This window comes from Gadus chalcogrammus, chromosome 4, assembly GCF_026213295.1.
Source record: "Gadus chalcogrammus isolate NIFS_2021 chromosome 4, NIFS_Gcha_1.0, whole genome shotgun sequence".
NCBI lineage: Eukaryota > Metazoa > Chordata > Actinopteri > Gadiformes > Gadidae > Gadus > Gadus chalcogrammus.
In genome coordinates this window covers 19,974,934-20,028,746 of record NC_079415.1, presented here as the reverse complement: position 1 = coordinate 20,028,746, position 53,813 = coordinate 19,974,934, and the positions used below count along the sequence as shown (strand labels likewise).

Below are 53,813 nucleotides of genomic sequence, written 5' to 3'. Positions count from 1 at the left end.
CCTGCAGTGTTCTTTTCATTCAACATGGACTGCTCATCAGAAGAAACCCTCGGATCAGATAGTGCTATTTGGATGTATAGGGACCCTCGTACCCTGTCACCACTGTCTTCTCCCATCGTGGACGACTCTGCGTCGAGTAGTGAGGACGTTGCAAACCAGATGCCAGAGGGTATGTCCGGCTTTGGTACACCTGTGTCTAACTATGTCAATAGTTATGGAGATGCGGCACTGCTTAATGCTCCACTCAAAAGAACGAGGCCTGTTTTAGGCTTGAGAGACCGGAGTGCCGGGGATTCAATGTCGATGGAGGTGTTATTTTGAAAGTTAAAGATCTTGCTACAGAGTGGCGGTTGAACATTCACGAGTGGGATTTTTTTTTTAAGAATTTATGCCCCAAGCTAGACGGCGTCTGGGACACTTGGAATGCAGGAACATATGTAATCCAATGGACTTTTGAGTATGAATCGAGGATTCATCGCGTGGATGCAAACTATCATACGAAGAGACCACAGTAGTTCATTTTTTTCAGACGCTGTGTTGATACAGATGAGCTACCACAGTGCTATGATATCCATTGCATCGGTAGCTCTCCTCTAAGCACCAGTGTTTTAGAAGCTGTTGATAATTTTGACTTCTTCATTCAGTGGGCTGATTTGTCAGCACTACGTGGAATTTTTGCAGAGATTGATTCTATGGCTAAGGCGAATGAAGAACCATGGAGCACAACTGTTGATGAATACAGAATGCGCCTGTTTGAGTCGACTGGGGTTGATGATGGGGTATATGGTGTGTATGAGTATGTTTAGGACGATGTTAGCATTAGAAAATGTCTGCGACGATGTATAAGAAAGTGGGGTACATGCTAGTAGTATTAAGGGTGTTTTCTTTTCCTTTTTAAATATGTTTTTGATAGGCTATACCTTATATTAATATGTGTGGTGTGTATTTTTTATTTTCATATTCTAATGGTATATTTTTGATACGCTATGCAGCACAGATCAATGATGAACATGTGCAAAGTGGGGGTGTGGCTATGGAGACTGCTGATTTAAAGGCCGTACAACCCGGACACCACTGGCTTCAAGAGTATGCCATCTATTTGGCCGGATTGAATCTGTCCTTCCTACACATCGGAGAGGACAGTGAGACGGAGGTGGACACTGCTTTGAGAGATGACGGATGGCCTGTATCGACACAGATCCGTTCAAACCCTGCATCGCTGGCTGTTTTGCGATTTACCACGGGGGTCTGTGTGGTAGCCATCATCACCCACCAGAAGCAAGCGGCCTGCTGGGGATGCCAATGTGATTGCCCAAGTCAACGACGCCATTCATGCCTGCAGGGAGCGACACATCATCACTACGAATCCCACTACCATGACATATGTGTTATGTTGGACAGACACCCCTTCCTGTTACTTTTAGAAACTGTTTTAAAGAAGACTACAGGGTTGACTGTGTCCCCAGGAAAAATCTATGGTGTGGTCGATTCTTTTCTATGTGATTTATTATGCAACACCTATGATACCGAAAAACTGGATTTAATAACCAACGAAGGTGTGTCCGATGAACATCTGCCTCTGATATATGAAGCCATACAAATGTGGCGTACTACATTGTCATTAGGTAAACCAAAGCCTGGTGTCGGGTGGCGTTTATAATGGGGATTCTGTTTTCTTATGCATATGATGCGGATAGCAAGTCTGTATCAGATAGACTAGCTGTTGTGATGTATGCTGCCATAGAAAATGATACGTTTGTCCATCATAATGCTTACATCAAATGTATGTATAAGGATTGGAATGATTTGGTCATGAAATTCTTGTATGACAAGCCTACTGATCTAATGTTAGCTGAAATATTTAACCATTTCTCCGACGGGGAGTGTTTTACTGTCGGACATGTAATGTGTATATGTGCTTTTGTATCGGATGTCTTGAAGTTGAATAATGCCTCATACGCAGAGTGTATTAGTACTGCTCGAATGATGTCTTGTAAAATGGTGCAGAAAAATAAAACTGCCTGTAAACTATATCTGAGCATTGTTTTGAGTGGACAGACATTTTAAATAAAAGGATGGATAACTCTGATCATTGGTTCAGTATTCGTTTTTTGTCGCAGTCATACGACATGGATAAACTGCTGCATAAGACTTATTATGATCCCGCTGGCCCAGGGGGTTACGGCGGTATCAATAAACTAAGAACGGCCCTCGAGCATAGTGAGGGTGCAGTACCTCCACTAAAATATATCAAGAAATGGCTGCTGAAGCAGGATCCCTACACTCTGCATGTACCTGCCCCGATACATTTCCGCAGAAATAGAGTATTGGTTAGTGGGGTAGATAGACAGTTCCAGGCTGATTTAGTGGATATGTCAGAGTATGCATCCGAAAATGATGGTGTGCATTTTCTGTTGACGTGCATCGATGTATTCTCAAAACATGCATGGGTTCGTCCGTTACCATCCAAGAGGGCTATCGACGTCGCCAAAGCTTTTGATGATATTCTCAGCGAAGGGCGTACCCCTGATAAACTGCAGACTGACGCTGGCAAAGAATTTTATAACAAGATCTTTCAGCGTTTGATGGAGCGGTACAATGTCAAACACTTCTCTACATCTAACGAGACCAAGGCCAGTATAGTGGAGCGTTTCAACAGGACTCTGAAAACCCGCATGTGGAGATATTTAACAGCTGCCAACTCCAAACGATATGTGGATAAACTACAGGATATGGTCCATGCTTATAACCATTCATACCATAGATCGATAAAAATGACCCCGGTCAGTGTTGATAAAGATAATGAGAAAACGGTGTTTAATACGCTATACAAAACCACTCAAGAGCCGATGGTGGTGTTTAGATACGATGTTGGTGACACGGTTAGAATTTCAAAAGTCAGAGCTACATTTCGAAAGGGGTATGAGCAGACATTTACAGATTAATATTTTGTAATATCGCAGCGCATAGCAAGGTGGACTCCAGTCTATAAGCTGCAAGACTATGCAGGTGCCCCTGTCCAGGGAACATTTTATGAGAAAGAGCTACAAAAAGTTATAGTGTCTAAAAACAAGGTGTATAAAATAGAAAAGATTATGGATAGAAAAAGGGAGGGGTCTAAGAATCTGCTATATGTCAAATGGCTGGGCTGGCCGGATGCATTCAATTCATGGGTAGCTGAAAAGACACTAGTTTGATGCGTAAAGAGACATACCACCGATCCATATAGCCAAAGCTACGATGATAAGGAGGTGTCTGGGGTTTCTATGTGACTCTGCGAGTAATGCATCGGCAGGGATCTCCGCAAAATAAGATATGGAATTTAGACTAAATTAGCAAAACTATACACACCAGCAGCCCTATGAAGTAGCTAATTGACAGTCCGTACCCCTGCAGCTGCATAGCTTTCTACCGAGGACGCTACGATGACCGTTTTCGATGGTAAAACGGGTCATATGACATCATGTCTATTGTTGTGGGCTTTATGATAGTCGGCTCGTTATTACTACAAATCAATAAGACTTGGCCAAATATGCTGCCATTGGTATATTATACTACATCATAGGTATTAGAAACCGCATATACGTAGAGAAAGGAGACGATCACCTAGCTATCGTCTTTAGAGGAAAACTGGCTGCTATGCTGGGTTCAATGCAGGTCAAGCAATCAGCCCATAAGTCGAATGCTGCATATGCCCCACCCCACCGACATTCATGGGGGTTGTTACAACATGTTCATATATAGCGACATTGTCGACCATTTGGGCAAATACCTGCTGAGTACATCACATGTACATTACAAATATAGCTAACTCCTACCCAGTGGCGATTTTGGTTTGGAAACTCTGGTGGGGCCCATGCAGGAAAATATTATAACGCAATCCAGAATACCACATATTACTACCATCACAAAAAAAACAGTAGCAAGTGACAGAGGGGACCAAAATTGCAGCTGAATATGCCATCACTCAAACGCGAATCTGACGCATATATTAGGCTATTATAGCAATAGCACCACCAAATGGCAGCGTTCAAATCTCACAATATCGAACTCAGAAAACACAAGTGGCACAAAAAAACACAACGGCGCACACCCTTTACACAGCAATCATATACAAAGCCACCACTCACAATATACCAAAAAAAGAAGAAGTATGGTTTAAGTTGCATTAAGTTGCAGGCCACCATGTACAATTACAATGAATCTAGCCTGATGAGTGGTTGCCTATTCAGACCTGGATAATCCTGGGTGAAAATTTAAGTAAGTTTGGGCTAAGATGGTAATTACCTGTGCTTAAGGACAGTGCTGTCTGGTCTCCTTTGTGTGGCTGAGGTGAAACACAAGCATTTTTTTCCGCTTGAACCCACTCCTGGTGAACGATCTATTCTTGTCCTTTCCCTCTTGAATAATGATTAAATCCGTCGGCGATGTGGTCCCAACTGTTTATCTCCAACTTCTGTTCAAGTGCTAAATCTCACATGAGACAGATACTCAACACATTCATAATTTAGAATGAAACGTCCATTTGTTGTTATTTACTGTAACAGTAACTGTAACAGTAACTACGTTAGCCAGCTAGCAAGAATTGATCGGCTCCCGCTGTAAACCCCGCCCTTTCTACAAATCAGCCAATGAAGAGCTTGGGGCACTAACTTCTGGCCCCACCGCCGAAACAGAAGCGGCGCTGCGCACGCGCTTGCTCGCGCAACAGCACCCGTTTTCTACACCTGCAGCGGGGCCATCTCGGCTGTGCCCCACCTAGCGGAAATGCGAGACGGAGCAACGAACTATTTCACACCACAACTACTACACTAACAAAAATTGCGTTCATCAATTAAAACTCGCGGACATGTATTAATTATTAACAATTAATGTATTATTAACTATATGCTCAATGACATTTTTGAAAAAAAAAAGTATAATCGTGCCCTGCACTGGCAGCGTTCTCTGGTGGGCCGTGCCCCACTGGCCCCTAATGCAAAGACGCCCCCTAGCCTGGTGAGCACATCACTGGCAGTCACATTACAATATAGTCAACTTTTAACACATACACAAACATTATATATAGTCAGGTCAGGCCAGGCCAAGGCCCCGTTTCCCCGCAGGCAAATGGTACACTCAGACAATGCACCAGTCCCTCAAGAACTGGAAGCCATTAAATTATCACACCGGAGACACTTCGGGGGGCACTCCCCCGTTTTAATTTATCACACAGGAGACCTTTCGAAGCTCTCCCTCGTTAGGAGGAACACAAGGGATACACATGCATATCAGTGCCTGGGAGCCAAGGCCAAGCAAAAACACACAGAACCACACACACCTCAAACGCACACACCTCATCGAGAGGAGGATACAGCATAAAACTGTATCACACAGGGACTCTTGACCTTCTTCTGGAGCAGACCTTCCACAGGCGAAGCTCTGGACGAACCATCAGCGCTGCTTAGGGACTTAGACATTCGATTTCTCACGCTTTATGACTCTGTATAAACTTTGCCACTTTTACTTAATAAATCCAAGGTCCTCGTGCCGACAGACTTTATTACCTCTCCGTCTCATTTCATCTGGTCCAGTAACTAGACAGACCGTTTTTCCCCTCAACCATCAGTTGGTAGGAGATAGCTATGTACCCCCTGCTAAGGAGTATTAATTAACCGACACTCGCAGGAGACACTGCATTCACATGTTTACAAGCCGCACTACGTAAACGTTTTCCCGAACCAGGCCTAGCACCAAATCCTGGCCCCTATACTATAGCTACTGATGGGCCCCCCTGCGCCAGTTTGTTGACGGGGGGGGGGGGGGGGGGGGGGGGGGGTCCGGAGCGATTGTTGGACTGACCAAGGGGTAAAAAAAAAAAAAAATATTTTTATTTTTTGGTCATGGGCCCCCCCTCTGCCTTGGGCCCCCCCACAACTGTCCCCGCAGTCCCCGCAGTCCTACGGCCCTGCCCGAGACCCCCTTGGAGATATTGAAATCGATCTAAAGTCTGACCAGAATACAAATATAAAATTCACATATGGTAAAGTGATACTCAAGCTGCATTTTAGACCTGTAAAACAGCAGAATTCATAGCACCATCTATAGGGATGAGAGGGTATAGACCACCTTACGACGAGAACAAATATGTTCAGCATTATTTAAACCAAGCAGGGAGTGGACTGCCTGGCTATGAGGGTAGCAGCACACAATATGGAGCTGGCATCGGAGGGATGTTCCGCAGCCTCTTTAGAATGGCTATTCTGTTATTTAGGCGAGGGGTTAGCATAGCAAAGCCTCATCTGAAGACTGCTGCTAGACATATTATAGGCGATGTTATGACCAACATAGCCCATGCTGCATCTACGCCCAAACAGCAGGGGTCAGGCATGAGGGTATATGCCAGAAGAGCAACAAAGTATCCTCCTAGAGGTTGTGGGTGTACCCGTGCACCTACACGACGTCGTAAACAGAATAAAAGATTGGCATCTATCAAAAAAAGAGCCAAACCTAAAAGGATCAGGAAGGTGGCAAACCGTCGTTTTAGAGGGGCTGCTAGCGATATATTCATTTAGACTAGAATAACAAGGGCTGAATAACAATGGCGTTCCTACATAGCCTGTCCGATGAATGCATTAAGAGCGAACTGGACCTCTTCTCATTGCCGATGACGCAGACTTCGATAGAAAAAAGTACATATATTGAAATACCACCGCTATCGGCGCTAACAGATGGTGGACCCATAGAGTTCTTTGTATCGGCCAGTAGAGAAGACTATATCGATTTGAACAATACGTATTTACACCTGTGTGCCAAGATTACTAATCCTGATGGAACAGACCTGGCTCCGGCGGCCGCCGTGGGACTGATTAACTATCCAGGATGCACGTTATTCTCCCAAGTAGATATTACTCTGGGTGATAGGCTTATCACCCAGTCGTCAAACACCTATCCGTACAGAGGCATAATAGAATGCCTGCTAAACTATGGAAACGGAACATTAGACACCCAATTTGGCTGTGGCGAAGTCGTATAGTGGAGCTGATATCCCCTATACACGTCGATATGTTTTTTCAGGAGAAACTGTTGATTAACGGAGTTGATCTCCGCATGAGATTCATTAGAGCAAAAATGATTTCTGTCTCATGTCCGATGGTGCTGTGGAATACCGTGTCTCTATAGTGTCTGCAAATGTTTTCATTAAAAAGGTATCGATAGCACCAGGCGTCAAGCTGGCACATGCCTGTGCGTTAAACCAAGCTAACGTTAAATACCCCGTTGATAGGGTATGTCTAAAGCAGGGCTGTAGTGGAGGGTAAACGCTGTTTACGCACCTCTGGAATTTAGGAAATAGCGTTTACGCACCTCTAAATAGCGTTTACGCACCTCAAAGTTCCCTGTGCCTTGTATTCTGTCGTTGGAATAATCAGAAATAAATTCAGCATCATTTTAAAACACCTAAGACAAGGTTTCATATTGTTGAACAAATAAACGCTGTAATCTTAATCATTTTCATCTGCGCTGTAGGCCTATGCTATTATGGTCTGTGACCCTCCAATCAGTGCCTTGCGGCTGCGGCAGCGACACCAATCAGGATCCAGGAAAATAAGTAAACAGGAAGTATGTAAACACATGGCCCTGCGCGTTGTGGATTATCATGCCTGCCTACCTGTCATTAATTAGCCATGGATATCAGGCGATTTTTGAAGAGACCTTCGAGTGCTCCCACTCCAACAGATGCCCGAAAAAGGCCTCAAGTACAAAGTAAGACTGAAGATGATCAATTCACATGAGTTGTTTTTGTGATTTATAAATCAATTTTACTTGACGAACTATTAAGTGACTACGAGCATTCAGATTGGCCAATGCGTAGTCATGCTATCCGTGTACTGCCCACGTCAAAATGAGTGAAAGTGAGTCAGAGTTTTACTGTCCATATTAAACTTCGGTTTCGGCGTATCAACTTCGCTATAGCTTGGTCGCTATGTTAAAGCCTCAATTTGGAGATGCGAGGTTGGCGGTTGCAGCCGTGGACTCCGCGGCTGAACTGTGGAACGGGCGGATGACGCGACAATATATTTTAATTAAATTCGGGCGGTTGGCGGTTAAACCAATAAAAATATAAATATTTATAAATATTTGTATTTTATATATTATAAATATTTTTATTTTATTATTTATTTTCTTTCAAGTTATTTTCCCAGCAAACTGGCCTGTTCCTCTAGAGGAGCAGTATGGGGAATCCAAGTTGAAACAACTTGCCCAAAGGTTCAGACTTGCCCAAAGGTTCAGAAAACCTTGCACCACTCCTGAATATCGACCATCTCATTCCAGTTAGCACTGCTGAGTGTGAGAGGGGGTTCAGCTTAATGAACATAATAGTGTGCTCCCTGAGATGCAGTCTGCACATGGTCACAATGTTGTCCTTGATGTTTATTCAACTGAATGGCCCACCACTCGGCCACCACAAAGTTCAATCCAACACGTATGTGAAGTCCTGGCTGGTGAAGCACAGGGGAGCCATGAACTCCAGAACACGCACCTGCAAGGCAGGACCTGACGTACTGTGAAAAGCATGCATACTAATACACACACACACATGCCATAGATAGATAGTTCTTAATCTACACATACTTTTCTTTACTGTTGAAATTTGAATAACTTGAACGTAACACCAACGCTGAAGCATGCAGCCGCCTTAAGGCGGCTGCATGCTTCAGCGTTGGTGTTACGTTGTTGCACAAAATTTACTCAAAGCAATTCATGCTCCCTTTTAGGTTGCGCGTGTTGCGCGTGTTGCCAAGCAATTTACCGCCAGAACAGTAGGTGGAGTAATATGTGGAGGAAAGTTTTTCGTTGAAGACCCTCGAGAATGACGTCTTTGTCTGTGGGAGTCGTTGGTTTGTTTATGTGCCAGATCGTGTTCTCCCCATACACAGTGAATGATGGCAACAGACAGAGGAACAGGGGTGATGAAGTTGTTGATCATTGGGGTTGTATAAATGTGCATATCTCTCTACATTTTAAAACGACATAATGTGTTGGCAGCAAAGTTAACTTCACTTCACGTTAATGCTTTTGTATATGAGCCTGCCGGGTGATACTCCAGACAGGAAGTAGTAACCAGACCAGCAGACCAATCACAGCCTTGCAGGCTGGGCGGCTCGCGTAAAAGCTTACGTAAAAAATTACGCAAGTCTAGAAAAATCGCCCGACGCACGCAAGACGTGAGAAGTCGCGCAAGGGGTGCGCAAGGGCGCGCAAGGGCCTCTTGCGCTTGCGCTTACGCTTACGTAACTGAGCATAAATCGGCCTTTAGTGACGGGACTATGCTTATACATGTTTACAGTTTGTCTGAGCTGTTTATTAGGGATAGACGATAGTGGTATATTATTACTGGCTAAAGATTTCAGAAATACATTCCATCCCTGTTGTCTGACAGATTCGACAACATGGTAAGGGGCGGTAACATTCTTTAACAGATCAAACATTTGGGACCCCTTGATAGTTCGCCTTGTAATATGATCTCCCCCTTGTCCGTCCATGAAACATTTTTGATTTCTTTAAAGAGTCCAGGATATGTCTGGCGTTGCTCTTGCTTCTGACGGACCGGTTATATGTTTCATTATATCCTGATAAATATGATCGTCGCTGGCATCATTATCATCATCACCACGCTGCGCCACCATAGGTGTATGAACTGGGTCCCCCTCAGCAAGTGACAGAGTTAATTCTCCATGCTCGCGCTGTCCTTGCTTTACCATGGATAGATAACGCTGCAGGACAGCACCGTACCTGGCAGCTTTTTCATATAGGTCTGTATCGGGAGTGTTCAACACCGTCGCAATGGCCATATCCAGATCATTTTCAGCAGTCTGTCTAACAGAATCCCTGGGGTGGGTATGCTTTAAGGCATCGAGTCAGAGGTGTAGCCATGGTTTCAACATTGGGGGGGACAAATGCCTGGGGGCAGGGTCCGCCCCCCCCCAGGCAAACATTTTGAACATGCATTCATCTGGTGCACTCTGAGAGCAAAATCTCAATACCTAGCACCTAATTTTGAAGACCTTTCAACGGATGGATGTTTAAAACACTTTAATACTGGATGTGACCAAGCAGTCTGGGAGTGTGGAAGACCTGAAATTAGGAAAAGGTTGTAAATAAAAGGGCCTGCAGGAAAATAAAAATACAGTACGCAAAAATGAACTTTGACGGAAAGTCGAAGTTAACGCCATTGCCGTGTTCCAATAGAGTGGCGAAGTCACGCCCCTTCCGGTAGAGCTCATGGGACCTATGAGATCGAAAAATATGAATGGGTGTCAATGGAGAGAAAATAATTATTTTCTGGTCCCAGTCTTTATATGCCCTGGATTACACATATGTTGTTTGTGGATTTAAATGATAATTTTTCATGCAAAGAAAAGTAAAGATTTTCGTGAAGAAGTTTGATCATTTTAGGTTTTATGTGAGGCCGCTTTGTGAACTACAGCTCTTCGCTGCTCTCGACGCATATGATATACGTCACCACACCCGCACTTGGAACTCGGCACAGGTATAAGCATTGGTATAAGCTTACATTTGTCAATTAGTTGGGCTTTTATTTTGAAAGTAAATATCACAACGTCCGTACATTTCCTTTGATAGTATTTGCTTTTAATGACTGTCTTTCGGTATGTACCAGACAAGTGCATTTATTTTGAAAATTAGTTCTGAGGCGCTATTACTGTAATGGCTAGTATATACAGGTACAGCAAAAAACTGGGTCGGCTGGCTTGACTGTCGTTCTCGATGGGTCGGCCGGCTTGACCGCAGTGGGTAGACGGAGGCTTTCAGAAACGATGTTCGGTTGCCATGACACTGCCACAAGCTTGCCCTCGAGACCGAGACGCTCACCAAAAAAATGGCAGGTGAAATGCAAATGAGGATATCTCTGTACAATGCACTAATTTATCTCCAGAAACAACTCGACATATTGGCTGAAACATATTCGTTGCTCAAACGCCGGAGGCGAGCGCTTAACCATCTGATCAACTGTAAATATCATCTGATCGCACACCTGTAATCTAAACAGAGAAGCGTGGCGGAGTTACGTAACCATGACAACAACTGTTTATCAAAATAATTTCAGTGTGGAACGTGGATGCAAACATTCCGAAAACAATATGAAAACGATAGTGTGGACGGAGATCATTTTCATTGCGGATGTGCGTTTTTACATTAACACGGGTTAGTGTGGATGGGGCCTGTGCCGTGTTCCAATACCCGTACTATCCGTACTTACTAGCCAAATTTTGAGTACGTAGTACGTTCCAATTTAGACCTGCGAAAAGAAGTATACTTCAAGGACCCGGATGTCGTACTCAAAACGGTCTAATCGTGAAGTGTGGATCGAAGGACACTTTCCGTACTCAACGGCAGCCATCTTAGCTACGTGGCGGAAGAGGCGGAGCCAGGCTGAGCCAAAGTCGGCGCATTTTCCACATAGCCTGCATTAATAGAGTCATTTTGTAGTTTTTATAGCTTTTTATAGCTGCTAGGCGTAAAGAGTTCACCGTTCAAAGCAGGATGTTTATTGCGGGGGAGGAGCCGCGGCGGCAGTCGTGATCGTAATTTCCGGTTAGTGCACCACGGAGTACTCGATTTGGAACAGCACTCACATCTGAAAAATTAGATAGTACGGCTAGTATACTTCCTTTAAGTATACTCATGGAAGTACGGGTATTGGAACACGGCACTGGATTTCAATTTGCTTGGTTGCAAAGGCTGTGGAACATATGCCGAATACTACAGTAAATGCCATCTTTTCATCGGATTGCTCCGGACTCGGATTCGGACTGATGTTGCGTTGCTATGGCGGCGCGTCTAGACGCAGCGGCTTTGAGCTCTCCTTTTCGGTGCTTTTTCTTAGTGTTTTTCTACATAAATTTGTTTTTCAATTGTAACGTCAGCTGGGCGAATGCTGTCTACAGTCGTCAGGATCTAATCAGCATTGGATTTCGGGCCGAACAGGCCATAAATAAGGACTTTATTCCAGAGGTGTAGCCATGGTTTCAACATTGGGGGGACAAATGCCTGGGGGCAGGGTCCGGCCCCCCAGGCAAAGATTTTGAACATGCATTAATCTGGTGCACTCTGAGAGCAAAATCTCAATACCTAGCACCTAATTTTGAAGACCTTTCAAGGGATGGATGTTTAAAACACTTTAATACTGGATGTGACCAAGCAGTCTGGGAGTGTGGAAGAGCTGAAATTAGGAAAAGGTTGACACACATATACTTCATAGCTCTGTTTTCCTTTACTTTTTAATTAAATATAACATTTTGTGCTCCTCAATATTTTTACCAATCCAGTCAATCCAGTCAGTTTTTTTCCACATTAATTCATTGATGTTTTGTCTTTTTTACAAAAAACACATAAACAAACACCTGCACCACCACAACAAGGACACAAAATCCAGCCATTTCTTACTTCCATTACATTTTTTATTGCATAACCATCACATTTGCCAATGTTGAGTAAAACACACCCAGGTGCATCTATCTCATGGACCTAAATAGAAGTCACCCCAAAACTTTTGTTACCCCTTAGAAAACATAGATTTTCTGATATTTTCAACCACTTGTTTAATAAGTACATAGATGAGTTTCATGAGAGAGCGCACTGAGCTAATCTCATGGTGAAACCATTAGCCGTAATGAATGATGCACTGTTAAAGACATGTCAAGGACATAACCTAAATGTTTTCTGATTAGTTATGGATTAATCTATGAATACATACATTATACAATGTTTTGTAACTTTGAATGAGACTTGACCTAATAATTATTATATTGCTATATTAGCAACTGCAACGCTGCATGTGTAAAATTGTGTTGAAGGAGGCGAGAAAAAAAAAGAGATGAAGATGATGAAGACAGCGATTTTAGTATCGATACTGTGTCTAATCAGATATTTTTTTTTTAATTTTAATCGATTAGTATCTGAGTATACATTTTTTTGACAACCCTACACTATATACATGTGTGCTAACAGGATTCTGCTTGAATGTCATTATTCTGTCTTAACCTTTCATATTTACTCCTCTCTTAGGCGACTCACCTCTATGCCACCACTAGATTGACAAACTCTCCCTGTGCTTCCATCCTAAAACTTTCTGTCTCTCCCGCTGGCTCACTAGCTCTACTCTGAACACAACAGAGGAAACATGGAAGGAATAATATCACAGATATCAGCAAACTATTTACCAGTAGACAACTAAAACACACTATAGACATCAGTGCCACTGCCAACAGGATTCTGCTCTATTGTCACAATTCGGTTTAAACCATTAATATTTACTCTTTGACAATCATTTTGCAGACACTTTTATCCAAAGTAACTTACAAATTGCATTGAACATAGGAAAAGCCAAGGCTCTACTAGTTTCCAGAACTCCTCTCTTAGGCTACTCACCTCTATGTCACTACCAGATTGACACACACTGCTTTCATCCTCCAAACGTTCTTGCTCTCTCTGTGCTTCACTCTCTTTATTCTGAACACACCAAAGTGAACATGCCACAGGGAAGAGATATTATCAGATAACAAGTACTGTTCCTTTCTCAGATAGTCAACAAACCACTTTTGATCTGAATGACAATAATTCTATGACTAGTTTTTTGTAGTCTATTAACTCTTCTGTACTGTAATGCTACAACTGATAGGTTAACACTTCTCATTTTCTCACCCCTCTTTACTTACTTTGCTTCTTTTCTGAGACGAGGCAAAACATTGCCGAAGGTCTCTGCAACCCTCTTGCTCATGACGACTGAAATAACACAAGCAGCACTTACATCATGAGAGACAAGTTAAAACTTCACGCAGGCTTGTTGTTACAATGTACAACATTGATAGTTCCTAAAATGGAGTGCTGTGAATGGGTGTGCACTTCGTAGGCCTACAGTGCATTCGAAAGATTTACCCGTGGTGACATACACAAGTGCGTGTGTGCGACACAGAGCCAATTGAGACAGCCTGGCTAACATGAGATTCTACTATCATCCTTACCCTTCTCCTACTCCCAATCCCTTGCTCTTCTCCTCTCTTTCGCTCTCCACACCTCCAAGCCTAGTTACCCTGAAGAGGATGGTGAAAAACTTAAACCAGCAAAGGTTGCTAATGCATATTTGTAACAGCTTGCCAACACCTTTACTGTCACTGGCATTTGTTAATTTGTGAATCAGGCCTCTCTCTCTGTCTCTCTCGCTCTCTCTCTCACACTAAGCAGCACCAAATACAATCTTGACGACTTTTGTAGTGCTGTGTGTAGTGTAGCCACACGTTTGCCCCTTCTGAACTTGAACAAGAAGTTAATTTCCTTTTCTAGCTAATCTTGTTTATGTTGGTAGCTTAGCCATGTCATGTTAGGTTGTCAACATTGGATACATGGAGCAGAACATAGTGGGTCATATGTCCGATACTTTTTGGAAACGTTTTCTTCATAAAACGTGCCAGGCAGATTTTGTATACATTTTATTCCTAAGTATTAGCTACATGGGTATGCCGTCTTTCAGAACCTTTCATTAACTGCACTAAAGAGAGAAAAACGAGTGCATCCTCATTGTACCCAGCACTTCTGAAAATGCACTTCCGAATGCATCTCTGTCCCCAGCACATTTAAAACCAAACTGCCCATGCATTTAGATCTAATGGGGAACATTTCGGAACATTGAGACGTCGGCATAATGAGGGGTTGGAATTACGGAATGGGGCCGGGGCCAACGTCATCTAGCTGGCTTATTACATAGGTAACACATAGCTACTGATGCTGCTCGCTAGAGAAGCGACCAAAACCCACGAAATTTGAGAGACACTATCAAAAGCTTCAGAACTTACCTGTGTTTTCGATCGTAACACGCCAATCATTTGCTGTTGTTGATGTTTTTGATTCCGTGGTCATGTAAAAAAGACGGTTGATGACCAATGCAATCGAGTGACAAGTCACCGTCACCGACCGAACGTGCGGGGACGAATCAAATCTTGGATCTATCCCATTGGCTAGCTAGCCCGAACAGCCATATTCTCATTGGCTGTAAGAGCTGTAGATGGAATCGGATTGAGTTATTTAGGGTGTGCGGCGCGCACTTTATTGTGCAGAGATGAACGGAACGGAGGGTAATTCAGGGAAAAACGAAGTGTTCTACCCATAGAAATATTGAATTGCGATATCCCTATTCCCAGCGATTTATTGGGGGGGACATTTTGGGCACATCTGAACATTGGGGGGGACTTGTACCCCCAATGTATATGGCCGCTACGCCTATGCTTTATTCACTCCAACGGCATACCGGAATGTATCGCAAGGATGCCGGTCGCTCCGTGGATTGTTATCCCCTGCTGGTAGGAAGCGGAGGCGGCGTAGAGAGAGAAGGCAAAAAAGAGGCTGCCGGGCTGGCGTTCTCTTGCGGCTAAAACGACGACAACACACACTGCCGCTTCCCAGCATCTTCCTCTCTAATGCAAGATCAATCGCAAATAAAATAGATGAACTAAAACTACAGATTGCAGCAAACAATATAATCCAGGACTGTTGCATTCTGCAGATAACGGAGACCTGGCTTCAATCATCCATACCGGACACGGCTATCGAAATAACAGGTCGTACAGCCCACCGCTACGACAAAAATAGCGACTCCGGTAAGAACAGAGGAGGGGGTTTATGCATTTATGGGAACAACGATTGATGCACCAATGTTACTACCATCGATAGCCATTGCTCCCCTGACTTGGAGTATTTGACCATCAAATGCAGGCCCAAGTATCTTCCACGGGAGTTTACTGTTGTCATGGTTACGGTTGTTTACATAGCACCGAATGCAAATGCTAACTCTCAGTCAGCTGTACAACGCCATTAGCCTTCAGCAAAACACTCATCCAGAGGCAGTGCATCTCATAGCAGGCGACTTTAATCATGCTGATCTGAAAGTAGTGCTTCCCAAATTCCATCAGCACATAAACTGTGCTACCAGGGGAGGAAAGGAAACACTCTGGACAAAGCCTACTCAAATATCAAGCATGGTTACAAGACTAAACAGCTACCTCACCTGGGAACATCTGATCACATGTCCCTGCTTCTGATTCCAGCATACACCACAATTAGGAAAAAAGCCCCCCCAGTAACACGGACTGTTAAAACCTGGCCTGATGAAGCCGCACAGCAGCTGCAGGACTGTTTTGGAAATACCAACTGGGCCATTTTCAAAAATCAGGACTTGGAAGAGTACACCTACATCGTTCTCTGCTACATCAAGCATTGTGTTGACACTGTCACTGTGGACAGGCGCATCCGGGTGTATCAAAACCAAAAACCCTGGATGACAAAAGACGTCCAGACCCTGCTGAAGGAGAGGGACACTGCCTTCAGGTCTGGAGATGTGGTACATTACAGCGCTGCCAGAACCTGCCTGAAGAGGGACATCAGGGAGGCCAAGACAGCATATAAGAGGAAGATATATAGGACCACTATTGAGGACCACTTCAGCAGCAACAACTCACGGCAGGTGTGGCAGGGGGTCCAACACATCACAAACTACAAGTCCAGCAACCTCACAGTAACCAACGGTGATGCCTCGCTATCTGAGGAACTAAACTGCTTCTTTGCCCGCTTCGAGGCTGAGACACTGGAGGTGGCTCCATCACATCCACCAGCCCCCAGCAACGACATCTTCCCAGTGCAGGCACATGAGGTGAGGCGCACACTACGGGCAGTGAATCCTAGGAAAGCTGCTGGACCGGATGCTGTGACGGGGAGAGTGCTGAGAGACTGCGCTGACCAACTGGCTGATGTCTTCACTGATATATTCAACCAGTCCCTGTCCCAGTGCAAGATCCCACCCTGCCTGAAGTCCTCCACAATCATTCCTCTACCAAAAAAGACTACTGTCAGCAGCCTCAACGACTACCCGCCGGTGGCCCTTACACCAGTCATCATGAAGTGTTTCGAGAAACAAGTCCGGAGCCACATCACAACAAGCCTGCCAACCACTTCTGACCCCCACCAGTTCGCATACAGAGCAAACAGGTCTACAGAGGAGGCCATAGCCACCGTGCTCCACACCACGCTGCAACACGTGGAACATCAGGGGAGCTACGCCAGGCTGCTCTTCATAGACTTCATAGACCCATCTTTCCTCTGCACTTAGCATCAGCACCGGCTCCCCACAGGGCTGCGTGCTGAGCCCCCTACTCTACACTCTCTACACCAATGACTGCATCCCCAGCCACCCCAGCAATACCATCATTAAGTTTGCGGATGATACAACAGTGGTGGGGCTCATCTCAGGTGGGGATGAGACTGCATATAGGGAGGAGGTCCAAAGACTGTCTACATTGTGTGCGGAGAACAACCTCATCCTCAACACCTCAAAGACCAAAGAGCTGATCATTGATTATAGGAGGAATAAGCCGGACATTCAGCCCATCTATATGAACGGGGAGAGCGTGGAGAGAGTCTCGGACTTCAGGTTCCTGGGCATACACATTCAGCAGGACCTGACCTGGACAATAAACACATAAAGGCCTTATGAAAAAGGCCCAACAGAGATTGTATTTCCTAAGGATCCTCAGGATCCTTAGGAAATGCTGATGATTCTTTATCGCTGCACCATTGAGACTGTCCTAGGCTACGGCATCTCGCTGTGGTTTGCCATTGCAATGCAGCTAAGAGGAAAGCGCTCCAGAGGGGTCATAAAACGGCACAAAAGTCATTGGATGTCCTCTTCTCATCTCTTGAGGATGTCTACAATAGACACTGCCTCAGGAGAGCTCATAGCATCCTGAGAGACATCATCCCACCCAGGCCATAAACTGTTTGAACTGTTGCCCTCAGGGAGGCGCTACAGGGCAATCAGATGAAGAACAAATAGGCTTAAAAACAGTTTCTACCCCAGAGCTGTTATTTCTCTAATAATGCAGAATTATAAATTACTGCATTATCATACAATCTGACCTTTAAAATTGGCTGACATTTTAAAATGTATATATTTGTTTGAGTTCTTAACATTCTAATATTTATTTTCAAAAATAACCCTTTTCCTCATTTAGTTTTGGTTTAAAAGCACTTATTTTTGAGAGCCTCTACCCCAATTTCGTTGCACTTTGTGCAATGACAATAAAGAGATTCAGATTCTGACTCGCCATTTCTGCTGCTTCATCTAATCTGTTTGGTGCGTGCGTTTGCATGTGTGTGTGGCGCGCGTGTCTGGATTGTGTGTAAAACACTGTCTCCGATTGGCTACATGAAACATGACTCTGCCTTAGCCAATCATAATCGCTTATCTCGTTGTTAACCCACCGGTCTCCTCACTAGCAGTTTGTGTTAGGAGCCAGGGGTGCGTTCGTATTACGCAGTTTTTTCCAATCAATTCATAGTAACGCACTGCATTTTTCGAACAGTAACGGTAACGGCGTTGTAACGACGGAAATAGTAATTAGTTAGATTACTGCGTTACTGAAAAAAATAATGGCGTTACGTAACGTAGTTCTTTTAAACAGCGTTATTACCACTGGTTATGGCGCATAACATGTCGGACTCTCGTCTCTGGTATTTTTACAACGTGACTCGTAGTGGGGGTTATCTGAACCATGGTTGAGAATGAATTGGGGGAAAGGAACTTTGGCTTTGACTCCCTCAAGAACATGAACCACGACATGGAGGAGAAAGGGATTGTTGGCGGCGAATGTCTCCCGCTTGAGCCCCGCTAGCCGCTGCCGAGTATGGCAAGCCAACCCCGGCAGAAAACGGCATCATTTAGACGCGTATCAACTTCATTACGCCGTAGAAAACGCCGTAAAATGTAGAAAACGGCGCATTTTACGCCGTCATGCGCAAAAAAGCGCCGCTTTTTACGCCGCAATTAAGCCTTTCAAGAGCGCGCGTAAAAAGCGCCGTTTTGAACATCAAACCGCGCGTAAAATACGGCGCGTTTGTTCACATCACAACGGCGTAAAATACGGCGTTTCTCTAGTATGCTAATAATCTCCGCCTTTCTTTTCTCTCAGCCAATGCATTTGAAGTGTTTGCGCCCAATCGCTGACCAAGACAAGCAGACCAAATCAGTTCAGCACAGAATCTGCCTTGAGGATTTCTCCTCTCATTTGGCGTTAGTTGTAGCGTCATATAGATATATATATTAGTAAATGCAGTTGCAACAGTGTGGTCACCGTGGCTCAATCGATAGAGACGCTTGGTCTGTAGGCAGGAGGTTGTCGGATCAAATCTATTTTTTTTCAGATTTCTGCTTTTGTCAGATGGTCACGCTTTTATGATCGCAATGCTTTTTAGTCAGCAAGCCAGACCTCCTGTGTTATAAGTTCCAAAGTCAGTGCCTTTTTAGTCAGCCAGCCAGATCATCTCGGTGTCTTGTAACACGCTTTATAAGTTAATTATATTTAAATTATTATAGCCATCGAGCCTTTATTTTCGTGGAGTTCCAGGACTCCCGTGTTGTTCTAGAATATTTACAGAACACGGCTAAGGCTGTGTGCGCCTCGCCATTGCGATACATCCACTGTAAACAGCGCATGGTACCGTAACTACATATTAATTATTCTTCGCTCAGGAAGATAAGTGAAATATTTGGCAGAGATAATTGTACACCAATGAGGACTTATTTATGAATGAATACGTTGATTTGAGGTAATAAATGACTTAAAATATTAGTGTCCCTTTAAATTGGCCGAAATATCGAGCCTGCATCGATGGTGACTTGTGTGGACTTGGGACCGTTAAATATCCCAGGATTCATTTTGCATTCTTGTTTTAAAATATCAGTGTGTAAGCTATAAAACAGGCTATAGAAACATTTAAAAAGTATAACAAAGATGGAGACCTATTCAACATATTGATACACTATTATTTAAAATCACTTTTTTTTAAAATATTATTTGTTTATATTGTATAAGTCGCTGATGGAGGAAACCCATCGCAACGGAAATCCCGGTCGGATCCATCTGATCGTGTGTGTGTGTTTCTATTCTATTCTCCCTCGTTCGTAATTATATCAATAGCCTACTCTCCAATAATATAATAATAGGCTATATAGGAAATTGAGAAACGGCTATCTCATACAATCTTTTTCAAGCCACAGATTGTTTATATGTACAGCTGCCTTTCTGTGTGAATACGCATAACTTTTCATTTATATTCATTAAAAATATTAATACAGCCTACTATTTTAAAACTAAAGAAGCTGGTGTTTTGTTTTATATAATTTGTTTATATTGTTCAGTAGTTATATGCCTACATGAGGCCGTAGTAGAGTTAACAGAGGAGCTGAGCTGTTGACGTCATCGAGTCCGCTGCTGTTCCAATTGCAGGTGCGTACTCCCGTCCTCGGAAGTGTTTACTTGAAGTCCGGACTTGCCAAGTACGAACTTCCAAGTCCGCGAGTCTGTTGTTCGCGTACTTGGAATTGAGAAACGGCCATGGCGATCTCTCTGCTCCACTTCACCGCTTCTTTCCAAGGGGAGGATAACAGCATCGAAGAGGTGAAAACCATTATAAGTCAGGGCATGTGGAGAGTTTCAGTTATGCCGATGGGGAGATTGTCGATCTTGCCCACGGCAGTCGCAGGGAGCGTGACGGCACATAGAGACATTTAGTCTTTCCCATTGTGTTTCCTCTACAGCCTTCAACAGAACAATAAACGGTCAAACTCTTGACATTAAAAATGATCTTTTAAATCCACAAACAAACATATGTGTAATCCAGGGCACATCAAGTCTGGGACCAGAAAATAATTACTTTCTCTCCATTGAAACACATTCATATATTTCGATCTCATAGTTCCTATGGGCTTCACCGGAAGGGGCGGAACTTCGCCGCTCTAACGTAACGCACCGGAAGCCTGCACGCGCCCCGAAGCCCCGCCCACACCAGCTACCAACATGGCAGCCCCCACAGACAGCGCTATGGACATTTCTTCTTTCTTCTCCGGACTATTAAATGAAAAGTTGTGCCCTAACCATTTAAATGCCTTAAAATCATTTACATCTATGCTGCGGAGACAGGAATACAGGTTTGATTTTGTTTTACTAGGCCTACTAGGATATGTCTTCTTTTAACGGCCTTTATCATTAGTCATTCTGACTTGTGTCTTGTAATGATATTGGCTGTTGCCATTTTTATGTGGCCAGTTAATTTGACTGTTTCATAGATGGTATTGAATTGTATGGTTTTTATTAAAGTAATTCTTAGATGTAGTTATATTAGTAATTTATTTCAAATTTGTTCTTACCTTAAAAATGCACTGCGCCTTTTCAGGTTTTCATGAAGGTTCATTACTAGACGAGAATATCAATTCATGCTAAGATGCACACAATAAAGCAGAATATTATCAAAGAACTATTATACCCCGTCACTGGTACCGTTACCATTCCGTATTATCCCTGGTATTATTTGGGTCTTATGGTGCGTTCAAATCGCTGGAAATTATGGGGAAAACATTTGGTTAGGGTTAGGGTTAACTGGGGCCAGGTTTTGATAACAGAGTTGACCAGTTGGTGACATGGTTTACCAGTGACGCGCATGTACATGGCGGAGCGTGGACGTTTGACTCAATATAAAATAATCAACCATGATATCACATAGGCTACTTTACTATTGATTGACGTTGTAACCCTCTGTTGGCATCGACTTTGCTTAGTTTAAAACGTTGTGCACTGGTAAACCAGCTCTAGATAAGGGCAAGTGTAGCCTTCCATACAGTGGCAATACAATGAGCTTCTCATGAATAAAAGCAAAAGGATAGTAGGTGATTGGCTACAAGGAAATAAAGGAGTTCGAACTTGGAACTGATCCTAAGTTCTGTTAAGTTCTGACTTTTTTTATCGGACAAAAAAGCCCTGCTGTGAAGAACTTTTAGATTCCCAACGCAGTGCACATGAACGGTAGCTGTCGGGAACACTCGTAAACGTGAGCGTCATTACTGGGGAGCCGTCTCGTTATCACCAGAACCGTGAACTCGCCTTTATGGTTTGTTCCCGATGCCTCGGACACTAGCCTTCCGAGTTGCACTTGTGACGTGATTTCCTGTCTCGTAGCGCTTATAGCTTTCCCGTTTGTCTTTGTGATTGTGTGATGTCATTGGCTAGTCGTTGTTTAATGTTAGCTATATAAAGGCTAGATTCCACCGGAGGCGTACGCGCCGCGGGACGGCTGCGCCGCGGTCACGCTGCTGATCGCTTCCACTATAATCAATGAGACCATTTCCACCGGGCGCGCCGCGGAACGTTTCAGCAACCTCCCAGGAGCGCCGTGCCGCGCCGCGGCGCTATCTTTCCGTCCAATTCTATTTTTGCCGCGAGCCGCTGCTAAACCGCGTCAATTTCGACAGAGCAGGTCGAGCCGGGCAGGAAGTGAAAAGTAAAAGCCATAGAGCATCCGGTAAATTTTCAAAATAAAACACAATACTCAGTAACTTCACATCAACATTATTACGTCATGACCGGTGGGTCTGCTCAGAGGGTCGGCAACATTGACGACGAGAGACTCATTGTCGAAGTTCAGCAACATGAAGTCATTTATGTACCAAATCATCCTTTTTATAAGGAAAATGTCAGAAAGGACAAAGCGTGGCATTTAATTGCAATAGTTTTGGGAGTGGAAGGTGAGTACATTAGGTTTAGGATTATCGCGTGATCTCGTGATCTCGCGTGAATACGGCTGGCTCGCAAGGCAGCGCTACGCTGCCGTTACGCCCCGTGCCCACTACATGCGTCCGTTGCGTTATCCCCATTAACTTTAATGGGGACGGACGCGCAATGCATTGTGGATCCGTACGTTCCGTTGGAGCCTTCGGCTCACGCCCCGTGCCCACTACCTCCGTCAGTTGTCCGTTGCCCATTGACTTTGAATGGGGACGGTCGCGCAATGCATTGTGGATCCGTCAGTTGACGTTGGAGCGTTCGCCACCGTCAAGTTGAAAAATGTTCAACTTTTTCGGCAGCGACGGATCCGTCATCCAATCAGATCGCGTATGCAAATTTAAGCACTGTGACGCGACTCGGGCTCTGACGATACTGGAAAGTGGGAAAGCGGGTAATTTTGCCTCGCAACAAGCAGGAAGAAGCGGGAAGAACCCGGCGAAGCCGATTTCATTGGCTGACGGATGCATCTGCAAAGACTACTCCCCCATCCGTCAGCCACGCCTTCTGACGTCCGTTGACTGACGGTGCAGTGGGCACGAGGCGTTAGTCAAGAAGTTGAAAAATGTTCAACTTTTTCGGCAGCGACGGATCCGTCATCCAATCAGATCGCGTCTGCAAATTTAAGCACTGTGACGCGACTCGGGCTCTGACGATACTGGAAAGCGGGAAAGCGGGTCATCTTGCATCGCAACAAGCAGGAAGTAGCGGGAAGAACCCGGCGAAGCGATTTGATTGGCTGACGGATGCCTCTGCAAAGACTACTCCCCCATCAGTCAGCAACGCCTTCCCACATCAGTCGACGGACGCATGTAGTGGGCACGGGGCGTTACGCGCCCGGTAGGAATGGACGCAGGGCAGAGGACGCAGCCGTTCCGCGGCGCGTACGCGTCCGGTGGGATCCCGGTGTACTCTTTGGCAAACCAGCTCGAAAACAAACAACACAACTTTACATTGTATTGCACGCACAGCAAGACCGTGCAATGCATAAATTGGTGACCTTGTGTGTCAGAGCTTTTCAAATCAACATTAAAATGACCAACGTAGCCTACAAAGAAAATAAATCGCTATACTGGCGCAAAATTTTTTGTTGAGAGCGTCATCACTGGACTCGGTATACTCTCAGAATTCCGAGGGGAACCAACCGAAAGGGGGTGTTCCTTCGTGAAATGCCGCATGGAAGCCTTGAGATTTCCCCACTTGCAACTCGGAAGGCTGGTGTCCGAGGCATCTGGAACACGCATGTTCCGTTCATGTTTCTTCGTAATAACGAGATACATCTTCAGTGATTACGCTCGGGCTTAAGGGTTCTTTATGGTTCCGTTGACGCGTTACAAACCCATTACCTCCTTGTGGCCCCTCTTTGCCTCCCCCGTAATGGCCTGATGTGCGCCTCCCAAAAATCGTAACCTTGCGTCGAGGCGACGCAGCCGCAAGAGCTATGATCAGGGCCGGATCTACCATTAGGGCACACGGCACTGTGCCCAGGGGCCCCAACCATTCCCAGCCAGTGGGGGGGCACCACACGAAAGAAACTTTTTTTTTTATTTCTTTTTTTTATGAATGTTTGTACTCTTAAAATAGTTATACATGGTATTATTAAATAAGGTATTCATTTAAAATTCATTATTAAAACGAATGTCATAAGAACAGCAATATGATTCTGAACAATATAGTGGCCTAATGTGACAGTTAACCCCCCTCCCATAACCTGTCAATTGAGCCAGTCCACCTATGGTGAAAAAAAAAAACCGCGGTAGAGATGAAAAATTGATGAAAAATTGACAGTCAATTGAGTGGTTTCGCTTTTTTCCTGATTTTTTTTTTCGGGGAGGGGGGGGGGGGGGGGGCTTCAGACATTTGTGCCCAGGGGCCTATGATTTGTTAATCCGGGCCTGGCTATGATTATGATTGGTCCGCTTACTACATAATTTCTGGCAATACGCTTTGTATGTAAAAAATCAAAGGCAAAACATGTAACTTTTTGCCTTCATAGCGGTAACCTTTTTCTTTTACTCGCTAGTCAAAAAGCAGTCGGAAGTAAACAGTTTCAAGCTTGCAAGCCTTTATTTCCTTGTAAACTATCACCTACTATCCTTTTGCTTTTATATATGAGAAGCACATTGTATATTGCCGCTGTAGGGAACGCTGCACTTGTCCTTATCTTAAGCTGGTTTACCAGTACAACGTTTAAAACTGAGCAAAGTCGCTGCCAACAGATGGGTACAACGTCATCTGGCCCCAGTGTCCGAACGGAAGTAGAATCAGAGCGTCATCTGAACGATCTATTACTCAAATGGAGTGGCGAAGTCACGCCCCTTCCGGTAGGGCTCATGGGACCTATGAGATCGAAAAAATATGAATGGGAGTCAATGGAGAGAAAATAATTATTTTCTGGTCCCAGTCTTTATATGCCCTGGATTACACATATGTTGTTTGTGGATTTAAATGATAATTTTTCATGCAAAGAAAACTAAAAAGTTTCGTGAAGAAGTTTGATAATCTTAGGTTTTATGTGAGGCCGCTTTGTGAACTACAGCTCTTCGCTGCTCTTGACGCATATGATATACGTCACCACACCCGCGCTTGGAACTCGGCACAGAGATGGCGATCTCTCTGCTCCACTTCACCACTTTTTTTTCAAGGCGAGGATAAAAGCATAGAAAGAGGTGAAAACCACTATAAGTCGGGGCATGTGGAGAGTTTTAGTTATGTGCCATCTCTGTGCCGAGTTCCATGTGCGGGTGTGGTGACGTATATCATATGCGTCGAGAGCAGCGAAGAGCTGTAGTTCACAAAGCGGCCTCACATAAAACCTAAAATTATCAAACTTCTTCACGAAATGTTTTAGTTTACTTTGCATGAAAAATTATCATTTAAATCCACAAACAACATGTGTGTAATCCAGGGCATATAAAGACTGGGACCAGAAAATAATAATTTTCTCTCCATTGACACCCATTCATATTTTTCGATCTCATAGGTCCCATGAGCCCTACCGGAAGGGGCGTGACTTCGCCACTCCATTGGGATACATCAAGACGCATCCATAGACATTTCGTAAACATTTCACAGGCCTGGACAATAAAATGGCGTGGCGTGCAATCGAGGTAGCAGCAAAATCTTATTATGCAGTAATTATAGATTTAAAAACTTAGGAAATACATTGTTTATCTGACTCTAGCTGACTGTGTGACAAACCGCAAACACATTGACTGTTGTCAAGATAAATATTAATCGGCGAAATTGAATAATATAAAAAGCAATTTACGTTTTTCACTGCCTAGGAGTTGCCATGTGACAGAGATTATGAGTTATTATCCATTGAAATCAGTAAAATAAATAATTTAAATCATTTTTGCTATAATCTTTAATCATGTTATTTCGTCCATGATTTGTAAATCCATAGTTAGAATTTTCGAAACAGTTGGCTGCCATTATTCTGGCATTATCGTATGTTTCCGGGCTGAAATCAGTAACAATTACACCCTAAAATGATTATTAACAATGATTATTCAGCTACACTACGGAGACACTTCCGTCGTTGGCACGCAATGACATTTTATTGTCCAGGCCTGTGAAATGTCTTCAGGAATATCTCCGAAATGTCTGCGGATGTGTCCGACTTTTGAGAGACCCGTATTATCATACTCTTGGCAAAATCACCACGGTCAACAATTCGGTAATGTTTTAAGGTGATTATTTTTTATTTTTTTATTGCTTCTTGGGGCCCGCTTTTGAAAATATGCTGAAGATCTGCTTATGTATAAACGTCAGTGTTTCCCCTACCATTGTTCAGGCCTGGCGGCCCGCCAGGCCAACGAGCGCCCCCGCCAGGCCAACAACCGGCCAAAAAAATGAAAAAGAGAAAAAAAAAAAAAAAAAATTTTTTTTTTTTTTTTTTTTATTTTTTTTTTTTTATTATTATTATTAGCCATAATATCATAACCATCCAAGCTCACCACCAGCTATCTCAATATGTATTGGTGCTTTATGCTCCTGTACATGAAATTAGTTTACATTAAATCAACTTTGTTTTTATAAAAACACTGTTCAGTGTTTCCCACACATTGACGAGACTATGGCCATGATAAAAAAATTTTTTATCATTGACTTTTTCCTCATTGCCCAGACGAAGTTTGAAGACATACAACCCCCCCCCCCCGTCAACAATCGCTCTCCCCCCCCCCCCCCCCCCCCCCGTCCAACAAATACCAACAAATACTCTAGCATCCCGTGAAATATTTATAACAAATCACACTATCAGCTCTTACCACCGGGCCTAAAAAAAATTCTAGGGGAAACACTGAACGTATTTTACTGGGCGTACTGGTTTGTTTATCTGAGCCTGTCCTGCCACTCCCATAAACAAAAGTAGTAGCGCTGAGGTTGCTCATTTTGTGAAGTACTTGTAATTGACTGTTTCACATACTCTGTAGGGACACAACGTGCATTGATTCCATAAGGTAATGGTGCTATATTGCTATTGTTTAATATTTGCGCACACTGTACAAGAAAGTCATTTTGACAAATTATACACCTTACAGATGTTTCAGCTTGGAGGGGCGGTTACAATTTATTTTTTACCCATACGGTATCCTTTATGGGTCCTTTTCTAAGGCTTATTATAACAAATCAAACTTTTCTTAGTCTCTTTACACATTGTTCCACATCATCTCTGACATTGTGTTCTCTGATTAGGGAGGAGGTGGAGAAGGATGTATTCTGCTCTCTCTGGAGCCTTCTGTCCCGTCTCAGAGAGGAGCTAGAGGCCTCTGGAGAAGGCGAGGAGGAGGGGGATGAACTGAACCTTCAGTTGATGGCTGAGTGCTTCAGGGCTCAGAGGAACGCATGCGTCCAGAGCCCCCGGAACCAGGCACTGCTCAGGTATTACCCACTGAGCAATTATGAGGGACGTTTCAAACAGCAAATTATCTTTAGGCGTTACTCAGTAAAAAACATTAAAATCTGCATTCCTCAAAAGAAAGACGACATTGAAAAAAAAAAGTGTTCCATTAGATGTGATAGGTGTTAGTAATATTTCGAGTGGTGATGTATCCACTAGTTCTATAGAGTGTTTATCCAGATGTACGACCTGGTCGGCAACTGGCAGGCTTGAGTTTTATCTGTCTACATCGTAAAGTTGGGCTGACATTTCCACTTTGGAATCATATCTGGATTGATTTGTAAATGGTTTCAACCTCGACCTGGTGGCAGAAAAGAGGCCTTCAATTAATTGCCGCAGAATTCCACATCATGTCTGTTTTTGTTCAGCGATCTGAGCTTCATCGATGAGTCGCTGAAGGTAATCAGTGTGCTGCAGCGTCTATATCTGCAGTGCGGGGGAGTTGCGCTGGACCGTAAGTCTTTAGTCTGTCCTTTCCTCACTTGCAAGCAAATTTCCGAGGCCAATCCCAAGCTAAATATAAGCTAATAAATATCACTTAGCTAATACTAAGTCAGTGCCAAGCAGATTAATAAGACAATACTACTAACTCATATTTGTATTATTAAGTCTTCTTATATTGGTATTATATATATATATATGATTTTATTCAGGACACATGAAGATCCATAGTACAATGTATAAAAATAGACTCAATACAAAAACAACAATAAAACACAACATATTCTATTGTATCGTATGTTTCTGTGAAAAATGATCTATCATGTATGGTTCAACATGCTGTCATGTATTGTTTAATAACGTCCTGGTGTGTCTGTCTGCCAGCCCTGCGTTGTGGGCTCCAGTTCCTGGGGAACATGGCCGTTGGGAACCAGCTCTGTAAGGACAGCCTCTGGACGCTCAGCCTCCCACACCTGATGCTGTGAGTCTCAGCGTAGAAACACTTTTGCATGTGATGCGTATTTAATTTCTGCTTTCATTCAGGGATGATTTTGTATTTTCCTAGCTAACATATTATACTTAACTAAGGGATTTTGAATATATATATATATATATATATATTAGGGCTGCAACAACGAATCGATAAAAATCGATTACTAAATGCGTTGGCAACGAATTTGTTCGTCGATTTGTTGTGTCGCGCGATTAATAAGTTACTCATAGGCGCAGCACTGTTTACAGCCAGCCGCCGACAGGTTGGTTCATGGTTCATGCACGCCCACAGCGAGCTTTAGTGTGAGCGACCACAGCTTGTATTTTGGTCATATCTTAAAACTGGACTGTAGGCCTACATAAAAGTGTTGTACCTTCACTGTCTTTGGGTTAAAAAAACTCCTTCAACTCAGTATCAGTCTAGTCCAACCGAAAACTCTGTCAGCTGCTGCTGCTGCAGACGTTGTGCAGACGGGCTCGGAGTCGGCACCGCGTGCATCAACAGTCATTCAAAGCAGCGGTAGTAATCACACAACCGGACGGTGTAGAAAGTCCCGTCAGTTAAAAATAGTAATGCAGTTTTTAAATCCATGTTAAAATCGGCAGGATATAGAGCTAGTTAGCTTAAAAAAAACAACTAACCAATGGCCACAAACAGTGTCAAATGTTATTCGTTCAGGTCGGCTCAGTAATATGATTGATGCGTTCAAATGCAGCAGAAAAAAAAATTACAATAATTGAGATTTTGGTGAAAACTTGTTTTCCCAGTAATAAAAAAATAGATAGTAAAGATAGAATTATGACCTGTTTAATGTCCTATCTTGGACTATCATCATCTTATCAGCAATTAAAGCAATATTACAAGTTCTATTTCAAGGAGTATCAATAGGTTTGACCGGTTAACCATGGACATCCCTTAAATACATATTAAAGTATATCATACATTGTATGTTTTTTTTTGTGTTATCCAAGTTATGTTTTTTTAATTTTTTATTATTTAATATTACTTTTAATAGTTTCGGGACGTTGGAGCAATAACCTGGTGTTTTTACACTTCAGTCTGCACTGTGAATTTGAAGTAATGTTCAGTTTTTGAATGAAGATGCGGCAACTCAAAATGTTTCTTTTTTTTTTATCCGATTCATCGATTAATCGAAAAAATAATCGACAGATTAATCTATTATTAAAATAAACGTTAGTTGCAGCCCTAATATATATACGGAGTTAAAAGTTTCATCCTGTAGATGCATCTCTAAAGCAAGTGCAACAGTTTTGATAAAGGTTTGTTCGAAACTTTACAATGTAATGACAAAACACTGTCTGTGTAGACCAGGGATGGGCAACTTTCATGATAAAGAGGGCCACATTTTTCATCATAACCATCGGAGGGCCACATGACTGCACACTTCAACTAAACGTGAGCTGAGAGAAGCTACACAATTTTGATATGATTTCCTGTATTCTGGTGCATTTTGGGGATGTCCACTACCTAAAAAATCATCCAGAATCATAACCTATGTACGGTATGTTAATTGAACCAACACATACATTAATTTCATGTTTTCCATGCTCAAACAGCCATATGAATGGTCAGTATTTTTATCAGTGCAAAGGGCTCACATACATCATCATTCAATGAAGTCAAAAAACTGAAAAACAGTGGCCCAACATTAAGTGCAACAACTCAATGAACTCAAACCCAACAAGCAGTTGTAGTAGTTGTAGTGGCGACTTAAAGGAATATTGTACGGGATCCAGCAATATGCACTTTTTAATATGTTGTTGAAATTGTTTTTTACATCCTGACAGCAATAAATAACTTATGGGCAATGAAAAAGAAGCGAAAAAGAAACGAATTCTGTATCTGCTATAAACCTGTTAAAATGCTTACCAATCGGAGACACTGTACCCGAATCTAAAGAACCAATCACAAGCCTGCGCGTTCTCTCCCATCTGTGTACGAGCCTGAGCCGCCCTGAGCGCGTTCACGGAGGGCAAAGAAAGCGTTGTTGTCATAGTAGTTCATGACAGTGGACTAGTGAGCCTACAACGTTTACACAATGGAAGAGAAACAACTGAAGTTACCACTGCCACCGTTACTTGCCCCGGTTCATCCTTTTAAAAAGGCAAGAAAAAGAAAGACAGAAACTGAAAGGCAGCAACAAAAAAGAAGTTGGAGACTGCTCGAGGAAAACGAGAATAAATATTGGATTAGCTTTTCAGCGATGGCGACAGCTGAGGGAGTTGAATGGCATGAAAAGTGACGCAATGGTTGCCGTTGAAGTAACCCGTAAGCAGCAGCAGCGCTCGTGCACGGCTCTGTGTCGAGGGGTGGGGGCAGGGAGTCCTGAAGGGTGGGGGAGGAGTTAAACGGAACTCCGAAGAGAAGCAAATTTCAAATCATGCTAGCTCTCTCACATCATACAGTATAGCTTTAAGTGAATATCTTTAATGACTGATATCGCTTCTAAGCAAACTAGACGCATGGGTTTGCCTTCAAATTTTATGAATTCTTCTCATCTTTCTTGACCGAGTTTTCTGTAACTCGATCAATTATTATTATTATTATTATTATTATTATTTATTTATTTATTTATTTTATTATGTGCGGGCCTGACTGAGTGAGGATGCGGGCCGCACTGAGTGAGGATGCGGCCCGCGGGCCGCCAGTTGCCCATCCCTGCTGTAGACCCTTCAAAACTATACGTAACCCTAACACTAAACTTTTGTCCACTGACCTTATCTCCAGTCAATGTTATGAGCAGTCTCTCGTGATATCGAAGCATCTGTTCTAGAATAAATTGGTTTTAATTAGTTCAGTTTTGGTCTATTTATTGTAATTGGTTCTAATTTGTTCTATGGATGGTCATAACACTGGCTAGTAAGATGTTCCGAATGATTCTTAGATGTAATTAATGGTTAACTGGTAAAGAGTTGTTCTGGTTATATTTGGTTATACATTGTTTTAATGGGTTCAAGGAGTGTCCAAGTGGTTGTACTTGTTGTACTCTAAGTGGTTCATAATGATACCAAGATGTTCTCCTTTTGTGTGGGAGCAGAGATCTGCTGAGTGGAAAGGATGAGAAGGTGGTGAGCTATGCCTCCATGGTGCTGCACACCTGTCTGGATGAAGAAAAGGTGGAGGAGTTGGCCAAGCCCGACAATATCCCTCTAGCCCTCCGTGTCATGGAGCTCTGCCGAACTCACCCCGACCTCGACTGGACGTACGTGTGTGTGTGTGTGTGTGTGTGTGTGTGTGTGTGTGTGTGTGTGTGTGTGTGTGTGTGTGTGTGTGTGTGTGTGTGTGTGTGTGTGTGTGTGTGTGTGTGTGTGTGTGTGTGTGTGTGTGTGTGTGCGTGCGTGCGTGCGTGCGTGCGTTGTATTAATGATTGACCAGGTTTGCGTCATTGATTGACCAGGAGTGTGTTTGCAGGGTTCTGATCGCCACCCAACACTTCCTCAAGTCCTCAGCTTTGGTGGTCAGCATGTACTCTGGGATTTCTCACCTGGAGAGGTGATTCTACACCTAGTTCACAGTCTGAATTTAACTTGGCTAATTCCTTTTTCTCAAATTACATTACACTGTAAATAAAACATTTACATAAACATTTACATTAAGTCTTTTTAGATTCGTTTTTTTATCCAAGTTATTGACAATTGAGGCTGAGAACAACCAAAGCGTACAATCACAATTGAAGTAACTACAAAATGTAATTTGTGTTAGTTATATGATGATATGAAATGCGATATATTGATATATATTTTTACCCTGGGACACAGGCAACACAAGGTCAAAGGGTCATCTCAATCGGGATAGAAATGTTCAGACTGAAACCACTTCGCTGTCATGGATGATAATAATGGATAATCACAAGTACACAGTACTATATTTTTATCCTTCGTTTTTCATACGAATAATGACATTTTAGTGATCATGAGCATCTGAATTACAATGTGTTGTTTCAATCGATGTATGGAAATATGAAACTACGAAAAGTACCAAAGGAAGATTGTTGTCCCCACTCAGATATATCATAGTTGAATCTATTTTGCTGTTATCTTTGTGCTGCAGCTCATGCGGTCGAGGTAGTCAACTGAAATATATATATATATATATTTTTATGATAGAGTGAGATATACGGGATGGTATGGGAGATAGAGGGGAAGACATGCAGCAAAGGACCACAGTGTTTCCCACAGACCAGGTAGCAATATGTGGGGGGGGGGGGGGGGGGGGCTAGGACGTGGAGTCTTGGCGGGGGGGGAATACGCGTTTGCACATTTACGTAATCGGCAATCACGCACAATAATAAATCGGTTTGGTAAAGGGACTAGATTTCAACAAATTCAGAGTCTCTGTGTCCCCAAGGGAATAAGAGAGCTGCAGCAGTCAAGTATATGAGTTCACGCAAAGCTTGGACAAAGATTGAAGTCGCCTCTGCAGGACATAATTTACCCTTTGCGTCAGTCCTGACCATTGCAATGTGCCCGCCGGACCTCGCCCAATTAGAATTTTCTAATGTGATACGTCTGGCGGGCAAAACACATAATTTGATATAAACTGTATATACATTAATGTAATATAGGATGACCCTGTTGGAGTTGCTGGCGGCCCAGCTGGGGGAAGGGGGTGGTGGGGACAGTGGGATCCCAGGGGGCGTGGCGGCCCACCTGGCCTCTTCTTTCCAGACAGGCTGCAGAGCTGTCCTGGCGCTTGCCTCAGGGTCTGCTGACGGAGACGAGGTATGACCACCACCACACGATGACACTTATTTGGTGCAGAGCTGACTCACATTCACAGTCCACATTAGACCATAAGGTACCCCCTTCCCCCTCGTGTGTGTATGTTTCTGTTATATGTGCTGAAAAAGTGATAGCCTACTTTTAGTTATCTGACAGGGAAACTGACGTCCCCAAAACATGGATGTATTAAAGTATGTGCAACCAATCCCCATCACCGCAAACTGCCGTACTTCGCTACAAACTTTCTAACTTTTGGTGGAAACGCAGCTACAGGCAGCTAAGTCCAATAGGGACATCAAAGTCTGTTGTAGATCCCTGTGTATCCTGTAGGCACATCATAGTGAGGCGAAGATCCCTGTGTGTCCTGTAGGGATATCGGAGGGAGGTATAGATCCCTGTGTGTCTTATAAAGATATCAAAGTGAGTTGTAATTCCAAGTGTGTTGTGTTTAGACATCATAGTGATGTGTAGTTCCCCGTTTGACCTTTAGGAGGCGCTGACAGTCATCAGCTTGCTGGATGTGCTGTGTGAGATGACCTCTGACCTCGAGCAGTTCATGTTTCTGCAAGACCACGCCGGCCTGCTGCAGGCCACTGTTGGTAAGCTCACTGCGACCCAGGGTGCGGTTGCGCTCCTGTTAATGTTAGGATTATGAAGAATATTTGGGCTTCCGACCTCAGAACATTATTTGAATACCTTTCTGACGAACACCTTACGTCCAGTGTTGGAATCAGCAAGATTGACAGTTGTTCTCATGATCCCAAAGACATCAGCACTATGGGAGCCCCTTAAATGTATTATGTGTAACATTTAAAGATCCCATGGCATGAAAATATGCCATGGGAACATTAATATGAGTTCCCCTAGCCTACCTATGCTCCCCCAGTAGCTCGAAATTTTGTTGGGTGTAAAACGAGCACTAGGCATTCTGCTCCGACTTTGAAAGATCAAAGCTCAGACGCGCCGTTTTGGAATTTTCCCTGTATGTCGTCATAAGGGGAGATGCCACTTCCCCTTTCTCTGCCTTGCCATCCCAGAGAATTTGGCCCGCCAATGAGCTGTGTGTGTGTGTGTGTGTGTGTGTGTGTGTGTGTGTGTGTGTGTGTGTGTGTGTGTGTGTGTGTGTGTGTGTGTGTGTGTGTGTGTGTGTGTGTGTGTGTGTGTGTGTGTGTGTGTGTGTGTGTGTGTGTGATTACACACACTGTAACGCAAGTGTTGTACACTTCTTTGCTTTTGGATAACCGTTCTGCTGTTGGGGTTATGGCGCATAACACGTCAGACTCTCGTCTCTGGTATTTCCACAACGAGACTCGTAGTGGGGGTTATCTCAACCATGGTTGAGAAGGAATTGGGGGAAAGGAACTTTGGCTTTGACTCCCTGAAGTTCATGAACCACGACATGGAGGAGAAAGGGATTTTTGCCTGCGAATGTCTCCCGCTTGAGCCCTGCTTCCCGCTTCCGAGGGACCCTCGCCTCTGCGCTGCCCGCTGCAGGAGGTGGTGGTGACTCAGCAGCGAGGCTCCGGCGGGAGACAACCGCGGTCAACAATCCCTTTCTCCTCCATGTCGTGTTTCAGCCTACTTCAGATTGATGTGGACGTGGAAGAACCAGAGACGTCGGAGAACCCGACGCAGTCGTTTCTGATTCATAATATCGTCTGAAGGCGCACACAGCTTTTGGCCGTGGAAATATGTATTATATGATATAGATATCTATGTATTATATGATATAATTTAGAAATAGAGCTCCTGGACTGTACCGCAAGTGTTGTACACTTCTTTGTTATTTGGATAACCGTTCTGCTGTTGGTTTTATGGCGCATAACACGTCAGACTCTCGTCTCTGGTATTTCCACAATGAGACTCGTAGTGGGGGTTATCTCAGCCATGGTTGTGAAGGAATTATGGGAAAGGAACTTTGGCTTTGGCTCCCTGAATTACATGCACCACGACATGGAGGGGAAAGGGATTGTGCCCCGCAAATTTCTCCCGCTTGAGCCAATAGTATCGGTCTGCGTCCTGCAAGACGGAGGCGTGACTTGTAGGAGGCGTGTCTTGTACTTTTCTAAATCGCGGAAGTAGGAGGCGTGACTAGTACTTTTCTAAATTGCGGAAGTGATCTGTATGTAGCAGTGGAGCACGGGAACATAAATGACAGCAACTCGGACCTCGGATATTAGTCCTTATATGAAAATAATGCACCCGACCCGCTCATTTAAGAATATGCTCTTGATTAGCTTAATCATAGCCTTACTGGCTTACGTGAAACTGACATCCCTGAGTCATATGCATTTAAGAGAAGAAGCCTATTACAATTTTACAATGACATGTAGCCTAATGCATATAGAAGTTTAACATGGGGAACCTGCTTAAGTTTAGCCTACTTTATCCCTTTATACCTTTGAACGAATAGACGGCAGATAATTATTCAAAGAATTGTATTGAATACATTTCGGTAAAAACAATCCACAATGGACTTTAATTGTAGTATTATTTTCCAAAAAAAAAGTTTTCCAAAAAAACAATTGCATGTCCTCATAATGCTCAAACATGAATAGAAAAGGATCCATAACTTCATGCTTTTCTTTAGCAATTAAGGTGTCACCATTTTCGATGTAATTCTCTTGGGATTGTATAGCCTCGCTGTCTCCCATGCCAAGGAAGCGTGGCACCTGGACTAAACCTTTTGAAGAGGTTCTGTTCCTTCATCTGTTTTAGCCACTTGCTCGCTTCCTGCATGTTTTCAAGATCCTGCATGAGATAGAAAACAATGAATTAAAATAAATATTACTGATGGAAACAAGACAAGAACAATTTCACTAACAGGAGGATAGTTATGAGAAAGCCTTCATATTATAGCGTTCACATTACAAGCCTTCATTTATATATATTTGCCGGTCTTCAATGCATTTCAATTTCTCAGCTACGTCATCACTGTTGCACTGTGCAAACTCGGGGCAGAAAGAAGCAAGCAACATCTACTAGCCTTCACAGTATAGAGTATTTTGTGACTGTTCAGTGTGCATCTCAACCGTGGCTGGTCGTAAAGTAATGTAAACATAGCTAGCACCTTAGAAAGCAGCTTTCATCCTAAAGTCAAAATAATTAGATAGACAAAGGCTCAAATATGCAAAAGGTACATTTTGGAATGTGTGGAGGGTGTGTCTGCAAGCCTTCCTGGCTACAGATGGGGGATTAGTAATCCACTTATTTTTACTTACCAACATGATCTTAACTTCAGACTTCGACTTCAAGGAAGAGCTTGCATAATGTGTGAACCGTGATTTACAAGACTTTTTTTAAGACAGTTTATAAGAGGAAGATCTCGCATGTACCGCGATTTAGGAAAGCACAAGACACGCCTCCTACTACAAGTTACGCCTACTACATGTTACGCCTCCGTCTTGCAGGACGCAGACAGACCCTACTCGCTTGAGCCCCGCTTCCCTCTGCCGAGGGACCACCGCCTCGGCGCTGCCCGCTGCAGGAGGCAGTGGTGCCTAAGCGCTGACCCCTGCCGAGGCGGTGGTTCCTCAGCAGCGAGGCTCCGGCGGGAGACAACCGCGGTCAACTATCCCTTTCTGGTTCAGACTACTTCAGATTGATGTGGTACAACGACGCAGTCGTCTGAGATTCATAATATCGTCTGGAGGCTCACACAGCTTTTTGCTGTGATAATATATATGATATGATATAGATATCGTTATAATATGATATTATTTAGATATAGAGCTCCAGGACTTCCATGTGTTCTAGAATATTTACAGAACACGGCCAAAGGCTGTGTGCGCCTCGCCATTGCGATAACTTCCACTGTAAACAGAGCGCATGGTAACGTGGTCGCAAGCTGCTCAGGGCCACACCCCCACCCTCCTCCTTGACCCGCATCTCTCCTCCTCATTTGCATTAAAGCTACAGATACCGAAACGGCGCATTTGGGGAAAGCTCAATGTGCGACTGGCTCGTAGTGGCTGTAATTCTGCACCAACGCTGAATTTCGGGAACGTCTTCAATTACTGTGTTTGGGGCCCACTAATATCTTTATTAAAGCGTCCATAAAGTAGCATGCCATGGGACCTTTAAGCATTCAAATATTAAAACAAATAAAATATTTTGTTGAATTGTGTAATTACATTATTCAAATTGTTTCCAATAATATTCATACTCAGAAATCCATAGTTTTATTCTTGGTAACGGTGAGTCGCATGTCAATGGCATCATATGCACTCTACCGCCTACTGTAACTTCCGGGGAAACACGATATGATATTTCCATATCAATCAAGCTTACTTAAGATGTGCTAATTTGACAAGTGGCTCATTCCAGCCACTAAGCTTATGCAGTGTTTCCCACACAAAGACGTGCTGTGACCTCGAGCAGGTCATGATCATGCAACTTGGGTGGGTAATCTTTTATTCTTATATTTTTATCCATCCAAGAGAACATCATCATCCAAAGTAGAAAATCAATCTCGTCCGCTTGCTCACCAAAGCACGACAATGGACCTTCTGTGAAAGGCCCCCTTCTCCGTGCACTCTCTGAATCAACCCCTGATCATGGCCGGGATGAAGGATTGGTGTCGGTTTTTCCCTGCGGAGAAAGCTGCGGGCCGAATTCATGAATAGAATCATTGAGTTGAAAAAAAAAATCTGTATTGAGGGACTCCAGAAATCTCTGGAATGCTTGTTTTGTCGTAGTAGGTGGGACACTTTAGGGAGGGTTTTGGTCCTGTCTCCTGGTAGATGTTTATCTCCCTGTGTGCTGATGGTGTCAGGCTCCTGTCCAGTCCTGGTGTTGAGGTCACCACAGATTAGAATATGACCATGGTGTGGATGTGGTTGATCTCCTCCTATAGTATAGAGATTTCCTCATTGTAGTGTGTGGATTCTTATTGGTGGGATATATGCGTACACAGTTCTCTCACTCACTCACATACACGTACACCAGTGGCGGCTGGTGGTTTTTAAAGTGAGGGAGGAAGGACTGCGCGCTTGGTTGCCATTGGCCTGCTTGCACTGTTGGTGTATGGTGGCATAAGAATGTGAGACTCAAGTTGTTTCAGGGTGTTTTGGTGAACTACAAAATAGCAGGGAGGGAGTTATGTGAACAAAATGTATACAAAGCACCAGTGGCATCACTGTAATTTGAGAAGGAAAGGATGCAAAGCATATTAGTCAAATCAGGCCTACTATTGATTTGTAAAAGTAAATAAAAAAATCTGGGCCTATTATTGGGCCTATTTTTGCCCTCACTGACTGAAGTTATTTAGCTATGTTTATTTTCAGTTACAATTGCTTGTAATGCTACCAGTAAGTCATGCGTACCTAGCAAACCATGTAGCACTCACAACACTGACGTTGCCATTACTTCTGATGACCTTGATTTTGGGAAGTGGTCTACCTCTTTCTGAATGAATGGAATGGTTTTTTGTAATAAGACGTTAACAATGTCCTCCGTTTCCAATGTTTCCATTGTGCATTTAGGATCTCGCTATCGCAGATTTCACTTGCTCTGCGTCTCTCAGACTGAGCACCACGGCAATGCAGACCGGGTTTGTTATCGACAGCGTTGCCAGATTGGGCAGATTTCCCGTCCAATGATAATTTTTCCAGCCTAACATGGTTAAAAGTAGCCCAATTAGTCTTCAATTACTGTGTTTGGGGCCCACTAATATCTTTATTAAAGCGTCCATAAAGTAGCATGCCATGGGACCTTTAAGCATTCAAATATTAAAACAAATAAAATATTTTGTTGAATTGTGTAATTACATTATTCAAATTGTTTCCAATAATATTCAAACTCAGAAATCCATAGTTTTATTCTTGGTAACGGTGAGTCGCATGTCAATGGCATCATATGCACTCTACCGCCTACTGTAACTTCCGGGGAAACACAATATGATATTTCCATATCAATCAAGCTTACTTAAGATGTGCTACTTGACAAGTGGCTCATTCCAGCCACTAAGCTATGCGGTTGTTTCCCACACAAAGACGTGCTGTGACCTCGAGCAGGTCATGATCATGCAACTTGGGTGGGTAATCTTTATTCTTATGTTTTTATCCATCCAAGAGAACATCATCATCCAACGTAGAAAATCAATCTCGTCCGCTTGCTCACCAAAGCACGACAATGGACCTTCTGTGAAAGGCCCCCTTCTCCGTGCACTCTCTGAATCAACCCTGATCATGGCCGGGATGAAGGAATTGGTGTCGGTTTTTCCCTGCGGAGAAAGCTGCGGGCCGAATTCATGAATAGAATCATTGAGTGAAAAAAATCTGTATTGAGGGACTCCAGAAATCTCTGGAATGCTTGTTTTGTCGTTAGTAGGTGGGACACTTTAGGGAGGGTTTTGGTCCGTCTCCTGGTAGATGTTATCTCCCTGTGTGCTGATGGTGTCAGGCTCCTGTCCAGTCCTGGTGTTGATGTCACACAGATTAGAATATGACCATGGGTGGATGTGGTTGATCTCCTCCTATAGTATAGAGATTTCCTCATTGTAGTGTGTGGATTCTTATTGGTGGGATATATGCGTACTAGGGATGGGCAAAATGATTCTTTTCCGGGAACTAGTTCTTTCAGTTCAGTTCACTATAACGATTCGTTTATTTGATTCGTTCGTTTTGATTCGTTCGTTACGTCAGATTACATCTTAAAAAAATTAAAATAAAAAAACTTTTTTTTATTATTTTTTTATTTTTTTTTTAATTGGTCGTGTGTCCGGATAGGACCGTCAAGACCACATTCCGCCGTTTGGAGATGCCTGCTATATAGTATGTCGAACGTCCCACCAATATTTATACCACTTGCTTACTCTCTATATTTCATTCATGGTTTTACATTTATAATTTTATTTTACTTTACATTCTTCATTGTTCAGGCATTACAGAACTTGCATGGTCATAAATAAAATACGAACTGCAGTTAATTTCTTTGGTGGTTCTTAAATTGACGTACAATGGAGCAAAGACCTCCTGGGATTGGGAAATGCGTTATCCAATAACAGATGGAGGTCAAGTCTATTTTCGAAAAATGTAGGGGGATATATGAGTCGAATGGTATGACCCAAGATACGTCAGAGAGAGAAAGCGCGCATATTCGACGGTACCGCCTTGTCATTGGTTTACCCAGGTGCCATTCCAACACCATGGCTACCTCTCATTGGCTGAATCTTTGAGGAAGTCGTAGACTCAATCAATATAAGTCGCGGGGAGACGGAGCTCTGTTCGTTGTATATTTTATTTACGTGACCATATGTTTGGTTGATGTTAAAAAAAAGAATCAAAGAACCAGTTCTTCTTGTTTGGGGAACCAGTTCTTGTCGTTCACGTTCGGGATTCGTTCGTTGTAACGAATCAGTCGCGACCGACACATCCCTAATGCGTACACAGTTCTCTCACTCACTCACATACACGTACACCAGTGGCGGCTGGTGGTTTTTAAAGTGAGGGAGGAAGGACTGCGCGCTTGGTTGCCATGGCCTGCTTGCACTGTTGGTGTATGGTGGCATAAGAATGTGGAACTCAAGTTGTTTCAGGGTGTTTTGGTGAACTACAAAATAGCAGGGAGGGAGTTATGTGAACAAAATGTATACAAAGCCACCAGTGGCATCACTGTAATTTGAGAAGGAAAGGATGCAAAGCATATTAGTCAAATCAGGCCTACTATTGATTTGTAAAAGTATATAAAAAAATCTGGGCCTATTATTGGGCCTATTTTTGCCCTCACTGACTGAAGTTATTTAGCTATGTTATTTGCAGTTACAATTGCTTGTACTGCTACCAGTAAGTCATGCGTACCTAGCAAACCATGTAGCACTCACAACACTGACGTTGCCATTACTTCTGATGACCTTGATTTTTGGGAAGTGGTCTTACCTCTTTCTGAATGAATGGAATGGTTTTTTGTAATAAGACGTTAACACTGTCCTCTCCGTTTCCAATGTTTCCATGTGCATTTAGGATCTCGCTATCGCAGATTTCACTTGCTCTGCGTCTCTCAGACTTAGCACCACGGCAATGCAGACCGGGTTTGTTATCGACAGCGTTGCCAGATTGGGCAGATTTCCCGCCCAATGATAATTTTTCCAGCCTAACATGGTTAAAAGTAGCCCAATTAGTCTTCAATTACTGTGTTTGGGGCCCACTAATATCTTTATTAAAGCGTCCATAAAGTAGCATGCCATGGGACCTTTAAGCATTCAAATATTAAAACAATAAATATTTTGTTGAATGTTGTAATTACATTATTCAAATTGTTTCCAATAATATTCAAACTCAGAAATCCATAGTTTTATTCTTGGTAACGGTGAGTCGCATGTCAATGGCATCATATGCACTCTACCGCCTACTGTAACTTCCGGGGAAACACAATATGATATTTCCATATCAATCAAGCTTACTTAAGATGTGCTACTTTGACAAGTGGCTCATTCCAGCCACTAAGCTTATGCGGTGTTTCCCACACAAAGACGTGCTGTGACCTCGAGCAGGTCATGATCATGCAACTTGGGTGGGTAATCTTTTATTCTTATGTTTTTATCCATCCAAGAGAACATCATCATCCAAAGTAGAAAATCAATCTCGTCCGCTTGCTCACCAAAGCACGACAATGGACCTTCTGTGAAAGGCCCCCTTCTCCGTGCACTCTCTGAATCAACCCCTGATCATGGCCGGGATGAAGGATTGGTGTCGGTTTTTCCCTGCGGAGAAAGCTGCGGGCCGAATTCATGAATAGAATCATTGAGTTGAAAAAAAATCTGTATTGAGGGACTCCAGAAATCTCTGGAATGCTTGTTTTGTCGTAGTAGGTGGGACACCTTTAGGGAGGGTTTGGTCCTGTCTCCTGGTAGATGTTTATCTCCCTGTGTGCTGATGGTGTCAGGCTCCTGTCCAGTCCTGGTGTTGAGGCCACCACAGATTAGAATATGACCATGGTGTGGATGTGGTTGATCTCCTATAGTATAGAGATTTCCTCATTGTAGTGTGTGGATTCTTATTGGTGGGATATATGCGTACACAGTTCTCTCACTCACATACACGTACACCAGTGGCGGCTGGTGGTTTTTAAAGTGAGGGAGGAAGGACTGCGCGCTTGGTTCCCATTGGCCTGCTTGCACTGTTGGTGTATGGTGGCATAAGAATGTGAGACTCAAGTTGTTTTCAGGGTGTTTTGGTGACTACAAAATAGCAGGGAGGGAGTTATGTGAACAAAATGTATACAAAGCCACCATGGCATCACTGTAATTTGAGAAGGAAAGCGATGCAAAGCATATTAGTCAAATCAGGCCTACTATTGATTTGTAAAAGTATATAAAAAAAATCTGGGCCTATTATTGGGCCTAGTTTTGCCCTCACTGACTGAAGTTATTTAGGCTATGTTCTATTTTCAGTTACAATTGCTTGTAATGCTACCAGTAAGTCATGCGTACCTAGCAAACATGTAGCACTCACAACACTGACGTTCCATTACTTCTGATGACCTTGATTTTGGGAAGTGGTCTACCTCTTTCTGAATGAATGGAATGGTTTTGTAATAAGACGTTAACAATGTCCTCTGTTTCCAATGTTTCCATTGTGCATTTAGGATCTCGCTATCGCAGATTTCACTTGCTCTGCGTCTCTCAGACTGTGAGCACCACGGCAATGCAGACCGGGTTTGTTATCGACAGCGTTGCCAGATTGGGCAGTTTTCCTGCCCAATGATAATTTTTCCAGCCTAACATGGTTAAAGTAGCCCAATTGGGTGGGAAATCGGACCAATCTGGCAACACTGCTCACATCCAGGGATCCTGCTTATTGGTTCATAGCGCAGACGGATAGATTTTTTGCGCAAATCAGACCCCTTAAGGTCCCACCCACTCAGAGGAGGATTTCCTCCTCTCTCCCATTGAAACCCATGTTATCCACCGGCCGCCAGTACTTTCGGGAAAATGAATGGGAGTCAACTGCGGCGGAGGGAGGACGTTCCTCCTGAAGTAATTGTCAATAGGCGATAGGGGGTGCTAATGTCCCTTTACCAGGGAAACGAACATTATATATTCAAAGGCAATAAAGTAGTCATATTTAAGGGCATTAATTCATTACAATAGTCGGGGCAATCTAAATTTTTTATTCTCAACAATGTTAGGGAGGATCTTCCTCCCTCTCCTCAATGGAGAAGCCTCCACTGACGTACACACACATGCACTGCAACCATGAACTCATCTAGACAATACCTGGAGGAAATATATACGTTAAAGCGGCATAAGCAGCACACACTATTGCTGTCTGTGTGCATGACATTCATCTCCAGTACCCTGAGGCACCGGGAATTGTTCGAAGTAACGAATTGCTTTACGGCACAGACCCCCAAACACGGAACCGGCTCGATATAAACACGAGTGACTAAGGGATTGTTACATTCATCATAGATCAGCCAACTAAAAAGAGACAGAGAGACCCAATGTCGGATGAACAGAAGAAGAGAAAAGGGAGACTGACCGACAGAGAGGCCAGACACGAGTAAACGTTGAGCAAGCTTTTCAGGAATAGCGTGAACTAAAAGAAAAAGAAGACTGCAAATCAGACGCTGACTTGGCCGTGTTGCTTTTGAAATTTAAAGTACCCTTGGGTCAGTGGTGTAGTGGTCCCTGGAGAAGTGGGTATACTCTAAATGTTTGAGTATACCCCCTTCGTTTTTTAACGAAGCCCAGAAAAACACCCTGTTTTAGAAACAGTGACATGTGAGACTACTCTATTTAGTTTACCCAAAAATCCTTCAGTAATATTTGCTCATTGTCACATAATTTTCCTGCGTGTGCTTGTTCTCAGGGAGGAAGGATATGAAATTACTAAACCAATACTGGCCCACAGACTAGTGACAGACAACTATGCATTTTGAGTGATCTATTCCTTATTCCTGGAATGACACCTATTCTCTCACTTGGCAAGTCAGTCATTTATTTTTGTAACTGTGTCTTTGAACAGCTGATTTGCAACACATAGCGTGGGCCACTATTATAAAGTTAACATGACTTGATCAGGAGCAGTTTTTAGGTATTACTGGTCACACAAAAGGAGATGGCAGCCTGCATGAATGTAAAATGAGGCAAACATGGTGTTTCAGTAATTTTTTGAACATTTATTTAAATAAAATACAGATCTGAATTTGACAATGCATCCTTAAAAAAACGAACGTCCTTCTCTTCCACATCAATCATCTCGTTAGATATATATAATATCAATATATATATAAATATATGATGATTCATTCAAATTATTCAACAATCGAATCAGTAAAGGCAGTGAGTATTAGCCAATAAGAGGCAGAGTAGCGTGGGTCATGGCGCACAGAGCTTTTGGCCGTGATATTATATATTCAATTATATTATATATTATAATGTGTTGTGAAAAAGAGCTTTCTTCACGCAAATTGTTGTTGTTAAAAAGCATCTCTTTACTTAAAACACAGCACAACTGTCGAGTCACTTGCACAACTCCAGCCTCCCAGTCTAAAACTCTGGCCCTCTTAAAGAGCACCAGAATGGGTGTGGCTCAATTAGCCCGAGCCACAGCTGCGGACTATCACGGCTAACCAGCCAGACAGGAGCACGTGAATCTTTTAAAACATGTTTAAAAACAGTGAAGATGCCATTCAGATCTTCACATTACCTTCCCCTCTTTTAAGGCTTGTAAACACAGTTTACAAGTGCATTAGATAAAAAAGGTAAAATATTGTGCAAGACAGTCATTGTGCTAAATAAACAGTTCAAAAAGTCTCTGGTGACCGCCCATCTCCATTCCAAGATCCCTCCTTCTTGGCGAAACACTGCACTCTTCGCAGTAAGTCCTCCGCCACTGCTGTTCTGCGAAGGCTTGGCAATAGCTCCCCACATGGCTCACGTCAGCAACAAGGAGTTACCGAGCTATTCCGTCCTTCAGGCTTTGGGCCAACCCCACAGGACAGCACTTTCAACTTCCCAGTGGATCTCCTCTCCTAGCAGGACTCTTCGTTCTACCTGCTCTTCTTCACCGCGGTCCACCATGAAGCTCCTCGAACAACTGTTTTTTCGAAATGTGGGTCCCCTCCACTCGGCTATAGGAATACCCCACCACTGCCACCAAATGTGAAAAAGAGCTTTCTTCACGCAAATTGTTGTTGTTAAAAAGCATCCCTTTACTTAAAACACAGCACAACTGTCGAGTCACTTGCACAACTCCAGCCTCCCAGTCTAAAACTCGGCCCTCTTACAAGAGCACCATATGGGTGTGGCTCAATTAGCCACGAGCCATCATGCTGCTTGGACTATCATCACGGCTACCCAGCCAGACCAGGAAGCACGTGAATCTTTAAAACATGTTTAAAAACAGTGACGAGGCATTCAGATCTTCACATGTGTATGAGAGCTCCGGGAGTCGCAAACCGGCAGACAATCACTTTCTCCTCCATGGACTGCAGTTCACACCCGGACTGCACTGCACTGAGTTTGAACGGTTCGAATTGCGTTGATTGGCTGCGTTACATTACAAATGTCACTCAGTGGCCACGTCCGGCTGTTGCACGGCTGATGTGGCTGTCATCACGTGAAATTTGCGTCAAAGATGAAATATTTTAAACTCGAGCGGAATTTTTCGCATGCACAATCCTCGTGAACGCGCCTCGCCTGTGTCACGGCGAAAGTGTGGCGCGACAAATAAAAACTTGTCGGCGGTTTTCTCTCGCGAAAAATTCGCCCGATACGCGTCTCTACATTCACTTTTATGGGATCTTGTCGCCCCGTCGCGTTTGGTGTGAATGCAAAAAAGTGGGGAATTTGGCTTGCAGATACTACTGAATGGTGCAAATCTGGGGGATTTAGAAGTGGGTATACGCAATGATGACTGAAAAATAAGTGGGTACACGCCGTATGCCCGCGTATACCCTGGACTACACCAGTGCCTTGGGTGAACTTTGTCTTCGTGGTATTCTTGATGTTGATAGTCTCTGTACAAATGTGTTTGCTCAACCATTTTGTTGTGAGCCCTGTAAAAATGTGTTTTCTTGACCGTTTTGTTGTGAGCACTGTATGTTTCTAGCTTGCTTGGTTGCAACCATATAAACACTTTTGTTTCCATGGGTGTTTTGCTGTTCGTCTGTCTCGTCCCCCAGATACAGGCTGAATCTCCGAATCCAGGTTCTTGTTTATTTAGATTATTATGTTGGCCAACACTCCCGCGACGCTTCAACGCGTGTAACGCGTCTACGTGCCTATACCAATGGTTGCCTATGCAAAAATGCAGATTTTCGACGCCCCAAACACGAGTAACGCCGTTGGTGTGGCCGTACCTTTACACAGATTGTTCTGTTCAACTTAAGATAAAACAATTATAATCTAGGATATCAATTCTCCCCGTCAACTTTAAAAAATTATGGATTTATGTTTATTGCAATACAAATACACCATTTTAAAAATGTATAACTTTGCCTACACTTTATGAACATTTACTTCGGACATTCGCCGGCTTCCTTGAAAACAAATGCACATGGCTCGCGTAGAGGTGCATGGGGAAGGGTCGTCAACGAGTTGTTACGACAGTGTTGTAAAATATCTACTGCGAAACTGTAGGGGGCGCTGTGTAGATAAATGTGCGTGCCAAACCAAGAAAACAGCGAAGAAATGCCCGGTCCTGCATATTGGGCCTTTAAGTGTGAGCCACCTATGCTACAATCGGATCATAACGTTTTGCACATGATTCCATCTTACAAAACAAAACTCAAAATAAACAAACCAGTAAAAAAGATGATCAGGAAATGGTCAAATGGAAGTAGGCAACAGCTGAAAGCCTGCTTTGATTTGACAGACTGGAAAATCTTTCATCATGATTCAGTTGATGGGACGACTGTTATAAATGATTACATCAACTTTTGTGTTAAACTACTTGTCCCTAATAAGGAGGTTAAAATTTACCCCAATAATAAATCATATGTGACAAAGGACATTAAGAACATAAATAACTCAAGGAAATCCTGCTCAAAACCAGTTTGAAGGATGCAGAACTAACACACAGGCGGCATTTAGTGAATGCCTTTAAAGCCCAAAGACCATGTAGACTTGGTCTGCAAGAGAACAAAACCAAGGATATACTTTCTCCACCGCCTCAGATCCTTTGGGGCGAGCAGTCAAATTCTTCATTTATTCTTCACCTCACTCATGAGCATTTTACAATACTGTAATATTGTATGGTACAAGACTCTGTCTACAACCTTGAAAGACAAATAAAAAAATATATAAAAATCTGCTCCAATATTGTGGGGCATCCCCTCCAGACAATATACGAAACATGATAAAACCATGTTAAGGTTGGCTAACAACATCGTCTCTAACAGTAGCCATGTCTGAAACAAACAATACAAACTGTTACCATCGAAGTGCAGAATCAGTGTACCCAATTTTAACAAGATCAAACTGAAACACTCTTTTGTGCATCAATCAATCCACATGCTCAACACAGAATCAATCTCTAGCTCAAAGAGAAGGTCAAGGGACTTTTATGTTTTATGTTTGTGTCTTCTATGTGTTTGTGTTTTTCTGTTTTCTGTTTGTGGTGTGTGATGAAAACTGCAATGTACACTATGGACAATTAATGTTACATGTAGTATGTGTTAAGACACAATGGAGCAAATAAATTTACACAAAACAAATTGCAGACCTGTCTGACAAATAAAGTATACATTATTATTATTATGTTACAATGCAAGTATCCCAATCAGTTCATTCAGGATCAACCAAATCAGAACCCAGAAGAGAATTATATTGTGGATACATCCAAATAAATGTTGTTTATCAATGCAAAAACAGCTTTACATTACACATTATTGATGAGTCAGTACTCTCTTCAGCCATTTACAATGTACTGTAAACAAAAACATTAGGATTTCCACAGCGTACTTTTTGCATCATGTCCTGCCTACTGCCAGCTCTAACCAGGTGCCACCCCTTGCCTCACTCTCCCCCTCCTCTGCAGCTCTCCTACAGGAGGTTCATGCTCTGGGTAAGGCCAGTAAGAACGTCTTCAGCTCCTCCCAGAACTTCTCCTCCTCTGGAGGAGGTGACCCTTCCTCCCCTTCCGTCAGCTTCAAGGCCCATCTCATCCGACTCATTGGGAACCTCTGCCATCGTCACCCCTTCAACCAAAACCAGGTCCGTGGGGGGATGTGGATGGGTAGATGGATATAAGATAATAACTCATGTAGAAGTCATTATGTTGTCATCATACGTTGTTGTATATATTTGTGTATTACATTAAAACAAAAGCAGACTCAAAGCAGATGCAAGTCTTCTTCTGCTATCTATCTATGCAGGGTACGAGCCAGTTTACGTAGAATACTATGTTAGGCAATTCTGGTGGTTTGGTCATTTTGTTTGTAGTAGGTTATGATCGGTATATATTAATTAAAGTAAATTAGGCAGTGTTAAGATTTGACAATCGATTTTAAGGTTTTGTGATTACAATCGTTCAAGTACAAAACATCCATGCCAGCATGGCAAGACCGCTGGCCCAAGAATCATTTATTTGGGCAGACAACAACATGGGACTTCAGTAGCTATAGCTGGATGGGTTGACTAAATACATGGATACATGTACCTAACCTGCAGCTTGGTCACATCAGGGTAGTAGGAGGCTGACCGTCCATATCATCAACTCACAGTGGGGCTCCTCCTAGAGGCACTGTGGTGCAGAACACTTGTGGATCAGCGCCCCATACCCTGCACTCGGCACCTACTCCGAGGTCAACTTGTGGTCAGAAATCCACCTGTATCTGGTTTCACAACAGATCCTACTAAACCAATTGAATCCATTTTGTAACCCATGATCCCTGCACCTTGAAGGTTGTTCCTGAAGAAACGCACACAAGCGATATCAAACAAGGCATAACAAACATATATGTTCCCACCGCTGTCCAGTCTTCAGTAATCCAAAAACGATTTCAATTTTATTTTAGACGTGGTCATTTGTCGTATATGAATGTCAACATAGTAATCAATGCCATTCTATCACGGTTACTGATATAAGTCCCCAATTTAGACATCTTTTGGCATTATTCCAAAAACACGGCGTGAACGTTCCAATACAAACGCAGGTTGCGTTCTGTTTGTGTCGTCTGAGTGCCTTTTCCGACTTAGTGCCTTTTCCGAGACCCTCAGATGTTAAGACAGAGGGTGCACCGGCTGCATGGTTTGTGTGGACGTGTGGAGCTCTTGGCAGTGGTTGGCTGCGGCATCTGAGAGAAAGTTTAGCTATACTATAAAGCCACAGTGTGTGTGGATTTTGAAGCTCTGTCTGGGCGGCTCTTTATTTAATGTCTTTGTAAGTGTTAGGCTTCCCGGACACGTATAGTAGGTGTGCGGCAAAATTTCATACAACGGTACTAAATAAGTTTCAAAAAGTTGAAAACATACTGCTGCAAATTTTTATTCTGGCATAGGAAAAATAGAAAATGTATGATAATGTAGGTGTTAGCTTATGAATGGTTTTATAAGCATAAAGAGAAAAAGTCAATTAATAATAGAAAGTACCTTAGCAAACAAGGTGGAATGGCCACAAATAGCTGAATTATTTCTTTATGTGCGCTGGCATTAAAGGATCTGTCCGGTTTGCATATCCCAGGTTAATAGTTATCAATAAATGCCATGACAATGACATTGTAATGACAAGTAAATCAGCCATGATTTTTGTTCAACTTGCCGCCTCACGGCTTGGACACAGTGAATGACATCCATTATAATTGTAACAATTGTTAACAGCTCCCATAGCTGTATCTTGGTTTGTCCAACAAAAGTGAAGGCATACAAACTGCCCTGGTTAGGTAGCTTTCTCCAATATGCCTACTGAAGAACAAATCCACAAGTTTCTACTGTGTTTATTCGCCACTAGCATCACATACAACGGTACTAAATAAGTTTCAAAAAGTTGCCGTGGTTTGTAACCATAGGGATAATAAGTCCATCTCTTTCCTAACACTCAAACCAAAACACATTATTTTCAATCTCAGTCAGCTCGTACTGCTGCGAGTATTCTGCCGCTGACTGCTATTCTTGAAGTTTGATTTCTTCTTCATCCATCTTAAACTATGGCGTCTATAGCGATTAGCGTCTAGCTTTTCTTCAAATCTTTGCAGTAGACTATGTTGACGAATTTTTGCAGTCGACGCACCGTCGCCGGCCATAGATTATCAGATTAGAAAAACAAAGCACACACAGTATTGGCTCATTATTTGTATTTATCCAAAATATGGATATCATTCATAATATCCAAAAAAATGCTGTTTAAGTGGTTTGTTTAGCAACGTCACTTCCCCCCTCCCACACACCGCATTGATTTGCTAGCACACAACCAATCAGAGTATCCAATGGCTCCAATCCTCAGATGCCAATGCTCTCAGACTTTGCAAGTTCAATCAGACAAGACACAAAAGCTTCCAACATAGCTGAACACACAAAACAGATTTGTTCCAAAACTCATCCAAGTCTCCCAAAACGTTTCAGAATGTCCCGTAGACTCAACTGTGGGTCTCTGTGAGCAGCACTGGCAGTGCAGTGTCCATGATAACTGAGTACCATAGCGTACTAGCAATAGCTTGATGATGGCAAACTGTACAATCAGGATCTTCGTCATGGGGAGGTTGCTCACACCTATTTGGTGAACCTCCCTGGGCCATGAATCTTAAGGTTTGGATATGTTACTGAAGGGGGCTCTTCAAGGCGCTGGCCTTGGCAGAGGTCTGTGCTCTACTGTGCACATGTTCTAGTCTAGGCTGCCATCCATAGTTTAGGCTACCTTCCACACTGAAATGGCATCACTGTGATCTTCATTCCTTTTAGGTCAGAGAACTTGACGGCATCCCTCTGATATTGGACAACTGCAGCATAGACAGCAACAACCCCTGTATCCTTTACCTTAGAGTATAAGATATTTCATAGATTCATATCAATATATTATTTACTGCTACTTTTAACTAATAGTAAAGATATTTAACATAGCAAGCTTGTTTCTAAATGTATTATCTCTGGACATTTCAAGTCTTTCATGCACCTTGAAATGTCTGATTTTCCGCTTGTTTTCCTTTACGAAGTGTGCAGTCATTAGCCAATGGGCCATCTTCGCCATCAGGAACATTCTGGAACAAAACCAAGAGAACCAGGCACTGGTGGCCGCCATGGATCGCCGTGGCAATGCTGACTACTCGGCACTCAGTGAGCTGGGCCTTGACGTAGAGAAGAGAGATGGAGCACTGCTGCTCAAAACAACAAAGAAACACTGACAGGGATAGAGGGAGAGGGTGGGAGGAAAGGAGCTAGTGAGAGACATGGAGAGAGACAAACGGGATGAGAGGGAGTAAGATGGAGGGAGGCAAAGAGAGGAAGAACAGAGATGGAGGTGAATAAATAGAGAGCTAGCCCGAGGTATGGAGAGAGGGAGTGCCAGTCAGTGTGCCATCCAAACATCAATAACATGGTGCCAACATAGCCCCTAGGTGTAGTGGCTATGTTATTTAGGCTATGTGATTTGTTCTGCGGTTCTGAGCTAATGACTCGAGGAGGGTCATGTGCAAAGCTATCAGAACCCCACAACAGCAGTCTGATCTGGGCCAGGTTGTGTTTCGTAAGCAGCCGACCCATGGGTCGCCCAATGGTCTCGAAGCAGCTTCTACCAGAGGTTAAGCACCCTCTCTACTCTGTAGTGAAGAATATTCTTTCTCTGGAATAAGGGCCTAATCCAGAGACAACACTTCCTTTTGCTTTTTCTTGAAATATAATAATGCTTTATTAATCTCACACAGGTTGAATAAAGTAACATTTTATCTTAATTGATGATACTTTAACGTTCATTATCACTGTTTTATGACTCTGACTTGAATAATATAATTCCATACTGTCAGCTATGCAACCAACATACGAACCTGCTCACATTACATTACCTATTTATTATTATTATTGACCTGTATTTTAAGTCTGATCCTGGACCCATTCTCTAAACAGGCTATTCTGAATCATTGCACTTAACTAGGACTAGGATATTTACCTTAACTAGAATGTATTACCAGGTTATAAAGCCTGTATGGCATGCAATGTAGATAAGGAGCAAAAACATTAGACATTTAGAAAGTGTTAATACTAACAATGTCATATTTATTTCTAAAGTCTCATATTTGCTCTCAATAAGCTCCATTCCATACGTACTGAATACTAAACACAACATATTATTCCAGCCTTACCTTTTCTATTATATGGCAGCTCTTCTCATGCTTATTGTGCATTTGGACATGGCAATGCCACCATGTACACTCCTGTCTCCTCACCAGTTGCTGTGGTTTGGGATCGGTATGGAGTGGTGGACAGTAGTTTCTACCTAGGGGAGTGGAGCCATTAAACTGCAGAATAAAATTGTCATCATACCCAACACATCCACACACGCCCCGCACTACCCTGTTTTCACTGGATCCCATCATTAATGACTATACGTGTTAACACTATGGGCCGGCTGTAGGGAGCGTCAGTAGTTCCGGCGGCCAGTATGGCAGACGGCTAACAGAACACCTGCCTGGTTCCCGGCTGTGCTTTTTAGTGAGTGGCATGTTAACCTAACAAGCTCGCTACCACCGTTCACTTTCCCACTGCATTCTTCAGCTGTACGCCAGTGTTAGTTCATCGGCGGGCCTCGGCTTTAATGTATGTGTGCCTTAACCGTTGGAAAGCTAAATTTACGTGATGTGTGTATCTGATGCCGTTTGAGAACATACTTGGTGCATTCAAATAAATTGTAAACTAACAATACGTTTCGATTTGTTTGTTGCTTTGTTTTGGTGTGAAATTGAAAAAGATGAGACAAGACGCTCTGAAAGGATGATCACTCTGCCTAGTAGGAGCTCGGATTATGGTGGAGCAGTGGTTCTCAAACATTTTATACTGCGTACCACCTCAGAAAATATTTGTCTCCCCAAGTAACGACCGATATAAAATGTAACAAAATACAGTAGTATAGGCCTGGCCCAATTCAGCTCAAGCAGGAGGCACATTTATTCTTAAAAATAATATTTATTGTTGTATGTTATCAACTGTACAAAGTGGTAGCACTAGAACTGACACACACACATACATACAGGCTACAGCAAGTGAGCACATTAAGAACTAGAAAATTTGGTGCTGTAGTACAAAGTGAGGATGAAAATATTTTTTAATAAAGCCACATAGATTAAGTCATAAAGAAACGTTAAATGGCTTCAATCAAGTGAAGGGATTTGAACAGAGTTCAAAAGTCTAAATGGAGTAAACAATGTAAACATGCATACCATTTATAAAAAAAAAAAAAAAAAAAAAAAAAAAAGGTTGACAAATAAAGGTTGACAAATAAATTGACAGCTGAATGAAAAGCGCAAAGCATTGCTAAAAATGCAGAAATGTAAAATGAATTGAACTGAAGTATCTGAAATAGCCGAAATTGTATGTAGGCCTACTCGCCTTATGCTCATTTTCCAGCCTAACGTTATTAAAAGTTGTCCAATTGGGTGAGGAAATCGCCCAATCTGGCAACGCTGCCCGAACGTCGTAA

The 53,813-nt window shown here is 43.0% G+C and overlaps 1 protein-coding gene across 1 annotated transcript; it reads left to right on the top strand.

The window, feature by feature from the left end:
• The first annotated feature begins 20,765 nt into the window (after positions 1 to 20,765).
• On the top strand, positions 20,766 to 53,554 carry atxn10 (ataxin 10). Its single transcript, XM_056587969.1, has 11 exons — positions 20,766 to 21,034; positions 27,363 to 27,548; positions 27,936 to 28,021; positions 28,393 to 28,489; positions 31,560 to 31,724; positions 31,934 to 32,014; positions 33,087 to 33,243; positions 33,734 to 33,842; positions 48,228 to 48,403; positions 51,086 to 51,149; positions 51,344 to 53,554. Exons 1-11 carry the CDS (start codon positions 20,904 to 20,906, stop codon positions 51,523 to 51,525), a joined length of 1,434 nt encoding a protein of 477 aa, XP_056443944.1. The 5' UTR covers positions 20,766 to 20,903; the 3' UTR covers positions 51,526 to 53,554.
• The last annotated feature ends 259 nt before the right edge of the window (positions 53,555 to 53,813 follow it).

What these genes read in the sequence shown, in the direction of transcription:
- atxn10 (XM_056587969.1), top strand. Translation starts at nt 20,904, where the DNA reads ATGGCAGCCCCCACAGACAGCGCTATGGACATTTCTTCTTTCTTCTCC. An exon ending in CGGGGGAGTTGCGCTGGACC is followed by an intron (nt 28,022 to 28,392) that starts GTAAGTCTTTAG and finishes TCTGTCTGCCAG; the next exon opens with CCCTGCGTTGTGGGCTCCAG. An exon ending in ACCCCTTCAACCAAAACCAG is followed by an intron (nt 48,404 to 51,085) that starts GTCCGTGGGGGG and finishes CATTCCTTTTAG; the next exon opens with GTCAGAGAACTTGACGGCAT.